General features: G+C 52.4%; 2 protein-coding genes across 3 annotated transcripts; both read right to left on the bottom strand.

Moving 5' to 3' along the window:
- Positions 1–11,846: 11,846 nt before the first annotated feature.
- Positions 11,847–24,427, bottom strand: WNT10A (Wnt family member 10A). 2 transcript variants are annotated; one of them, XM_078071341.1, is made up of 4 exons: positions 23,817–24,427; positions 22,522–22,784; positions 15,645–15,821; positions 11,847–12,982 (listed from the first exon to the last, which is right to left on the bottom strand). In XM_078071341.1, exons 1-4 carry the CDS (start codon positions 23,927–23,929, stop codon positions 12,423–12,425), a joined length of 1,113 nt encoding a protein of 370 aa, XP_077927467.1. In that variant the 5' UTR covers positions 23,930–24,427; the 3' UTR covers positions 11,847–12,422. The 2 variants fall into 2 exon arrangements, with proteins under 2 accessions (XP_077927467.1, XP_035938944.1); XM_036083051.2 differs by having other exon boundaries at positions 15,442–15,821; positions 23,817–24,422.
- Positions 24,428–29,754: 5,327 nt separating this feature from the next.
- WNT6 (Wnt family member 6) lies at positions 29,755–44,252 on the bottom strand. Its single transcript, XM_036083053.2, has 4 exons — positions 44,005–44,252; positions 33,805–34,025; positions 33,242–33,576; positions 29,755–31,587 (listed from the first exon to the last, which is right to left on the bottom strand). The coding sequence occupies exons 1-4, from the start codon at positions 44,073–44,075 to the stop codon at positions 31,126–31,128; spliced, it is 1,089 nt and encodes a 362-aa protein (XP_035938946.1). The 5' UTR covers positions 44,076–44,252; the 3' UTR covers positions 29,755–31,125.
- Between the last annotated feature and the right edge of the window lie 25,668 nt (positions 44,253–69,920).

The raw sequence follows: 69,920 nt of genomic DNA, 5'->3' as shown, positions 1-69,920 counted from the left end.
ACATACACACACATACACACACAGAATGGAAAATTATTCAGCCATAAAAAAGAAGGAAATCTTGCCATTTGCAACAACATGGATGAGCTGGAAAGTATCATGCTAAGTGAAATAAGTCAGTCAGAGAAAGACAAATACCATATGATTTCACTCATATGTGGAATTTAAGAAACAAAACAAATGAGCAAAGGGGGAAAAAAGAGAGAGAGAGAGAGGCAAACCAAGAAAAGAGTCTTTAACTATAGAGAACAAACTGCTGGTTTGGGAAGGTGGGCAGGGGGGATGGGTATAATAGGTGATGGGAATTAAGGGGTGCACTTGTAATGATCACTGGGTGTTGCATGGAAATGTTGAATCACTATATTGTACACCTGAAACTAACATAATCCTGTATGTTAACTAGCTGGAATTTAAATAAAAACATTAAAAAAAAAAAAAAAAGGACAGTGGGAAAGCATTCCAGAGAGAGCAAAACATGTATCACAAAGGGACAGTTTTGCTTCTCTATTAATGTGTGGCAAACCACCCCCACACACACACAATTTAGTGGCTTAAAATAACAATTTATTTTTATCTTTCACAGTCCTGTGAGTTGATTCTACTCAGCTGGGCGGTTCTCACTGGGGGTTTGTCACGCCATTGCAATCAGATGGGAAGCTGGGGCTGGAATCATCTGAAGGCTCATCTGGGCTGGATGTCCAAGATGGCTTTTTAAAAACACCAATCTGATGTATCATATGATGTCACTGATATGAGGAATTCTTAATCTCAGGAAACAAACTGAGGGTTGCTGGAGTGGTGGGGGGTGGGAGGGATGGGGTGGCTGGGTGATAGACACTGGGGAGGGTATGTGCTATGGTGAGCGCTGTGAATTGTGCAAGACTGTTGAATCACAGATCTGTACCTCTGAAACAAATAATGCAGTATATGTTAAGAAAAAAAAAGAAGATAGCAGGAGGGGAAGAATGAAGGGGGGGAAATCAGAGGTGGACACGAACTATGAAAGACGATGGACTCTGAAAAACAAACTGAGGGTTCTGGGGGGGAGGGAGGTGGGAGGATGGGTTAGCCTGGTGATGGGTATTAAAGAGGGCACGTTCTGCATGGAGCACTGGGTGGTATGCACAAACAATGAATCATGGAACACTACATCAAATACTAATGATATAATGTATGGCGATTAACGTAACAATAAAAAATTTAAAAAATAAAAATAAAAACACCAGTCTGGCATTTCATCTGAACTGGCTGGGCCAGATGGGGACTGGCCAGGCATTCCTCTCTCTCTCCAGATAGTCTTTCCTTGTGGCTTACTTAGGTTTCCCTGTAGATGGTGATCTCAGGTATTCAAACCCCATACGTGGTGGCTGACTTTCCCCACAATGAACATTCCAACAGGCTGAGACAGCAGCTGCAAGACTTCTTAGGACTTCTCTTTGGAATTCACGCAGCATCACTTCCACAGCATGCTATGAGTGAACATGAATCCCAGGACCTGCCCAGATTCAAGGAGGGGGGCACAAGTCATAGGTGTGGATCTCAAGAAGCATGCATGTTTCAACGGGGGCCATCTTTGGAGATCGGCTACTACAGGGGGCTAAGGCGGGAAGATCAACTCAGGAACTGCATGTTTTCCTGTTTCAGCAGAAGATGGTGTGCAAAGGAGCAAAACTGGAAGTGATGGCTTGTGGCATACCGTGGAGGGGTTCAATGACACACTCAGGAACCTGTAAGTGGGTTCCTTCTGGGGTCTTTAGCTGTGGACCTTCAGCTGTGGACCTCGGTGGCCTGGAGGCACAGAGGGAAACCACAGGGCCCCACCCCCCACACATCTGGGCCTCCTTCCTTTGTTGGAGGACCCTCCTCAGTGAAGGTATTAGTGGGAGGTCAGGATCTCCACCCTTGAATCCTGGTAGGAAGGTCACAGAAATGTGACCTCAGAAGCATGCCAAATCAATGATCCCACTTGGGACTCTGATCAGTAAGTGACCCAAGGAAGCAGAGGACTGTTTATAATTCATCCTAGAGACAGCAATAGCCAGTTGCTGTTAGTGTAGGTAGAGGCTGTGCAAGAGACGACCCCCAGAGCCCAGGGGCAGGAGCCCCCTAATCAGGCTGCTCCTAAGGCAAACCCTGACTGAGGTTCCGGCTGCTTGGCTCCTCTTGGTTCCTGCCAACTTCCTGAGACTGATTCTGGAGGCTCCATGTCAATTTTGTGAGTTTCCTGATATCATTCCAGTAAATTCCTCTTCTACTTAAGTGAACCAGAGTCCATTTCTGTTGTTTGCAATTAAGAACCCTAATCGGCACAAAGACCCATTGAAATCTGCAGCCAGAGGAAATGACATGATCAGAGCACTTTATGGAAGAGAAAAAGAGAAAAATCTGATAAAGATGGATTGAAGAGAGAGAAACAGGAATGAGAGAGGCCCGGTTGGGAGGCTGTTGTGATGTTTGGGGTGTATGGTGAACTACAATATTACCAGTGCCAGGGAAGTGGGAGAAATAGCAGCTTTTGGCCACTGAGTGAATACGGAAAAAAGAAGAGAGGGGAAAGTCCACGTTGACAGAGTTTTGAGTCTTAGCAACTAGGAAAATAATAATGTCACAAAGGGAAACAAGCAAGTCAGGGAGAACTAGTTTGGAGGGGGAGATCTTTCATTCATTTATTCAACAAATATTAATTGCCTGCTCTAAGCCAGGCCCTGTTCTAGGCATTGAGAAGACAGGAAGGAAGAAAACAAAGTCTCAGTCCTAAATTAACAAATACATACATTAGAGAATGACACTGCTTTAATAAAGCTTTAGTGTTGTTTTTTTTTTAAGATTTTATTTACTTATTTGACAGAGAGACAGCGAGAGAGGGAACACAAGTGGGGGAGTGGGAGAGGGAGAAGCAGGCTTCCCGCGGAGCAGGGAGCCTGATGTGGGACTCGAGCTGAAGGCAGACGCTTAATGACTGAGCCACCCAGGCGCCCCCAATAAAGCTTTAGTTTGTGGTGCCACAGACACACAGCAAAACATGTCTAACTGGCAACAGGACTTCAAGAAAAATCCTAGGAAGCAAGGCTGGGCCTAAAGACAAGTTGGCCGTCATTCCCATAGACAATCATTCATTCATTCACTCATTTATATTTATTGAGTACCTACTATGTATTCAGTACCATTCTTGCCATAGAAATACAGCAAAAAAATTAAAAAAGGGTCTCAGCTCTCGTGGAGTTTCCATTATAGAGTGCAAGGCACACAGTAAACAAATACACAAATATGTCAGATATGTGTATGATGAAGAAAAATAAAGCAAGGGAAAACTAAGAGGAAGTTTGCTATTTTAGACTAGGTTGTTCTAAGCAAAGGCTCCTCTTGTAAGGAGATATTTGAGTGAAGTCCTGAATGAAGAGAGGCAACATCCATGTGGTTACTATGGGAAACCTATTTCAGGCAGAGGGAATAATAAGTGCAAAGGCCCTGAGGCAGGACAATCCGGTTTCTTCCAAGAACTGCCAGGAAACCAGTGTGGCTAGACTAAATGGATGAGGGCAGGAGTAGGAGGAGAACAGGTGAACGTGGGAGTGGGAGTGGGAGCCAGATCTTGTAGGGCCTTGCAAGTCATTGCAAGTACTTTGGCTCTTGTTCTGAATGAGATAGAAAGACTTTGGAGAACTTTGAGCAGAGGAAGCACACTACATGACTAACACTTTAAAAAGATTATTCTGGCTTCTGTGTATAGAATAGACTGGCGGTGTGTGAGGGCAGAAGCAGGAAAACGAACTAGGAGACAACTGCAGTCATTCAAGGCAAGAGACCATGGTGGCATGGAGCAGGATGGTAATGATGGAGGAGGGGGCATGTGATCAGATTCTAGAAATAAACAGAAGGAGAACAAACAGGATCTGTTGATAGGTTGGATGTGAGGTGTCAGAGAAATAAAGGAGTCCAGTGACTCAGAGCTTTTAATAGGACTCACTAGAAGAGCAGTGCCATGTACTGAACAGAGAGGATTGAGAATTATATCTAGAGCTTCAAGAAAGAGTAAAATTGTCACCAGCCTTCCTGCCTGCTTACCTTTCTGAATAATTTGGCTCCAAAGCCATGATAGGGGGCCAAGGTAAAGCACCCATGTGGGGACGGGGGGAGGACATTCGGCTAGCATAAGTTATCAGGGCCAAGATGGGAGAAGGTGAAGTCTGTGAGGAGAATGGAGGGGGCAGTACCAATGGCAGGGAATAGGTTATTTACAGAGGGATTAAATAACCCTTCCAACAGAAAGAGAGAAGGAAGTCACAGAATAGAAAGGAGGGAAATTAGAATAAATCTTGTGGTGTTGGATTGGAATTGAGGGTATGGTGTGCACCCGTGGTTTTCTACATAAAGAGATTGAGAGATTGATTGATTGATCGATCAATCGATAGAAACGTGTGTGTATAGTTAACATATATTTCCTAGCACTGTCCATTGAGACGCCCAAAAGCAGTGACACCCCAAGAACAATGCACACACCTAGCACCCAGATCTTGATTTCTAAATATCACTCTCCATTAAAAAGAGCAAAGGTGCCTCAGAGAAATGGCTGGTTGGAGGGCTGGAGCAGAGAAAGTACAAGATGAGCCCGGTACATCTTGTGCCAGAAAATAAGGAAGTGCTCAAAGAATCATGGTGATAGAAGCCAGCTTGGCAGCTGGCCAAATCTGGGAAAATTTTGAGCATCAAATCAATAATGATACAAGTAAAATACAACAAGTAAAAACACTCACATCTATAATAATGTTGCCAAAGATGCATCACCCAAATCGAATCATGAGGAAACAACAGATAAACCCAAACTGAGGGACATTCTGCAATATAATCAGTCTTCAGTCTTTTCAATTGTCCTGGTCATGAAAGTGAAAGGTCATGAAAGGAAGGGTGCCTGGGTGGCTCAGACGGTTAAGCATCTGCCTTCGGCTCAGGTCATGATCCCAGGGTCCTGGGATCGAGTCCCTCATCGGGCTCTCTGCTCAGCTGGGAGCCTGCTTGCTTCTTCCTCTCTCCCTGCCTCTCCCCCTGCTTGTGCTCTCTCTCTCTCAAATGAATAAATACAATCTTTAAAAAAATTTTTTTAAAAAGAAAGTAAAGGAAACCTTGGCACTGTGTCAGACTGAAGGACACTGGAAAGACAGGATAACCAAATGTAACAAATAATTCTGGACTGGATCCTTTCATCATTAGGCCAAGTGATGAAAGCCCAATAAGGTCTGGGAGTTAGATGGTATGAATGTATCGATGTTAATTTCCTGATCTTGAGCATTGTATTGTTATGTAGGAGAATGTCCTTTTTTGTAAGACATTTACACTCAAGTACAAGGGGTGATTGGGCATCATGTAGGCAACTTACTCTCAAGTGGTTCAAGGAAGGAGAAAGTTCTTTGTATATTGTAATTTTTCTGTTACATCAAATAAAAAGAAAAAAGACAAGGAAAGAATGGATGAAGTCCCTGAGACAGTGGAGAGTGACAGGAGGATCAGCCAGTGCACCAACTGGTGGATGGAATATTCCTAAGGAGAGGACAATTGATGTGCAGTGTTGCAAAGAGATGGGAGAGATCAAGACTGAGATAAAAGTATTAAACTTACAAATGTTTTTCTATGTTGTCAATCATGGCAAAATCTGTTTCAATATGCAGTACAATGGAATATAAATGAGAATACTGAATGTGCCTATGGATTTCTAACAATTTCTTGGCTTCCCTGGGCCTTGCGATTCAGAGGTTGGAAACCTGCTTTCACTACAAACCATCACAACTTTGAGAAGAAAATCCCTATGACATAATTATATTAGCTCTTGTCAGGAGGCCCCGTCTCCGTAATTCCTAGTTTTAGAAGGGCTCTTTCTTAAATTTATTATATTCCAATGATATAATTCAAACTTCACACTTTGGGCCAAAAATATTCTGATATGGAATTATTATTGTGCCCAAGTAATACATGTTCATTATAAACTAATGAAAAATGTAGATAAAAAGAGAGAACAAGTTTTAAACCACCTACAATCCCATCATCCCAAACTAATTTCCGTTAACAATTTGCTGCTTATTTTAGACTTTTAAAATGCAATCACATCTCTAAATTTTTATTGCACTAAAGGAGGGATCCTGCCTTATGCTATTTTGTATCTTGCACACACACACCCCATATAGAGCAAACACTGGCTCAGTCACTAAATATGCTTCAACCACCTCATTTTTAAGGACGCTGCGAAGAATGCCATTGAGCAGATGGACGATGATTTATATAATCATGTTCCTATTTGCGGACTTTTACACTGGGCGCAGAGAGATCGCGCCGCAGAACTTGCTCACGAAGCACGGACGACTAGAGAAGATGACAAGTTGGGGGACAGCTAGGTCACCGAACAAGGTTTTAAGTACACAGGCACCGAGGAAAGGTCATCGAGGCCACGGCCGGCGGAAAGCAAAGGGCCGAAGGAGTCAGGTTGTGCCCCAGGACAAGGCGCGCCGAATGAGTGGACTCCGAAACCCACGGAAACGAAGCGAGACCCCAGGCCCGCGGCGGTGGCTGCGGTTAGCCGTGGCTGCTGACGGCGGTCCATGCCCCAAAGCTGGTGCATCGCCGTTCCTCACCAACAGAGGGCGCTGGGCCCCCAGCGGTTCCCAGTGGGCGCGTCCCAGCTGCCCGCCAGATGTGGGCAGCTGGACCGCGGGAGACGCGAGCTCTACTCCAGCCCCTGCAGGCCCGCAGGCAGGGGGAGAGCGAAGATGGGATACAGGGGCAAGGGTGATGGCAGAATACCCCATCGCTGCTCGGAAGGGTCCCAGATTGCCTTCCCTTGTGGGGCAGAAGTGGTGGGGGGGAGCTTCCCGCCCAGAGGGGGAACCGTTTTCTGATTCCCAGAAAAGTGCGGTACGGGCTGGCAGCCACCCTGGGGCTGGCTCAGCAAGACAGAGCCAGGTCCACTGGGTGGGGCTCCGGGCCAGGGGAGACCCACGCGACTGTCTGCGGCGGACAAGAGAGCCGGCCTTGAGGGCTTTGAGCTTCTTGAGTATCCAGCCCTCAAGTCCAGACGCTCCAACACACACACACACACACACACACACCCCACAAACAACCTTCCTGCGCTCTTTCTGCCCTGGGTGCGGTGTGCATTCAAGAAGAAAGCAGCTGAGGCACAGCAGGACGGAGCACTGAGTAGACCCCTCCTCCCCATATTGTCTGGAGCGGAGAAGAGTTGGGCTAGAGGGCGGCAGTCCGAAGTTCCAATTAAGGATCCTGGGCTAGGGACAACCCCAGGGACCCCGCCCCCTTGGCCTGCCTTCTGTCCCCACCCCGGCCGCTTCCCTGACTCCGGAGTAATCAGCTGCTGCGCGCGGCTGTAATTGACGGTGCAGGCCCTGTCTGGCAGAGAGCCGGCGGGCGGCGCAGGGGCGGGCGAGGGGCTTAATTGCAGGGCTTCGGGTCGCAGTCTGGGCTGCAGCTCCGCTTGGGGGGAAAGGGACAGACACTAAGCTCGGAGAGCCTGGCCTCAGAGGAAGCTAAAAGACCTCCGAGTCGGTAGTCGGGGATTCCTACCCCGGAAACTGGGGGTTGAGGGGCTTGAACCCTAGCGAGGGTGCGGGGGGAGGCGTGAGACGTCTCCGGAGAGCTAGGAGGAGGGGGGGCAGATTCCAAACTCCCCACCCCAACCCCAAGGAGCCCTGGTTCATCTTGTCCGAGACTCCTCCCTCGTTCTGACCCTCCCTCCACCACCACCCCCCGCTCCCCTTTCTGCCGCCCCCGTCACCCCCCTTCTCGTATCCCCAGGGCGCTCCCACCCTGGGGAAGAATGTGCCCTCCTAGCGCACCCTTGCCATGGTAACGGCACACCCCCACCCCCGCGCACCGCAGCGGCCGGGCCTGGCCCGCAGGGCTGCGAGAAAAGGGGGAGTGGGCGCCTCCCAGCCGGGTGGACACACCTCGACTGCCCTGGTTGCCACAGTAACCGGGGGCGTTTCGAAGTGCGCAGCCGCAAAGTGGCACCGGGCGCTCCTCTTGATCCTTCACCCCTCTAATCCACCAGCAGAGGACCCTGGCTCCTAGGAGAGACTGCAGCCCACCCTCCTCCACCCCCGCGCAACTTCAAGGACAAAGTCCAGAGAGGAATCATGGGGCGTTCCAGCTTCCACGCACCGCAAGCCTAGAGGACAAAGGCGGCCGGAGGACCCAGAGAGCCTGAAACCTGAAAAGGGATCCTCCTGTCCCCAGCCCGCCCCCCTCCCCCAGCAGAGCCTGAGGGGGGCGCTGGCAGCAGGAAGCTGGGAAGGGCCCCGGAGGCGCACAGGCCCCATAGTGGAGCGGTGATTACAGGGACCTGTCCCTCCCGCCCCCGGCTCCCACTCTCATTAAGTCATTTTTTCCCCTGTTGGAAAGTCCCCGTGCCTTGAGCGCAGGGGTTGGGGCGACCGCAGGCAGCTGCCGGCAACCACATGAGAAGGGGGGTGGGAGGGGAGGAGGGGGCCCGCGACTAGGGCCTGGACAAACTCCAACGTGGAAGGCCCCCTGCCGGGGGCTAGTTGGGGGCGCGTTAATTTGGGAAGAGGAGGGCCTGGATGCCGCTGACCTTGCTTCTCACTCACCAGGGTCCTCCTCCAGCTGCCAGGGCCCCTACCTTTGCCTCTCTCCTCTTTTTTCAGCCCTGCGACCTTGGGTGACTGACAAGCAGGATGCCTGGGTTCCAATCCCCACGCCAGTCTGGCTGCCTCTCCCTGACCCTTAACCTTACCGCTGTCTGCTGATGTGTCCACCACCCTCATTCTCTGTTAGTTCTCTCCCTCCCTCCTGTTGGGGCCATCCAGGCTCCATGAGACCATACTATTTTTTCCTTCTGCAAGGAAGTGACCCAGGGTCCATCAAGGTGAAAGGTGTTGAGGACTAGGACTGTTCCCTCCCGCTCTGATCTATGTCTCACCATGTTCTTATTCCCAAATTGCAACCCTGGCCCTCCCCAAGCAACTTGGCAAGTTCTTCTTCCCATCTACCACCACCACCCCCTATTTCCAATCAGCACATTGATTTCCTGCCACACCCTTCAGCCAGTATGCCTAAGCCCGGTGCCCCTTGGCCTTATTTTCCTGCCCTTCATCACCTCCACATGTCCCTTTAGGGCCCTTGCCAAATCCCACATTTTCCCCTTTTCAGTTGTGGGGTCCAGCTTTGATCTTCAGACTCTAGTCAGCTTCTGGCCCAGAGAGAAGATGTGGATCAGGCAACACCTTGTTTGTTCCTTTCCCAACTTTCCCTCTCCTCCCTTATAGGTCAGGCCAGCATATATCAGCTCACCAGGATTTGACTGGAACATGTCCCTCCCCCACAACGTGGTGTCCAGCCCCTGCCCCACCCCACCACCCACCCCTCCCTCTGGAGGCAGCATGTTCTGCGGTATTCCTGCTCTTACCTCCTTATCCCAACCCTGATCCTGTATCTCTCCTCTTCAGCCTCTCCTCCCTCAGCTCTGTCCTCCTTCAGCCTGGAAGGCACAGGAGGGTGACAGCAAAGCTAATGCTGTAGTGGACACTGCTGGGGTGGGAGTGGCCCCCCAAGGCCTTCATTTCTCTCCCCCCCCCATATACACACCTCTTCTCTCCTTCTCCCTGGGATGGGAGGGAGCAAGGGGGCGGGGAACCCAGCCCCCACAGCCCTCTCCTGGGTGAACAAGAGGAAAGGAATGAGGCAGGTGTGTCTGACTGTTCCTGCTTACCCCTCCTCCCCGGGGGACTCTCACCCGCCTGCCTGTGGGGCTGTCTTTTGGGGGTTGGGGAGAGAAACCCTGTCCTCCTCAGAAGCAGACGAGCTGAGCATGTGGAAGGCCCTGCTGTCTTAGGCATGTCCAGGAGCTGCTGGGAGGCAGGCAGCTGGAGGGAAGGAAGCTGAAGGCAAGCTAGTGGGGGCAAATCTCCCAACTGGTGGGCCTACAGGGGTACATCATCATGAGAGCCTCCTTTCCTTCTCGTCCCTACCCAGAGGGCTAGGGAAATATGGGGATTTGTGTAGGCTGGCAACTGGGAAAAGGAACAAGACTTCATCCACATCTGGTTCATCGAGAAGGATGCCATTCTGGGTAAACTGAGGTAGGCAGCAGGATCCTCAACTGTGAGCAGCAGGAGGTCTGGAGGAAGTAGGTGAGGTGTTCTTTCTCTGAGATCCTGACCCTACCTCCATCTCCACCACCCTCCTTGAGGGTCTATTCCAGAAAAACATCCTATCTGAGAGCCAAGGAGAGTGCAACACTGGATCCAGACTGCCAGCCAGCAGTGTTCTTATGGGGGTAGGGAGAAGGAGGCTTGCTGACCTGCCCAAGGGCACCCTGAGCTGGGGATCTGGGGACAGGAGAGGCGTAGGAAAGATGTCGCTCCACCTTTGGCCTTACCTACATACCTACCTCCCCTGCATGGACTCAGAGAGACCAGAATCCAGACAGTGAGTCTCCTGGCCCTCCCCCACCACCCTCCTCTTGGCCGCACCTCCTAGCCCCACCTGCTCCCCGGGGCGCTGGGCTGGCTGGGTTGAGCTGGGTCTTGCCCAGGATTACTCCTCTCAGAGTGCCTGTCTCTGCCGAAGGGTGCTGCTGGGCACCGCCACCCGTCCTGGCTTGTGGCCGAAGGCTCAGGCACGAGGTGGACAGCTAGAGCTCTGGCATCAAGAGCTCCTGATCCAGCTTCTTGTCAACATCCCCAAGGCCTCCGTCCAGTCAGGCCCCGTCTCTGGTTCGGAAGTTGGCTGTAATTTCTTAACTGGCCCCCTCCTGTCAATTTGTCTCCTCTTCATTCATTTCCCTGTACAGCAATCCATGTGGAAATCAGACCATGACACTCACCTGCTTAAGACTCTCTGAAGTTTCTCATTCGTCTTAAAAACCCCAACTGCTTACATTGGCCCCGAGGGGCATGTGGTATGACTCTTGCCTGCCCTCTGAGCTCCTCTCCTGCTAACCGGCTCTTTGATTCCTTCACTCCAATCACACTGGCCTCTTCGCTGCTCCTCCTGAGGACATCTTTCTCACCACTGAGCTTTTGCATTCGCATGGTCTCTGCCTGGAAAGCCCTTACCCTCAATCTGTGCATGGCTGTCCCCATTGTACCAGTCTCAGCATGAGGAACACAACTCAGAGAGGCCTTCCCAGACCAATGGCTTTATCTAAAGGGGCCACACTCTTACCTACGTGTCTATCAATAAATGAATGGATAAAAAAAGCTATGGGCTGTGTGTGTGTATACGCACAAACACATATACATGCACACTATGGAATATTACGCAACCGTAACAAAAGATGAGATCTTGCCATTTGCAACCACATGGATGGACCTCGAGGGGATTACATGAAGTGAAATAAGTCAGACTGGGAAAGACAAATACCAGAGGAGTTCGCTCATATGTGGAATCTAAAAAAACGAAACAAATGAATAAACAGACAAAAAGCAGAATCGGAACTATAAATACAGAGAACAAGCGGATGGTTGCCTGAGGGGGTGCGGGGATAGACAAACGGGTGAAGGGGAGTGGGAGATACAGCCTTCCAGTTACGGAATGAATTAGTCACAGGAACACAAGGCACAGCATAGGGAATAGAATCACTGGTGTAATAGCATCCGATGGTGACAGATGGCGGCTACACTTGTGAGCAGAGCGTAACGTATAGACTTGTCCCATCACTATGTTGTACACCTGCAACTAATGTACATTGTGTGTCAACTGTACTCACAAAGTTTTTTTTTAATGCAAACAAAAAATAAAGGGGCCCCACTCCCCACAAATCACTCTACATCCAGCACCGAGCTTTATTTTCTTCATGGCACAGAGCATTGTCTGAGATGAGCTTGTTGGTGTATTTACTTGTTTATTGTCCATCTCCCCCAACCAGAATGTAAACTCCAAGAGGGCAGGTGCTGTGTCTCTCTCATTCACATCTGTATCCCCAGCACCCCTCATCCCCTGCAGAGTGCCAGGCCACAAAGAGTGCAAAATAAATATTTGTTAAATGAATGCTGAGGGACAGAGGCCCTTGGGGGAGGGCAGCTGAGGCCTCTACAGAATCCCTTCAGCTCAATTATGTCCATTTCTTCTTTTCTAATCATCCTCCCCCCCTGCCCATCGGCTTCCATTCATTCTCTCTCCCGGGGCAGAGGTGAAGGCAGGAAAGGAGAGAGGCCCAGAGGCTGCCTGGCTGACACTCGCCCGCCCTCGCCCTCGGGTGTGGGGCACTCCCCAGCCCAGCTGAGCTGTCCGAGCCGGGGGCAAGGAGAGGGGAGGCGAATGGGTCCTTGGAGCCCACCGAAGTGGGCGGGGGGGAGGGTGGTCCAGGCAGGACTGGCCCTTCCCCTGATTGCAGATCTGACCCTCGAAGCCGGGAGGTTCCTATCGGATCAGATGGTCCGAGCTCCTGTCCCAGGAGCCTAGGCGACGCGGCCGGGGGGCCAGGCTGAGAGGGCCAGGCTCCGGGAGGGGCGCCTTCGGCTCACTTGCAGACGCTGACCCACTCGGTGATGCGGCACTCCTCGCAGACGACGAAGCAGCACCAGTGGAAGCGGCAGTGGCAGCGCTCGCTGCGCGTCTGCCGCAGGATGTTGTGGCCGCGGCCGCAGCACATGCTGCCGCAGCCGTCGGGGCCCGCGCTGCTCTTGTTGCACAGGCGGCCCACGGTGCCCGCCGAGTCCAGGCGCGGCTCGCGCTCGCAGAAGTCGGGCGACTTCTCGAAGTAGACCAGGTCGGCGGGGCTGGCGCGGCGCCGCGGCCCCGGCACGCCCGGGGCTGGCGAGGGGGCCCCCGCGGGGCCGGGCTCCAGCTGGCCGCCGTTGCGGTTGTGCGGCCGGATGAGCGTGGCGCGGTGGAAGCGGCTGCGCAGCAGCGCCCCCACGGCGCGGAACTCCGGCGTCACCTGCCAGCACGTCTTGAGCTGGCAGCTGCCTGACGTGCCGTGGCACTTGCACTTCCGCCGCATGTTCTCCATCACCGCCTGCAGAGGGAGGCACGGCGAGGGGTGACGCCCGCGGCCAGCCCCACGGCCCTCCTCCCAGCGCAGACACTGGCCTTCGAGAATCTCGGAGACTTCTGAAACCGACTCCCATGGAACAGAGGCAAAAGCCGAGGCCCGAAGCAGGGGCGGGGGGGGGGGGGCAAGAGGACAAGGGGGGCCAGGGTAGGGTTGGGGGGCGCACAGCTCCTGAGCCTGGCAGTCTGGAGAAGGACTCCTCCCGCTCTTCTGCTGCTCTCCCATCCGCCTCCCACCAGGCCAGGTCCTGGGGGAATTCCCTCCTTTCCTCCCCTCCTCTCCTTTCCCAGCAGCTGCAGGGGGGCCCTTGGGGCTGGAGGCTGTTGCTTCCTGAGGGGGGATCCCAGATCCTCAGGGAAATTCCCTCTCCTTCCATCCCTCAGGTGGGGGCCAGGAGCAGGGGGGTGCTGGCCCCACTATATCCCCTCCCCAAAGCCTCTGGCCTCAATCCAGGCGTGAGTGGGGGCTGCGGGGAGTCTGAGAAAGCCCCTTTCCTCCTCTGGGCCCTGCAGCCCTCTGCAGGGAGCCTAAGGAGGGGACAGAAACTGGGGAGACTTCTCTTTCCCCCACTATAGTGGCTGGGGCTTATTCTGCCCAATGCTGAATGCCACGGTTCCTCCTAGGGAATAGTGAGCACCAACAGGGGCCAAAGGCTCTACCTGAATACGGAATGGGAACAGTCCCAGAGAACCAGACCCTCTGCCCAATGAAAGTGAGGAGAAGTCCCCAAACCTCCAAGGGAGGTAGTTACAGGAATACAACCTACCCACCCCCTGCCCAGCTCTCAACCTGCTCTAGAATCTCCTCCCAAAGAATCCCTTGACATTATCCTCACACGAGAAAACAGAAGCAGTTGGCCACGTCTTCCTTTCCCCAACTCCATTCCAGAACACACCCGCAGACGGGAGAGCAGTGATGTGGGGCCTTCTAACCTGAGACCCTGCCCTCTGAGTCTTAAAGGGCTCCTCAGCTTGTAGGGGCAGCCTGTGTTGTCGGCACCACAGAGGAACCAGCCCAAGGCCTCCCCTGGCCAAAAGCTCCAGAACATTTTCTTCCCACCGGCAGCAGCCATTAATTAACCAGTTTAACAAGGAGGAGGAGGCACTGTTTGGTATGGGCTGGGATAGTATGGAAGCTTGGGAAAAGAGCCGCATGAACAGGGCAGGGCTGGGTGGAAGCTGGATGTGACCTGAGGGTGGATATGCCTCAGTTTACTTCACCTCTAAGTCAGGATGGGAAGAGCTGAATCAGCTCCGAGTCTCTCTGGAAGGAGAAGGTGAACCGCCTGGGTTGAGAGGCCAGGAGCAAGGGGAATGAGGAAGAGCAGGTGCCAGCCAGAGCGAGGGGAAGGCAGAAACAAGGCCTGAAGGCAGGCCAGGCAGAGCAGAGAGAAGGGACGGGGGCTGAACAGCCAGGAAAGGAGGGTGCGGAGCTCCCACGCGGGCTAAGGAGGCCTCTTAGTGGTGGCGGTCATAGAGTGCAGATAAGGCCGCAGAGGGAAAGAGCCCAGGCCCAGTGCTCAGCTGCCTGGTGACGAACCCTGAGGAAGACTCTACCACTTCCTCACTGGCTGCACCACCTTGGGCAAGCTTCTCCATCTCCCTGTACCTCAGTTTCCGTATCTGAACATGAGGCTAATACTAGGACCCTCGTAGCTAGTTGTAAGGATTAAATAGGCCACTGTGCACGAAGGTCCTCCAGGCGGTGCCTAACAAATAGGAAGGACTCCGTAAATGCAGGCGATTATTCATTATTCCTTTCCTTTCCTTCCTTCCTTTCTTTTTCTTCTTCTTCTTCTTTTTTTTTTTAATGAATGACCTTTGAGGTAGTATGAACAGTCAAAGGTAGGGAGAAAAAGGAGAAAGGCAACCATGCAACCACCACACAGGGCCACGGTGGCCCCCCAGGAACCTCCCCTTGCAGGAACCCCTCATTCTGCACAAAAAGGCTGGGAGAGGAGGTAGAGGATCACAGCATAGGATAGCACAGAATCATGGAACATTAGAGCTGGGCCGGGGCGGGGGGACTCGGGGATTGGGTGATCCAGTTCCACTTTCCTGCTTTATAGGGGAGGCGACAGAGTGGCAGAGCAGGGCCAAGGCCCGGGAGGCCCTGACTGCAGCCCAGTGCCCCCTCCACTGCTCACCGCCAAATAATGAGAGGAGCAGGCTGCTCAGCAGAGCGGGAGTTGATCCAGGGCAGGGCCCCAGGGGGTTCATCCCTGCATCCCCAGCCTAGCCCAGTGCCCAGCACACAGTAGGTATCCAATGCATGTCTGATGACTGGATTAGGCAGGGGCAATGAGGAAGTTGCTGAGCTAGGGCAAGTGGTGTGGTCCCCAGAGGAGAGGTAGGCCTGGTGGGGGAGGGGAGGAGCCCTAGGCAGAGGGATTTGGAGCAGGCCCAGGCGGGTGGGGCTCTCACCTGCCTCCCAACTCGGTTGTTGTGGAGCCTCATGCGTGCGTGGATGTCTCTGTGAGGCTCCCGGGAGTCCAGAAAGTCCTTAGAGAAGCGCTCCCCGAAGCCCACGTCGGGGCTACAGCCGCCCCACTCCCAGGAGTCCTGCAGGCCCGGGCTGGCAGGGGGCAGGGCTGGGTGTTCCGGGACCCCGTGGCTCAGGCCCTTACCGCGCTGCAGCGCGTCCAGCTGCAGGCGGTGCAGCTTCCGGCGGAAGGCCTCCTCGTCCCCGCGCCGGGAGGCGTCGCAACCGCACGCCCTCAGTTTGCCCAGGGCGCAAGCATTGGACACGGCGTGCACCACCCCGGCAGCCGCGATGGCGTAGGCGAAAGCGCTCTCTCGAAAACCTGAGGGTGGAGATCCAGGAAACAGGCTCTGGGGGGCCTCGACGTCTCATCCCTCCGCTCTCCCTGCCCACGCTTCTTACCATAAGAGGGAGAAACCGAGGCCCAGTGTTGGGGGAAGGTCTGGTACAAGGACACAGACTCAAAGACGGGCAGAAATCACCCCTAGAAGTTCGGGGTGCAGGGTGGAGTGGGGGAGGGAGGGTTACATCACCCTTAGCAAGCTCAGAATTCGTGTCTACCTCTCTCCTGTTGGACAGAAAGTATCCGGTAAACATTCTTTTGAAGATCAGGGACTTAATCTATTACCTCTCATGTGATGTTTGCAATTTAAAAATAAGCCTGCAGAAAGAAGGCAAAATTTAACCTAAAAAAATAAATCATTCGTGATGGACTTCCAGGCTCTAGGAGATGCTAATGGGCAGAAGGGCAAGTAAGAGGAGATGGGGTCCTCCTAAAGCTGCCGGCCCCAAGGTTGCCTGCCGGCTGCCATCCCTTCAGCCCACTACAGAGCACTCTCTGATGGCAGTGGGTCTAGGTCAGCTGAAGGGGTTGTTGGAGGAATGCTGGAAGTCAGCCCAGTGCCCTGCTGTTGAAAGTTGAGAGGGAAAGGTAAACTAAGGCAGACACCTTCCTTGAGATGCTCAGGGGGGCACAAAGACCCTGATGAACCACTCTCAGGGGCCCAGGACTTGTCTACACTACTTTTCTCCTCAGTGTTTCCCAGCCTGAGCCATCCTTTGGGAAGGCCCTGGTAGGTCTGGGCCTCCCTGGCAGAGGGAGGTCTGCTTGCAGAGGAGGCTCTAGCTCCTGGACCCACAAGTGGCTTATTCTGCATCTGACAAGGGACCAGCTAGTAGCATTTTCTGGTACAAGTCTCTGACCAGCCTCTGAAACCGAGAGAGTGTGGGCAGTGGGAGAAGAAGCCAGGAGCAATCATAACCTGCACATGAAGAGGAGAACTCACCTGTGCCGTAGGCACCTGTTGGGGGAAGCCCAGACCCTGGCAAGAGACTGAAGGCTTGCAGGAGACCAGAGATTCAGAGGAAAAAACTCTGGGTCCTTCCACCCTAGCATCAAAGACTGGAAGGATGTGCTCTGGGAGTTCCCACAGACCTCAGAGAGCCAACCAGGGCTGGACCCCAATCTTACACCCCCCATGTTCACCCTCTGCATCACAGGGTCCTGTCCCCCTGTCCTTACCTAGCCACACACCCCCCCCCAAAAAAAGACAAGTTGTGCAGTAGTTAAAAGTATGAACTCTGGAGCCAAATTGTCTGGGTTCAAATCTTAGCTCTTCCACTTACTAACTGTTAATAGCGACATGATCTTGGCCAAGTGACTTGACCTCTGTGCCTCAGTTTTCTCATCTGTAAAACAAGATTGTTATTATCTGCTTCACTGTTGTCCCAAAAATTGAATTAGTTAGTAAATTTCAAATACTTAGAAGAGTGCCTTACTCGTAGTAAGTACTGCACAAACATTAGCTATTTTTGAGAAGTTCTTCATGTTGTCTCATTCCACTCACTAGAGTTGCAGTTTCAGGCCATTGGTTCTTGTTTCCTCCAATCAGGGACAGAGCCCAGCAGCTCATGACCCACTTTAGGATAAATCACATGGGCCACCAGAAGCCCGAGAAGCAGGACATCCCTCTCTATCTTCTCTCTCCAGCTTGTGGCATCTCAGGACCTTTTCTGTAAGGAGCCCAGCTATTAGCAGACAGGAGGGGATGAGGATTGGGTGGGAGCCTTTTAAGGGGCTGTTGGGAATTGGTGGGAGTTGCAGAGGAGTAGACACTGACATGGGAGTGGGGCCCAAGGGAAAGGAGGGCAGACCAAGTCCCTAGGGAGCGTACCCTGTGTTTATCCCCTGCCTTTTAGCTGTGGAACTCTCAGCACTCCCCCTATTGCTAGGGGGCTCATCAGCCCACTGCTAGGACAAATGGCAATACTCAGACCTTCAGAAGCAGCCCAGGCCTCAGAAATCGTCCCCCCCAACACACACACACACACACACACACACACACACACACACACACAGTGCAAAAGGGAGATGCCCAAGGTCACAGGGTTATGCAGCAGACCCAGACCCAGCTCCCTCAGCTCCCAGGCCTGGTAACTTCCTGCTAAAGGACATTCGGCTCTAGAGAAGACATGTTCCTGAGTAAGAAACCCAGGTCATCCAGGTCCCAGTTCCTATGGCCCTAACTACGCATGCCACCAAGAAAGAGCAAGAGCCTGGTCCAGGGGGATGTGCTGGGCCAATCACCATCTTCCAGGCTCTGTTACATTCAGAGGCAGGCCCAGAGGAGTCTGAAAAAATGTAGTTCACAATCTACAGAGAACACCCCTACCTACCCCAGGCAGCTAAAGACACCATGCCAGGGCCTCTGGCCACTGTCACAGCCACGTGTAGGGGCGGCCAGGCAGGGCTTGTGTGACCACCCTCTGCTCCTAGCATCCAGGATTCAGAGAAGTCCAGCCTCCTGGGTCTGCCCCCAGCTCCCACTCAGGGCCCCAGTTTCGGTCCTGGCCCCGTCTGTCTGGGGCAGACACGGCGCTGTGCCATCTGACCAGCTGGAGGGGGAAAGGGGTGGGGCCATGGCCAGCTGGGCTGCCTGGAGCATGGGGGGGGGGGGCTTGTTAAGACGCACAATTAGCCGTCCTGCCTTTGATCTGGGACAGGGACTGCCAGCATCTAAGTGGAGTCAGCTGCTGCTCCAGGCCAGTGGCCAGGATGGGGCTGGGGGAGGAGGTTTGGAGGGCAGGGGAGCTTGGGGGAGAGGGGATTCAGGAGCCAGTGGGAACCAGGAGGGGTCGGAGAAGCTTGAGCCCCGCCTGTCTGAGTCAAAGAGGGAGGCAAGGGGAGAGATCTGGTCTCCATCCCCTCCATGCAAATAATCTGTGCACGCTCCGGTGCCTGGGCTGAGAGAGAGAGAGAGAAAGAGAGAGAGAGAGAGTTGTGTGCATGTGGGAACACTTAGGGGGAACACTGAATGTGGCTACACGTTTGCACAAACAGAGGTAGGTGTTTGTCTGTGTGTGTATACGTGTCAGTTTCATTTCTTAGACTACTCCTCCGTTGTACCGCTCACCTCTGGACACACGGTGGGAGACCCTGGTGGCCTGGTAGCTTAGGGAGGCAGTATGGCAGGGGGTTGAGGGCGATCTCTAAAGTCAGCTAGGCTGCATTTGAGTTTTGGCTCTATAGCTCCCTTAGAAGCTGTGTGACCAATGGCAAGTTACCCAACCTCTCATTGCTTCACTTGTAAAATGAGGATACTAATAGGACCCATTGCGTCGGGATTGTTTGAGAATCTTAAAGTACAGATAAAGTGCTTTAGAACAGTGCCAGGCAAACAGCAAGTACTTAATATGTATTAGCTAATTTATCGGGGGCTATTTGAATAATGGAACTTTAGGAGATCCTGGGATATGATTGCCTGAGCCTCTGTCTCCCTATCTGCGTGCTACCACCCACCCCAAGCCTGGAGGCCTAGGCATAGAACCAATGCTCCTCAAGGGTGACCGTAAAAGGGAGGTGGGAGAAGAAAGAGCCAGGCCCTTGGAAAACAGAAGCTGGACTCTCAAACTGTGGGCTTCCATTGGGCTGAGAGCCTGGCTGGGCTGCAGGGCCTCATGCCCCCTCTTTCCATCCATTCCAGATGGGTCTAGGCCTTGGGAGAGGGCAGTAATAACCTGTGTGGGCGCTCCTAGGACCTGCTGCTTGAATCTCCTACATTTGCCTCCACCAGCCTCTCCCTGGCCCCTCATCCCTTTCCACTCCATTGCCCCTGCATCCGGAGTGAAGACATGGACGGGTGCTCTAGTTCTCACAACGAGGGGTTCCCCTCTAGATGGGCTGCCCAGCAGGTACCAATTGTCTGGGTCCTCAGAACAAAAAGCTGGGGATATCATTGCCCTGGCCCTTAGGTAAGAGCAGCCCCTGGGTTGGGGACCTTCCCACAGCTTTTTTTTTTTTTTTTTCTAACCCCTGAGAGGCCTCTCTCCCTGTCCCCTACCCACCCAGGTTCTAGCACCCTGTCATGTCGTCTCCCGGACTGGATAAAGCCCTATTATATGCCCTGTCTTCCCAAGTTTGTCCACTCCAGGTGTTCAAGCACCCTTCCCTCCTACACTGGAAACTCATCCCTTCACCCAATCCATTTCAGGGGAGATGGCAGGACAATCAGATGGCAGTAACAGCATTAAGGTGGAAGGCCCCAGGGACCACCACCTCCCAGCAGTCTCTGAATTTTAGACATGGCAGAACGCACCTTTAAGAGAACCCCAATGGGTTGGAAGAGGGGTCAGCACCCTGTATTCCACTTGGGGGAAACGGGTCACCTGACCCCACATGGGACAATTCACAACTTGAAAAGAAGGGAGACTGGGGGGATGGACCCAGTCCAGGGACTGGCTGCCACCAAGAGTGGCCCCGTAGAATTCAAATTTAGCTAGTCCTTGAGGTGATGGGCCAAGGGAGATAACCCCACAGGAGGGTGAAGCGTGAACCCAGATATGGAGTGAGGGAAGGGTTGTAATGGTGGCCCATGGAGGGAGAAAGTGGCCAATTCTTCCAGAGGCCCAGAGGCCCCTCCGAGGAGGGAGAGGTAGAAAATGGGGTGTCGCAATGCGGGAGGAGAAGCCACCTAGGTAGGACAGTGTTCCAAGGCCAAAGGAAGGAGCCCAGCCCCCCTGCCAGAGCCCAGGAGCGGCTGTCCCGCCCCTTCCCCCCCCCCCCCCGAGCTGGGCACCGCCCCGCCCTGGCTAGCCCCGGCAAGTCTCCCCCCTCCACCCCTAACCTTCCCCCGCCACTGGTCCCCCGAGCTCACCTCCCGCTTATTAAACTGCAGGTGAACCCGGGAGCGCCTGGCGCCGCGCCAACCCCGCGCGCTTCCACCTCTCCGAACTCACCCCTGAGCTTCAAAGACCCCACGTCCTCCACCGGGCCACACGGGCCTCACGCGGGCGAAGTAATCAGGACGCGTGGGTTCACTCCCTATAGAGGGGACAGGAGGCCCAGAGGGGAAGAGGGGACACCGTGGCCGGGAAGAGGGATGAAGAGCTTGCCTTGCCTTGCCTCACCCGAAGCGGCAGGGGTGAGAACCTCAGCGCCTGTCAACCCCCCGCGAGCAGAACCCAAAGCAAGGGCTCCGGCGCCCTCACCGCGGGGGCCCCGAGCGCTGGAGGGAACCCGGGGCGTCGGGGAGCGCACGGGTCACCTAGAAACCCGGAGTGGGAGCGGGCGCGCGGCGGCGGCGAGCTCCGGCCCGGCCCGGCCAGGGCTGGAGAGAGGCACAGGCCCGTCCCGTGGCGCGGGCGAGCGCGGGCGGCCGGGGCGGGGCGGGGCGGGGCGCCCGGCCGGGGTCCCCCGCAGCCGCCGTCTGCCGGCCGGCGGGGCTCGGGCGCGGCGGGGCGGGCGGGGCGGGAGCGCGGGGCTGGGGCGGGGTGGCGGGGGACGCCCCTTGGAGAGCCGCGCGGCTCGGGCCGGGAGCCGTCTGCCGCGGCCCGCGGGGATTAGTTCGCGGCTGCATGCCGCCACACGCGTCGGGCTGGGCTCGGCCGGGTAGAAACAGCGCCCGGGGCGCGCGGGGGAGGGAGGCGGGAGGGTGCGCGGGGGCGGGGCGGGCGGCGTGGGGCTGGGCTGGGGGAGGCTGCGATGGCCCCTGACTTGGGGGCCCTTGGGGATGCAAGGAGGGGTCCTGGTGAAAAGGGAAAGTCCCCGGCTGGCCGAGTTCTTTCTGAAATTAGGGTACCTTAGAAATCTGACTCTTCCAGAAGCCTCTGGGCCCCAAGGCCACAAGGGTATAGGGGTACCCCTCTTCCTCCACTGTCAACTGAGAATTGGACAAGTCCCAAGGAGCCAGGTCCCCACACTGTCCCACTCAAGCAGCTGAGAGGAAAGATAGATAACCCCCATCTTCCCCAAAAGACCTGAGTCAAGGCCTAAGATCTCAGGGCCTGAGGTGGTTGTGAACAGAAAGGAGTGACAAAAGCTCCTGCCATCTCCAGCCCAAGCTACTCTAGGGGTCGTCAGGGTGGGCCCTGGGTCACCCAGAAGTCCCAGAGGGAGGACAGGGAGTGGGCTGTGGTTTCTCGGGGCTGTGAAGGGAAGAGGGATTGGCAGAGCTGTTGGGCCTGCTGGGCAGGAGGCATGCACACACCCAGTGCCTCTGATTCAGAGAAGGTTCTCGGGGGCGGCGGGAATGACACAGAGGCTGGTGGTGTACCCTGCCGGGAAGAGTATCTACAGAAGTACAGACATTTTACCTGCCCGGGCTTCCCTCACCTACACCGTTTGGCAAAAGTCCTTCACGCTGACTCTGGGCACCTTATCCTAGGCTCTCCATCCTAAATGCTGTTTACTAGGTAGAGGGTAAATTGAGGAAGGTGACAGATGTGGATATTTCCTGGGCCTGAGATATATAGTGTCAATGACAGGGCAAGATAACCCAGGAGTCAATTCTCAGGCATGGAACCTACTACCCTTAGCCCACGCAGCTCAGGCTGGAGACGTGTCTGCCCCGTTTGGCCCTCGTGGACTGCCCAAGACCAGAAAGGAGCAGTATGGCTGGTAGATGGGCACCTGTGTGTGTGTGGGGGGGGTTGCCAGCTTGAGGGAGTGGGTTGGGGGTGGTTGGCTTTTGGGGTGAAGGTGTTGGATGGGTGCGCAGAAGGGCAAGGGTGAGGGGGGCAGCTACCTCTGCTGAAGATGGGACTCTCGTAGGGGATCTTGTTGCGAGTCTCCAGACTGGAGCAGTTCCAGCGCTGGTCCCGGAACTGGTGCTGGCACTCGTGGATGGCGATCTGGATGCCCTGGATGGCGGAGGCAGCCACGTCAGGGTGGCGCACACACACTTCCATCTGCCGCCTGCTCAGGCCCGGCAACGTCAGGCACACCGTGTTGGCATTGAGCACGGGCTCCGGGGGGAGGCGGAGGCCCAGAATGTCGTTGGGTGCAGACCTGCAGGCGATGGGGTGTGGGTGTGGGTGTGGGTGAGTGTTTTGGGGAGCTAGGAGGGCCCCACTTAGCAATTTACACTCTGTCCCAAAGGCCATAGTCCCTCTGTTCCAACCTCTTCTAAAGGTTAGGCCTATAGGTAGAGTCCTAAAGCATTCTCCTGTTCTTGGTCCTCTCATCATCATTTCCTCCAACACCACCTGCCCAGCTGCACACCCACACAAGTTAACGTGTAAATGCACACACATCCAAAATACCTGTGCACATAGTATTTCATAAGTACATCCTGAGGCAGAGATGCTCACATACGTAGCGTTCCCCAGGAGACCACTCCCGGCGCATGTTTCAGCAGTCCCATTCACACAGACATACTTCTGCACACATCGAGGGGCCACACAGACTCAGGAACTCTTACACACACGCGCACTTCAGACAGAGGTATACACACAGACACTCACAAGCATGTACATGTGCGCATCTTAACATATATCGATCCGTAAGCTCTCAGTCACACCCATGTGCACACACAGACTGCTGTTTACAGCATAACTAGCAGGGTTCACAAAATTACACACACACACACACACACACACACACTGAGAACCCTTCCAGCTTCAGTGTCTCAGGGACCCCACCTGAACTACTCCCTTCCAGCCCCCCACCCACGCCCCTTCCTGGGAGTGATCTCCAAGATGGAGCAAGGCAGTCTGAGCTTTCTCCTGGGGTGGGGGTGCATGCCCCCAGCCTGGCATGGACTCCAGGTTGGCACTTGTTTCCCCCACACACATACACACACCTCCTCTTCTAGTAGCCTTCACTTTCCTGGGCACTGCCTTGTCTCCCTGGCCTGCCCAGATTCTGTCACCAGTTCAGCCCCCTCCTTTGAGGGCAGTGTCTTTCATTGGGTACCAGCACTTTCCTACGACACTGTCCCTCCCTCCTTCCAGGGTCCCCTGCCCCGGCGGGAGCACCAGAGGCCCCCCGTGGCTGGGGGTCCCAGCTCTCCAGGAGGGCGGGGCATACGTGAGGGCTCACCTGGGCACGGCGGCAGCCAGCAGCAGTAGGAAGAACAGGAGCGCGCAGAGCGCGGGCCGCGGCTGGGGCCGAGGTCGGAGCCGCAGCCAGGGGCAAGGGTGGGTGCTGCCCATGGCGCGCGGGCCGTCACGGGCCAGGAGTGGGGGGCTCACAGCCCGGCGGGACCGGCGGGCCAGGGGCGACGGCGCATGATCCGCGGGGGTCGGGGCGGCTGCGACACACAGCTCCGACTCGGGTCACGGCTCCGGGAGCAGACGGCGCCCGCCTCCCCGCTCCATGGGGCAGCGCCCCCGGGCACCGCCCTCGGGGTGGGGGGGCGGGCGGGCGCACCGGGCACCTCCTGGCACAGGGGTCCAGGGAATTTCCCGAGGCCCCCCTGCGACAACTCCTGGTACCTCTCGAGGGTGGGGGGGGCCCGGAGGTGCTGCGGGCTGGGGGCGAGAGGCTGGGGTGCCGGGGAGCCCCCCAGAGCAGCGCCGCGAGCCTGCACTTCCGAGGGCGTGAGAGGCGGGCGGGTGGGGGGGGATTTGGGGGGGCGGCGCTGTCTGTGCCCGGCCCCACCGCCCAGAGAGTGAGTGACTGTCCCGGCTCGGGGAGCTCTGCCGCCTCCCCTTTCCTCCCCCCAGCCCCCGCCCGAGTGTCTCAGGGCTCTACCCCAGGTGACGTCACGACGGGGGGTGGAGGCGTGTATGGGTCCTGAGGCCACTGCGTCCGCTCAGGACTCCGGGTGGGAGCGGCGGTGGGAGGGCGGGGGAAGGAGAGGTGTTGGGGGTCTGTGCGCGCGTGCACGTGGAGCTGCCAGTGCCAGGGCGCGCTGGTTTGTGTAAGAAGCTGTGTGTCACTGGGAAGTGTGTGTGTCTGGCCGGGACACAGCTGCCGGGGAGCAGTCCTCCCCAATACACACACCTGCAGGGGCTGGAGGGGAGGGGCTGTCCCCCCTGCTTGCCTTTCCCACCTCAGGAGGGACTTCCCAGGCTTGGCTGGTGCGGCAGGTGTGGGGGGTCCTGTAAAGGGGTTTGGCAGCCTCTGGATTTTGCTCTTCTTCCCTGTGTGACCCTAAACAGGTGCCTCGTGCACACTGAGCCACCCTCTGCCCCTTTGTGAAATGAGGTTACCGAGGCCCACCTCATCTAGTCAGTGAGCCAATGAAGGTAAAAATGCTGGGACTCCAGTAAATGCTTGTTTGGGAGCAGAGCTCCTTGGGGTGACACACCCTGGGAGAGGGATTAGCGAGTCCTTTAATTCCAAAAGTGTGCTTTGGGGGTCATCTTATTTTGTCCCTTTTTATTTCACAAGAAAATAATGAGGCTCAGAGAGGGTCATGACTTACTCAAGGTCACACAGCAAATTAGTCCAAGAGCTAGAACTGAGCCCAGTTCTCTTGACCCTGAGCATGGTAGCAGTGGCCCCCACACTGAGTGTTACTTGCCTGGGCCTTTCTGCAGATGCTCCAGATCTTGCCCTGGTCCTGCTACCTGTACTTGGTCCTCTGGAAGCCACCCCAAACCAGGCTCCTAGCTCAGGCCCACTCCTCTCTGGGATTTTCCTCTTGTCCTCCCGCCCCGGCTGAACACTGAGCTCATCTCCATATGGGGTTAGTATACTAGACCCAGGGAAGGGCCTGAGAAACCAGAGGGTTGGGGAGAGAGGCGCTGTTTCTGGTTCCAACCTGGGCCCTGATAGTGAATCCTACCCCCGCTGTGGCCTTAGCATCCTCCTCTGTAAAATGGGCGCAAGTCTTCCCCTCTATACACACACCTCCTTCCCAACCTCAGTGTCCTCTCCTGGTTTAAGGACAAACTCTGGGCTCTGAGACAAAAGGGGCCCATTCCTGGAATTGCCCATCCCTGGGGAATTGGAGAGGGGTGGGGCCTTCCCTGTCCCCAGACTGTCAGGTGGTGGGGGCAGCCTGAGCAACAGTAGGCTGACGGCATCCTCCCCCCCTCCTTTCCCCCATCTCTGCCGGCAGCCACCGCAGCTGTCAGGAATTAAGGGCTTGAGGCTGCTGGGGGTGGGGGTGGGGCAATGGGGGGAGCAGTCTGGCTGGACAGCAGGAAAACAGCCGGGGGCAGGAAGCAGTCTGCGTCAGCCAGAGCCTTGTTTGACCCTGGCCGCCCCCTGCCGTCCCCACTCTCCTTCGCCAGGCTGCAAGGACAAGGACAGCTTAGGACTAGAGTTTGGGAAGAGTATGGGGAAGGATAGGGCAGGACCAGACTCAGCACAGGAAGGAGGCAATGAGCCTGGGCTGAGAGAGGGCACCACAGGGACAAGCCAGGCTGGGGAGTCAGGTGCCCATTGACTGTTGGGGAAACTGAGGCACAGAAGGGATTAGGAAGAGGCCCAAGGTGGGACAGAGAATTCCTTCATGACTTCCTTACTCCCTGGGTAGAGCTCACACTAGCCTTTCCATGCTTGAGGCATCATATGTATCCCCTGGGGTAGGCCATTGTGGGGAATACTGATTCTGGGTCCCATGCAGCTGAATCAGCCTGTCCAGGGGCAAGGCCTAGCTGGTATCTCAAGTGATTTTCGTGAGGACCACATTTGGGAAATTCTGCTGAGCTGCTTGAGAGGTCAATTTTTTTTTTCCTTTGACCCGCCGAGGGAAGGTCTCTTCGTCCCCCCCCCCCCAACTCTACTGCTCATGAAATATAGAGGTGTAAAAGAGAAGGAGAAGGCCCTTTCTTTGAAAACCCCAGGAGGCAAATAATGATTTTCGTCTTGTTTGCACTGGGACATAGTTCTGGCCTGATGTCATGAGGGTCTAAAAGTGCCCAAGCCTGGGGCATTTCTCAGTGCAGGGAGGAGAGGGCATATATAGGCACAGGACCTTGGCATGTGGGGAGAGGAGGCCCAGAAAGAGTGTCTGCAACTGGCGCCCCAGTCCCAAATGACCCCTGCCATGGGCAAGCCCCTATCAGCAGCCCCCAGTCCCCACCCTGGCCCTGCCCTGGGCCCTGGCCCTCAGCCCAGCCCCAGCCCCCGCAGCCACCAGCTGAGACCACAATTATAGGGGCCACTGGGGGTGGGGGGAGCACCAGGGATGAAAGGCAGCTCAGAGAATGGTTCAAGCTGTGGCAACTCTGGAGGAGGTTGCAGGGAAGGGAGGGCAAGGGGAGGCACCAGGGTGAGAACAGGTGGGACCCTCACGGCCCCAACCCAGACCAGGCCAGGCTCAGTCCCGAGGTTCTGCAAGAGAAGTCTATCTTGGTGAAGAGGAGAGGGAAGGAGCCCCAGACCAATAAGGGAGGTCTTTGTCTTATCCTCAGGCCTCAGGGACCAGAGCCCCTCGGTAAGGTAAGGGGATTAACTTGCTGCTTTAGTTGCCCAAACTCCTGGTTGGTCATTGGAAGGAAGGGAAATGAGCCCTTGGCCTTAGGCTGATCATGGGCTTTCCAGTAGCTTCCCCACCCATCTGCCTGCATTCTGGCTGTTCCTGATGTGGTCATGCACACATCTGGGGCGCCTCTGTGCTCTTCCCCCAACTCCCCGGTACCACATGTCCCCCATCACTCAGCCAGCAGGGAACCTTCATGGCTCAGACTGTGCCCTGGGCTGAGCAGCTGGGTGAGCAAGGGGGTGGTGGTGAGGGGGCATTTCTGAGCTCTGGGCCTAGCCTTCTCCCAAGGCAATGTGCAAGAGCATAGAGCTATCTCTGAGCTTAGAGATGACCAAGATAATGGTCAAAATGGTGCCTCTCAGGACAAGGCTCTGACCCTTCACACAGGGCATTTCCCAGACTTCTGCTGAGCTTGGTCACAGAAGATGGACCACTAGCATACAACTAGCAGTTTGAAGATCGCAATGCCCTCTTACGATGTACTAAAAAGCTATCAGGGGCGCCTGGGTGGCTCAGTCAGTTAAGCGTCTGCCTTCGGCTCAGGTCATGATCTCAGGGTCCTGGGATCGAGTCCCACATCGGGCTCTCTGCTCTGTGGGAAGCCTGCTTCTCCCTCTCCCACTCCCCCTGCTTGTGTTCCTGCTCTCGCTATGTCTCTCTCTGTCAAATAAATAAATAAAATCTTTTAAAAATAAAAAAATAAAAAGCTATCAGGCACCGCCATTTTTGATGGGAAACTGAGGCTCGAAGAGATTAACTGACTTGATCAAGGTCCAGCTAACAAAGTAAGCCTTTTTTTCACTGTATCATGCTACTTCCTCTGAATTCCTTTTAACCTGACTGGGGTGGTTTCAGTTCATGCCACTGCCTCAGTTTCCTTCTGTGGCATCATGGAGGAGTCCAGCATCACCCACTCTACCCCACTCACCAGGACCTGGCAATAGAGACCGGGAGGCAAGCGTCCCAGCCCTAGGTCCGGGTCAGCCCCAGAGGTTCCAGACAGTCTGGAACCCTAGCAGCTTGACACAAGCTGTCCATGGGTCTCCTTGTTTCCTTTCATCCTACCCTCTTCTGCCCACGGCTCTCTGAGCTCCCCAGATGTCTTGCAGGTCCTGTTGGGCCCAGTTAATAGGGAAGCTGGGCTCTGTGCACCCTCTTGTGGTCTCTGAGAGAAGTGCAGGAGATATTTATTTATTTATTTATTTATTTATTTATTTATTTATTTATCGTATTGAACCCAGCTCTGGGGAAGGCAGAGCTGTGAATATAAACCCCACCCTTAGGGAGCTTCTTTTCTCCTCCATGTGATGCCACGATGCCAATTCCACTCTCCCCCTTGGTAAGTTATCCAAACCCCCTTGAGTAGAGAGGTTCTGAGTCCAGATTCTCCATGACACTTCCCTGAAGCCTTGACCTTTGACCTAAGAGAGCCAGGAGGAGGCAGGAAGGAAAAGTCAGATGCCCTTTCCTTCCCACTGCCGCCTGATACCCCCTCTCCATACATGCCTCACACTGGGGTCCCGACGTGATTCTCAAAGGCTGAACCAAGCTAGGTCAAGAGGTGGATGTGAAGGCTTTGTGGGGAGGGAGGACAGATGCACTAGAAGGCATGGTTAAGGTCTGTTACATCCAGGATGAGTTCCCCTTCCTTTTGTTTCATTTGAAAAACTCTCCTCTCCTCCCTGTGCCCCCAATACCTGTAGTCTTGGGTGGGTGGCGGGGGGTGGGGCGCCAGTCCCAATCACAGTAATACATCTTCCTGGATGCTTATTGGTTTGGGGATGGGCAAGTGACCCACGCTGACCAAATCAGGGTCTTCCTTAAGACTTTTGCTGGGAAAGCCATTCTTTTTTAGACCACCAGCTCTAAGAATGTGGGCATCGGGCTGACATATAGAGAAAGTCTATCTGCAGCAGGAGGTAATGAGGACAGTATGAAAAGAAGAGCAGAGATAAGCTAGAAACTATAGATGTGAGGATGGTGGTGAGGGAAGAAGACAGGGGAGAAAGACCTATGACATTGTTTGGGTCACTGGGTTCAGTTGTGCTTGAATTCAGTCTTACCTCTGGACTTCCCAGGTAATTAATTCCCTTTTTAATTATTTTTCCAATAATTCATTTCTTTGGCCTAAGCTAGTTTGAGTTGGGTATCTTCATTTGCAATCAGGGTCTGCCCTGAGAGTATCAGCTCTCTATCCCCACTTCCACAGTAACTGCCACTTATTACATATAAGCTTGACATAAATTATTGTGCCAAATGTTGTGCTAAGTGCTTTTCATATCTCAAAAAAATTCCTCCCCATGATTCTATGATGATGTGAATGGGTTATGACGGTGTTGCCACTTTCCCATTGAGAGATGGAATCTATTTGCCCTTCCCTTGAATTTTGGCTGGTTCTGTGACTTGTGTCAACCAATAGCGAGTGACAGCAGTGCTGTGTAACTTTCAAAGCTGGACCTTAAGGAGTTTCTGCCTTGACATTCAACACAATCTATTTTGAAAGTGAGCCTGGAGAAGTCTGATGACACTAAAGCCACCATGCTATGAGGAAGCCCAAGCTAGCCACATGGAGAGGAGCATGGAGGAGCCCCAGGGCACTAGACACATATGAGGAAAGCTTCTTCGACTGTCCAGCCCAGCCCAGCCACCACAGCAGTGAAGGACCAAATGAAGGACCACAGCCAATAGTTCTGCCATAAGGAGCAGAACCACCAAGCTGAATTCTGGCAAATTCGTAATCTACAGGATCATGAGAAGTAATTACTTTGGGGTTGTTTGTTATGCAGCAATAGATAACTGAGACATGATGGTGTTCCCATTGTATAGCTAAAGAAACTGAGGCTAACATGCTTATATTGCAACCTTCTAAGCAGCAGCAGCAGGTTCCAACCCAGAGTGCCTGAATCCGAAGCTCATGCTTTGCCTACATACCTGGGTGGGGCAGTCATTGTCCACTATAGTATTTGGACTGTGGGAAAACTGGGGGCTTCCTGAGAAAGAACCAGAAGGAAGGAAATGTGGCTGGGAGGCAAGAGAAACCTTGGGACAGCTTAGCTTCTTCTCCTTCTGAGTGTGATTAGAAATGCCGTTCTGGGCAGTCTTTTGGACACTAACGGGGGTGAAGTTAGTTTTGATGGTAACAAAGTCGGATGTTACTAATAACATTGTTTTATCACATTCTAGTTTATAAAGTGCTTTAATCCTATGGGCTTGGGTGGCCCTAAAAATCTACCCTCGAATTCCCCCAGGGGTCACAGAAACAGAAGGACAGATGAAGGTGTCACAGTCCCCTAGAATTAAGATGAGGGCTGATCTGAGAGCTGAGTACCCTACCAGAGGTGTCTGGGCTTCTTTTCCTAGAACTGTTCAGTCTGTTCCTTTAAAAAGGGACAGCTTAGGTCTTCCTAAGATGCAGGCCGGAGAAATATGGCAAGGGTGACTCTTCATCACGTTGCCAGGAGAGCTTAATCCAATAGGTGAGAAGATAGGGGCCTAAGGATGACCCCTGAGATGCTAGTTCTGTCAAAACCATCTTCCTTTACACACTCCTTGGGAAGCCTGGCCCCATGTCAGCCCCCTGGAGGCCAGCTCCCCTCCCAAACTCTGGGCCCAGTCCTATTGGTTTAAATACTTTTATTGATACTAAACTCACCCACCCACCCCATGGCCAGCAGTTCTAAGGAGTCCTGCATCCAGAGGCCTAGAGACTGGCTCTTTGGTTTCCATATGGGGGCCAAAGAGCGAGAGAGATTGCATTGCCTCCCCGCCCCCAAGCCCTCCAGAGCGCTCCCTGGCGGGTTGAGGTGGGGGGTGCGGTTCTCCAGCGCCCTGGGGCCTTCCTGGGCAGGCGTGTACCCCCAGCCCCGCCGCCTCTCAGTTTCCGGAGGCCTGGGAGATGGGCTGTCGCCGGGAGAAGCTGGGCAGTGCCCCCGCTGGGGTCCAGAGGCCCCGCAGCCGCCGGGCGGCGCGTCAGAGACAGAGGCTGAGCTCCTTGCGCACGCGGCAGCGGTGACACTGCACGACGCAGCACCAGTGAAAGCGACACAGGCAGTTCTCCTCGAGCTGCACGCTCTCCTGGCGGTGCCCGCGGCCGCAGCACAGCAGGTCGCAGCCGCTGAGGTCCGGGGCGCTGCTGTTGCAGGCGCGGCCGCGCGTGCCGGGCGAGCCGGTGCGCCGGTTGGGGGCGCAGAAGTCGGGCGAGTCGGCGGCGTAGAGGAGGTCGGCGCGGCCGGGCGGCTTGAGAGTGCGGACGGCGGGCAGCAGGGCCTTGCCGTCGTTGGTTCCCATGACACGCGAGGCGCCGTGGAAGCGCTCGAGCAGCCGCGCGCCCACCTCGCGGAACGGGGGCAGCTTCTGCCAGCAGGTCCGCAGAGCGCACGAGCCCGACAGCCCGTGGCACTTGCACTCGGTGCGCGTATGGCTCCGCACGGCCTGCGGCGGAGAGCGAATGAGCGCGCGGATGGGGACAGATTGCGGGTGCGTGGTTTGAAAAGGCCTAGAGGACCGACCTAGAATAAGATGGGGGGGGGTGGACGGAAGAGAGAAAAGAGCAGACCAAAAACAAAAAGGAGAGCGCAAGGTGGAGAGGAGGAAATCCAGGGAGCAACAGCTCCGAGAGAAAGAAAAATGATAAAGATGGAAGAGTAAGAGAAGTTGGGGGAGTGGGGCGCTGTACCGTACGTAGCACAGAGACCGCAGGATCCAAAGTCAGGGATGGGAGAGAAAGCAGAATGGACGGCAGGGGTGAGATTCTCCCTGGAGGGAGGCAGGCAGGGGTTGCAGCTGTTGCGCTCTATTCCTCCTACCAGCCTACCAACCCGGCCCCCTCTCGTTGCTGCCCCTCGCGGCCCCAGGCAGGGCTGAGCAGAGTCGCAGAGCCGGCCTCCTGGGCGTCTGTCTCTGCCACCCCTCCCCACTCCTCTCTGACAGGTATGTGGGCCTGTCTGGACTTTCCTCTCTGGGCCCCCTCTTAGCCCCTGCCTGATGCCTCAGGCCTGAACCCTGGAGGACACAGAATGTGTGTGGGGGCGTCCCTAGAGTACCCTGGAACTGAGGCCTAGGGTGCGGGAGGGCCCACCGTGAATGCATTACTGAGAACGGGAATCCAGAACTCCTGCCCCTTATTTGCTATTTTGTGTCTGAAGCTGGGGGTCTAAGAGTCACAACCCCACTAGAAATTTATGGTGTCAGATGATCCAGGAAGATCATCTCTGGAAGCTCAGAGTCCAGAGGCCAACCTGATCTACGGACTTGTGTGCCCCCCTCTTCCCAGGCCTCTCTCCTTCCTCACACCCCCTCCTGGAAACATCTGACCCAGAGAGCTTTCTTGTCCCTAAACAGGACCTCCTGGGGCCCCCCTCTTTGCAGAGGGAAAGAGAGAGGCTGCCAGGATTCCGAGCAGGGCCCCCACTCTGGGGTTGGTGGGTAGCCAGTTGGCAAGTACCCAGATTCGGTCACAGCTTTCCTGGCCTCTGCCTGACTCCCTCCTACCTTCACCAACATCTACTTTTTGTCGTTCACACCTTTCCAAGCCCATCCCTCTTGGGCCTGTTCTAGTCCCTCCCAGGCCTTGCCCGACTCCCCTACCTCCAGACCCCATACCTTTGCCCCAACTTCTATCTTTTCTTTCATCCCCAGCTTTTGTCACCCTCCTCTGCCCATGCCCTGGCAGCTAGGTCTCTACCTACCCCAAGCTCTGTCCCATCTGTCCGGTCTCAGAGGTTCTTCTGCCTTACTTGAGGTCCCTTAAGGCCCCGAGTCCTCTTCCCTGGGTGTCCCCTCCCTACCCTCCCCATTAGACCACCAGCTCCAGGCCCTCCCAGGCCTCCCAAGGGACTCCTTCTTCCACCTTACCTCCCACATACCCCTCCCCCCAGCCCATCTTACAAGTAGTCCCTCTCTGCCAGGTGGCTCCCACACACATAACATACTCCTGCACCCACAGGCCCTCGCACACACCCCCACTTCCTCACGCTTCCACAAACACGCGCCCACAGACCCCACCCTCACCCACTCCCACTCACATCCACCCATGCTCACACATTCACACCCACACACACTCTTACACACCCCCGCCCCCACTCACCAGCCGGCCGGCCTCGTTGTTGTGAAGTTGCACCAACGCACGGATGTCTCCGCGTCCCCGCTTGTGCCGCGCATCCATAAAGAGCCTCGACTTCTCATCCCCGAAGTCCACGTCGTCGCCGCAGCCTCCCCACTCCCAGGCAGCGCTGCCGTCCGGGGAGCCGGCCGGGCCCGGGGGCCCGGGGGTGCCGGGCAGACCAGGGGGGCGGGGAGGGGCCCGGCCGCGGGGCGCCTGGCAGCCGCACTGCAGCAGCTCGCCCATGGAGCAGGCCTGCGTGACCGCGTGGCTGGCGCCCGCGGCAGTGATCGCGAACACGAAGGCCGTCTCCCGGATGTCTGCGGGCGCGGGGAGGGGCGGTCAGCGGGCAGGACCGATGCCCGGTCCGGGGGCACCGGGGCAGGGGAGGGGCGAGGAGGCGTGGCTGGGAGACAGGGTCAGGGCAGGGGGCCCACAGACCCTTGGGACAGGCGGGGCTCCGGCAGCCTCCCCCAATCCCCCTGATCCCCTAGAGACTAAAAACAGCCCCCCCCCACCCCGACCCCGGGTGCTCTGCCCTCACTGACCCTGCTGCAGGATGCGCCCGAAGGCCTTGCTGTGGCTGGAGCAGTTCCAGCGGCGGAAACGGAACTGGAACTGGCACTCTCGCACCCCAAGCCGGGCGCCCCGGGCCAGCTCCGCCACCACTTCTGGCTCGGCCTGGCACAGCTCAGCCTGCCGCCCTGCCAGCCGCCGTGCTTTCCTGCAGATGCTGGTGGGGTCCATGACCAGGGGGCTGCCCACCGCCCTGGAAAGCAAAGAGCCAAGGTCCAGGGTATGACTCACAGGGCTTTGTGGGGAGGGGGGAGGGGGGAGGGAGACCGGCCCTGCTCAGCCCAGGGCTAAGAGCTGGCATGTGCCTCTTGTCTCACCCCACCCCAACTGAGTTTTAGATTGTCCTGTCTGGTTCTCTTACCAGGTCCCTTCTTAACTAGATTTTAGACTGAAATTGCTATAGGGCAAGGATTCGGTCTTACCCTTCTGTGCACATCTTCATTAATAAGTCCTTATAGGAATGTGACTCAAGGTCAAGGCACGGGGCACCAGGTGAGCCAAAAGGGAGACAAGGAAGAAATGAACAGGAGGAAGATCAAGAAAACTGTCAGAGCAGAAAACAGTATGAATCACAAAAAGATACAAAGAAAAGTGGGCAGTATCACAGAAGGATCTGGTCTTAGTGGACAACAAGCTGGTTTTGGCAGCTGAACAACCCTGATGCTAGAAAGGCAGGGGCAATCCCAGGGATATAGAAGGCCACAGGATTTTAGAATGGCTAGGGAAGGGAAGCTCTGAAGGCAGTCACACCCCCTCTCTAGCTCAGTTTGTCCTTCTGTAAAATGGGAAGGTTGGGCTTTGATCTCTAAGGTGGACCCTCAACCATGATATCCTGTTTCCCTGAACTGGAGAGCAGGAGGAAGTAGCTGGGGACTGAGTCTCTGAAGCATGATTGTGAAGTAAGTGACGGGACCCTTCTGCTCTGGGGTCTGTGACCTTTTCAGAGCAGCAGGTCAGCAAGCCAAGCCCTGATGTCACTGGTTGTGACTGGTTTGGGGAGAGGGAATTGCTATTTGGCTCGGTGGGTAAAGACCTCACAGGAAGTTCCACACACTTTCAGAAATCCCTCCATGCCTAGCCTTCATTCCACCTAAGGAGAGAGCTGTTATTTGGTTTCCATATAGCAGACCCCTGAAGGTTAAGGTTATTCACACCTGAGTGGAACTGCTTTAATCAGATTGCTCCGACTTGAACCCTTAGCTGGGATCCCTGTGCTTGCTGTAGGAATGAGTGGGTGGAGCACTTGGACCTGAGAGTCATTTGAGATCACACAAAAGCCCTTCAGCAGAGGGCAGAAAATGACTCCCTGGTGGGGAGAAGTGGCACCAGGAGATAGAAAACGCAGAGGAGAGTGGGAGCTAGGTGCTAAAGGTCAAGGTGGCCTACTTTTCAGTTTAGCTTTCATGCCCATCCGCCGCCCCCCCCCCTCAGTTCCATCCCCATTTGTTCTGCAAGTGCAGGCTGCCCAGGCATGTTCTGGCCCCACAACAATGAGATGTAATGGGCTTGAACAGCAGCGAGAAGAATTTAGGTCTTAAGGTAGAACTTCTCAACTCTTGGGGTGTGAGATGCTTGAAGAGGGAGTTGCAGGAAGATGTGTAAGCTCAGTCCTTTAAGGTCTCCTGGTCTTTCCCCCCCCACCAGACCCCCACTTATCAGATCATTGTCAACCTCTCCACCCAACTAGTCCTGGAGCCAAGATTCTTTTCTCAGTGAAGAGACTTACAGTCCAGACCTTCATTCCTCCATGGTTAAGACCTACTCATCACTGCATTCCAACCGCAGCCTGGAAAGGTCCAGCTCCAACCCCTTCCCAACCCTAGAAAAGTGGTGGATGGAGTAGTGGGGAGTGGGCCAAGGGTAGGGTAGGGCAACCCAAGCTGGTTCCCAGTGGCCCAATGACCTTCAAGTGTGGATCAGTCTCTATCTATCTATCTATCTATCCTCCCTCCACCGACTTATCCACCTCATTACAAGGATTTGAGGCAGCTTCCAGCATGCTTGTATAGGGTCAGTAGATAAGACTATGAGTGCCTTGGGAGTTAAAAGTGGTATTTTCCTTCGTTTCCCATGGCAGATTTTTAGATGCTTAATTTGTATTTCCCCCAATTTTTATTATGAAAATTTGCATGTTATGATTACTATAATACTACAATGAACACCATTTAATACATGTTTCTGAATGAATGAATGAGCCATCTACAGAGAATGTCCTCACTTGAGGCCAGGCTCCTGTCCACCCGTGATTACAGGACTCCTTATTAGCTTCCTCTCTTCCCACCCCCTCCCCCCTACACTGGATGCAGAGGCAGGGAAGCAGGCCTCCCCATGGCTGTCCAGCTCCTTTCCCGCCACCTCGGAGTCTGGGGCTCTGCAAACTCATCTTCCCCACCCCACCCCCATGCCCCTAAGCTCCCCAGTCTCCCCGCCCCAACCCTGCCCTCTGCTAACTCCCTACTTTCCCAAGGTTGACTGGCCTTATCCTCTCAAGGTCACTCTGACCCCATCCCTCTCCTCTCACTCCTCCTACCCTAGGGAAGCAGGAGAGGGTGGGGGTATGCAGGGAAAAAAGCAAAAACCTCCAAACCTCCCGACCTTGTCTGCTTGCCAGGGGCTAGAGATACGAGAGAAATCAGGAGGAGCAGGAAGGGTAGGGCCCTCCAGGAGGTGGGGCCAGCCCTTTGCAGGGTTGAGGGGCTGCCCCAGAGTCAGTTGCTGGTCTGGGTCTGGCTCCCCAGGCTGGCTGGCTGCCTGGGAACGAGGCTTGTTTACGAGCTGGTCAGGAGGAGGGATGGGCAGTAGTAGCAGCTAGAATCCCAAGGGGCCAGCTTGCTCCCTGCCCTGCTGTCCTCGCTCCCATCCCCAAGTCACAGGAAAGAAAACTCCAGAAGAGGAGTGGCAGGGGGGTGTTGGACAAAACATCAAGCCTCACTTCTGTACCCTGGTCTCTGTCAACTCTGGGTGAGCTGAGCCACTGTGGGCAAGTCATTCTCTCTCTGGGCTTCAGAAACCTGAGGAGTTAGCACGAGAAGCCCCCTTATCCCCTCTAACGTTACAACTTGACTCCACATCAAGAAATAACTCGCCCATCTCCCCTCTTCCTTTACCCTCCTTTCTTCCCTTCTGCTTCCTTAGGGAACCAACTCTGCTTTTTTGGCCTTTGAGTCAGCATTGACCTGGGGTCAGCCCAGGGAAGATGTGCCCATTCGGGAGCATCTGCATGTTGTGGGGGCTGGAGCACAGTGGTGGTAGGAAATATATAATATGTAGTATGTAGGATCTGAGATCCTAATCAAATAGCCATTCCTGGGCATAGAAAAAAGGAGGCTAGTCCTAAGAGAAATCAGTATGCAGACAAGAAGGGACAAGCCTAGGGTTGGCCATTCTAACTGGCTTGGCCTGCGCCAAGATCTCCCTCCCAGGGACCTTGATTGGTAGAGTCAATAGCCAAGTGAGGTGGCATTAAGGGCCAGCCAGTTCCTACTAGCAGCATCTGTAGATCTAAGCCCCGGGGGCCCCAGGTTCTGGCCTAACCTACCTTTCCATGCCTAGATTCAGAGGGCCAAAGGGAATGCCAGAAATCACCTAGTCCTCTGGGGTGCCTGGGTGGCTCAGTCGTTAAGCGTCTGCCTTCGGCTCAGGTCATGATCCCAGGGTCCTGGGATCGAGCCCCGCATCGGGCCTCCTGCTCCGCGGGAGGCCTGCTTCTCCCTCTCCCACTCCCCCTGCTTGTGTTCCCTCTCTCTCTGTGTCTCTCTCTGTCAAATAAATAAATAAAATCTTTAAAAAAAAAGAAAGAAAGAAATCCCCTAGTCCTCTCTACCCACCTCACCCCCCATTATATAGATGAACATCTAAGGAGGGAGGTGACTGACGCAGGCCACTCAGCGGAGGGATCTTTACTGCAAGGAATTTAGGTGAATATTTAAAAAAAAATTTTAAGGTATTAATTTATTTATTTGAGAGAAAGAGAGAGAGAGAAAGCATGAGCAGGGGGAGGAGCATGCTGAGCAGAGAGCCCAACATGCCGGGGCTCGATCCCAGGACCCCAGGATCATGACCTGAGCTGAAGGCAAGTGCTAAACGGAATGAGCCACCCAGGCGCCCCTAGGTGAATATTTTTGAAACCAAAGGGGCTGGAGGGAAATGACCGCATGAGGTATCAGGAGACCTCAGATGGAGTCACACGCCCTCCTCCACACAGCCCTTCCTTACTCTTAGCTGGGTTGGCTAACTCTGCATTCATCTGAGATTACACCTCTAACTTTCTGGACTCAAAGCCACCCCCTCGCAAACCCTAAGTCATTGAAATCATACCCAGCATGTCTCCAAGCTCACCTCAGATCCCACTTGCCCCAAGGAGCCAGCCCTGAGCCCCAGCCCTCACTGACCCCACCCCTCCCACAACGCATCACCTCAGGTGTCGCTCGAATGGGGGTGCTTGTGATCCTGCTAGCGCATGACTATTCTGTCTTGTTTTCTCGTCTTATCTCTCCACTTAGCTTGAAGACACACTAAAGACAAAGATTTCACGAGGAAGCATAACATCATCAATAGCGCACCTTCAGAGTTTGGGGAGACTGTGACTGGGGTTTGGATCTGGGCTCTGCCATTTGCTTGTTCTAAGATGTTAGCAAGTCCCTTGCCCGTGAAGTTGGCACTTAATATTTGTTGAATGAATGAGACCTAACCTTCTGAACCTCAGTTTCCACAACTGTAAAATGGAAATAAATGATACCTGACTGCTTCTCTGGTAACAGGAAAAGGGTCTGTCCGGACAGCGAGCTCCAGCAAGTGGGTTTTGTCTTCTGGGTCACACCCGGATTCATCTCTTGGGCCTGCCCAGTGCGGGGCAGGCAGCGTTTGTGGGTTTGTGAGAATGCCCTTCTCACCAACTCTCTGCCCTTACTCCTCAGCTAGGATCCCTGTGTTTCCTCCTCCTGGCCCTGCCCCTGGACCAGAAGCACCCTCCAGGACCCCTCCCCTTCCCCAGAGAGCACTCCTGGGTGGATTATTGAGGAGATCACAGACCCTTTTGATGTCCAGCCTCCTCTGAAGGGCCTCATGGCCAGCCCCCCTCTATTTCCTCACACTCACCCCCAGGGTCCCTAGTCTGACCCCCACCTCCTAGGAGCCAGCAGAGGGAGCCCTGAGCCCCGGGGCTGTGGGTGGGGGCTGCATGGGGGTGGGGGAGGTGGGTGGTGGAGAGGGGGCAGAAAAATGTTGCCTGACGGCTGTTGAGGCGGCTGGGCCCGGGCCTGTGCCCGCCCGCCTGTCCTGTCCTGCTCTGTCTAACTCGGTAATTACTGCTCCCCCTCCCCCAGCCCCTACCCCCACCCCAACCACCACATCAAAGCCAGTGATGCCCCAGCTCCATTAACCCCTGCCTCCCCACCGCCCACCAGACACCCCATTCCCCCCCTCTCCCACACTGGCCCAATTGGGTTCCCTCTGCCTCGTCCTGGACACTGCCCTTCCCCTCTCCTTCTCGTAGCTCTTGGGAGAGGCAGGGGCTCTCCCTTCCCTGATGGCCTTCACCAGTCGAGAGGGCTTCCTATCAGGCAGGGCTCTGGAAGGCAAAGGAGTGGACACACTGACCCTCCACTGGATTCTCTGTCCTGTGCCTCTGCTCTCTCATGCTGCGGTGGGGAATACCCAGGTGAAGGTGGGGCTGGGGAGCAGAAGGGGCCTGTGGAAGGCCCTGTATCCCTTTCCTGACTGCACACAGGGATGAGGTACTCAGCAAGAGGTGGACTCCCAGCCATGGTCCTCACTGCCTGGATCCTGGGTGGCCTTAGGCAAGTCCCCTCCTGTCCCTGGACTTTGCTGGACTTCTAACCATAAGTGAGAAGATTGGCTTAGATGATCTCCAAGTCCTTCCTAGATCTAATTTCTGGCTTAGATGAAGGGCTTGGAGCCAGAGGAACCAGCTTTGGAGGCCAGGTGGAAAACAGAAGATCCCTCCCAGCGACCTTTCCCTCCCTCAGCTCCTCCTCAGGCTGATCAGGGGAAGCACCCAAGGTCTCACCCCACTCTGCCCCGGGTAGGAAGGAGGACACAGGCTAGAGGGCGCTCTGCCCAGTCCCCGGGGACAGGCTGCTGTGTTCCCCAGCGCCTCCTGCTCTGGCTGGCTGGGCGCCCTGCTACCAGCCTGACCGCGGCCTGGCTGCCCGCCCCGCCCTCGCCTCATCCCCTCCACAGCTGCATTTCTCCATCAAAGTACACATTCTGGAATCCCCCTCACTGGGCCCTGGTGATCAAACCTCCCACTGACCTCCCCCCCACCCCACCAACTCCTGGCTTCTGATGAGAACGGGGCAGGAGGGGGTTGCCCCCCCCACCAGGAAATGTCACAGTGCCAGGACTCTGGTGGGCTCAGGGCATGCTCTGGGCTGGATCGAGCCAGCCTCCTTTTGCCCCTGCCCTTTTCTGCTCACAGCCCCATTGTCTCCCTCCAGGGGAAGCTGCCAAGCTGGGAGGCCTGGAGGGGGGGTACTGGATGGCCACCCCACCCCCATTCTCCACCCCACCCTGAGCTTGATGGGGGCCAGCCACCGGACTGCCCACAAAGGGTCAGATAAAGACGCAATGGAAGAGGGTGGCCAAGCCCAGCCTGGAGTGGTGGTGGGAGGTCTAAGCTGGACAACCTGGGTGTCAGGAAGAAGCCTGGGTCCTTTCCCTGACTCCCTGTGGGGCCAGAGATGAGGCTATCCTAAGCCTCTGGTTCCGATTTCCTTTCCATAAGGCGGGGGGCGGGGGGGGGAGAGATAGGCAAGATGAGATGGGGGAAGGGAGTGAGACTGGGTGCTGTTTTGCTTATGGAACAAGGGGGAGGGTTGGTTTCTTTCATAGAAAATATAAAACAGAAAGAGGAAGGGAGAAGAAGGGAGATTGATTTGGCCATTCTGTGAGAGTGATCTATGTTCCACATCCACTGATTGAAGGCATAAATAAAGATGGGTCAGACAATGAGAAGAACTTCCTGGGGGAGGGAGGGAGGGGCTCAGAGAGCAGGCTGGAAGGGCTGGGAGCTGGTGACCAGGAAGCCTCGGACTTTCCGTCTCTTCCTCACTCTCAAAATGGGATCTGTCAGGGCCAGAGCACAGGCTGGATGGCCTGGAGGCAGTGGGCTGGACAAGATGACCTCAAGAGAGCCTGGCCAATGTCCTGGAATCTGGGATTCTGCGATTTACAAAGATACGGTTACAGATGGGAGAGAGACAGACGGAGAGGCCGGAGGCAGAGTTTAGAAAGCATGCATTGCATGGAGGGGGAAGGAGGAGGAGGAAAGAAGGTGGAAGGGAAACTTTTCTGGAACCTGGAGCTAGGTACCTGAGCCTATTCCAGGACCTGGATCACTCCCCTACAGGACCCTCCTTTCCTAATCTGGACGGTCCAGTCACTCAGAGTTCCTGTGGTCCTCTCTGTTCCCAGCCTGGCTGCTACTAGAACGTCAGAGTCGACTGCAGGGGCTGCTGCCTTCCTGTCTACCGCTAGAACTCTGGCCTGGTTAGCATTCTCTGAGAAGCAGGGAAAAGGGGGCCAGCAAGCAGGTCCTAGACATCAGACGCTCTGGGCCTGATAAAGTTCCTAGCCAAAGTAAAGCTGGTGTAGGGGGGCAGTGTGGGGAGTGAGGGGTAGGCAAGGAGTGGCAGGAGCCTCAGCCTACTGGGGATGATGGGTCCAGCCCTCCAGCCCAAGCCAGATCTTGGAGATCGATGGTCAGGTGGGGTGGGGACAAGAGAGTAAGCAAGTAGAGTCAAAGATCCTGAGAAAGGAATCTGGGATCAGACCAAAGGAATGAAGTGTCGGAAACAGACAGAGGAGAGTGAGGGAGCCAGTGCAGGTGGGAGAGGCAGGTTCTCTCTGAGAGGCAGCTGAGAGAGGCAGTTGCTGGACACCTTATCACCCCAGCCCCTCACTCTTCACCCAGCTCACCCTGCAGCTGCAGCCATGAAGGCCCCTGTGTTCTCCTACACCTGCCCTCCTCACCTCCTCCCCCACTCCCTGCTTCCCAGCTTCAGGGTCAGTCTCCAAGGGACCAGGCCTCTCTCCCTCTGGCTTGTCACCCACCCCAGCAGCCCCTCCTGAACAAAGGAACCCTCATAGACACAAGTCTCAGAAAGGCAAATCAACCAATTCAGCAACACTCCACAAAACTTCCCCAGCACCTTTAGCCTCCAGGGCGCAAAGACAAAGGCTCCGCCTTCCAGGAGCAAGGAAGAAGGACCACAGAGGGGATGGTTGTCCCAGTAACTGGCATAGTTGCCCAATGCGTGGGGTGCAGTGGGAGCACACAGAAGGCGAAGGAGGAAAGACAAAGAGATAATGTTATGGAGGATGTGGTATTCTACCTGGAAGGATGAGAATGATTTGGAGAAATGGAAAAGGAGTAGAGGGAGGGCAACTACCATCAGGCAGAGACCCCTGTCTCCATGCCTTGAGAAAGGGCAAAATGAGAAAATGCGAGTCTGGGAAACAAGACAGAGATCCCTTTACAAAGTTTTGCTTGGGACTCTGGATTTTAAATTTAAATTAATCCTCCTTTTCAGGCCTACAGAAGCTGCCCAGGAGAACCGCAGCGTGGAGGAGGGTGACTTAGCATTTACAGAGCACCTCCCAACGCCATATCATTTTGTAGGTAATCCTCCTGTCTGGCCTACCAGATAGGGGGACTGTTTCCCAATTTTATAGCTGAGACGTTGAGGCGCAGGGAGAAGTGACTTATCCAAGGTCACAGACTTAACAAATGGCCGAGACTGGATCTCAGGTCTATTTCAAAACTGACACTATTATTATACTAAGTTATGCTAAGCCAGGATCGAAGGACGCAAGTCCCCTAGCCGGGACCTGGGTCATCCTCGATTTGCTCCCTCGCTGACACCCCCGAGGGACATCTCTCCCGCATCACGAAAGAGGGCTCGCAGCCAGCAGCTCCCTGTGTGGGCATCCAGCTCCCTATCTCCCTGGAAGAGAGGGATCTGCCGGCCCACCCCTCCTTCCAAACCGGGGGGTGGGGGCGGAGTGGAGGGTAGAGAATCCAGCCAATGCTATGGCGCTATGCAAATAGACAAGACCTTGCTTTCTTAGGATTGGCTGATGCATCAGTGATACTGTCCAAGTCCCTCCTCTTTAAACACCCAGCTATTCCGGGCGGGTCTTTGCAGCTCTGGAGAGACCGGGAAGGAAAAAAAAAAAAAAAAGTCCACGGGATCGAGATCTCTGAGAGGTCCCGACCTGGCACCCACCTTCCTAGTTGCTATCCATCCCCAAGACTCAAAGTTCCCGCGACCTTAGCTCCGTAGTTGTCTGCTCTAGGTAGGGCCAGGTCTGGAGGCCACGTCTCCTTGGTTGGCCAGGCCTCCCTCCCTTCCACCGGGACCCGCCACGATTCCCAGTACCTCCGAAGCTGTGTTTTTTCATTTCTGACCCCCACATCTGGAAGGACCGGGAGCCTGGGTCCCTTTCCTGTCTTTCTTCCTCTTCTTTGCTCCAGGAGGAGGATGTAGAGAAAGCCGGGGTCCTGACTCAGTTTCCCTTTACGTTTTTCCCCCGCCACTACTGTCCATTTGAAGTAGCCCTCAGAGAGAAGCTGGTGGGTTTGTGGAGCAGCGTAAGGCGGGGAAGAGACAGCTGTTTGACCCTCTTTGCCTTGTGCCGTCCCACCTTGTTCCTCTCTTTTCCACAAATCCAGTCCTCCTCCCCTAAATCCAGGGCCCTCCTCACACATTCTTTTCTTCGGATCTCTGACTACAGATCTCCCCCCCCCCCCCCCACACACACACCCGCTGTCTACCCGGTGGCTCTTTCTTACCCACGTGCCAGTTCCTTGAGGACCTGGATTGAGCACATAAGCGGAGGGGGAAAGGGGAGGATGGGGAAGGGTGTGTAGCACAAGATAGGAGGAAATACAACCGACTGTGCGGAGTGGAGGTTTCGGAACGTCTGAGTGGCAGTTTAGAAGTGGCCCAGGCGGGGGCCGGCAGGAGAGCGGCACGCACCTCCCCGGCACCTCTCCAGCGGCCCGGGGGGCTGGGCTCGGCTCGCAGGTAGAGCCCGGAGGCAGCGGGAGCGCGTTTGGAAGCCCCCCCCCCGCCCCCGCCTCACCGGCCGCCGTCAGTCCCGAAGCCCCCACCCTTGAGCTGCCCGAGCCGCGCCGGCACCGCACTCACCACCACAGCCCACCGACGTGCGCGGGACACAGCAGCAGCAGCAGCAGGACCGAGGGCGCGGGCGGCAGCATCGCGAGCGCTCTGCCGCCGGCCGGTGCGGTACGGGGCGAGGCTGCCGGGCCAGCCGGGGCGCGCCGGGGCGCGGGCTTCAGGGCGAGAGCGGGCTTCAGGGCGAGCGCGGCGAGCGCGGCGGCGGCGGCGGCGGCCGGCAGGCGAGGGCTCCGGCGGCGGCGGCGGCGGCGGCGGCGGCGGGGGGGCCCATCGCGGGCGAGGAGGGCGCGGCTCGAGGCGGAGAGCGGACGGGGCAGCCAGCGCCTGTGTCTCCCGCGGAGTTCGCTCGGGAGAAGAAATCAGAGCCGGGGGCGGGGGTGGGAGGGGAGCGGGGCCCGGGCGGGGGCGGGGGCAGGGGGGCCGTGGGGTGGCAGTTGCGACAGTCAGGCGGCGGGACTCTCGGGAGGGAGCCGTGCGCCCCGGGGCTGCAGGCGCGGAGCTCAGCGGAGGGCGGGTGCGAGGTCCCGGGGCGGGGCCCGAGAGCGCCGGTGGCTGCGGGACCCGCCTGCCTCGCCCCTTCCCTTCGCCTCTCGCGGACTGGGAGCCCCCCGCCGCCGCCCAGAGTCAGGGGCAAGGAGGGGCGGGGGAGCAGGGTGGAGAGTAGTAAGGGCGGGGAGGGGGGGTGGAAGAGGAGCTGGGGAATGGGGGACGGGCTGGAAGGGAGACGTTTGACAGGTTTGTTGACTGTAAAGAGAGAAAACTTCCCAGGAATGAGGGAGTTGGGGGGGGGGGCGGTTCGGAGGGAGATGCTGGAGCCGGGGCCGGGAGAGGAAGTCCGCCTGGGGCGCTGGGTGCTCCGGGGAGGGGTGCCGAACTCGACCGTCGGACGGGCGGACTCAGGAGGGGTCACCCCTTACCGGTCCCGCCTCCGCACTGCACGCCCCTTTCTCAGCCTTTCCTCGAGGAAAGGAGGAAGCCCTAGGCCTCCGCTCTCGCTCCCCAGCCACCCCGCCTCTTCAAGCCCGCGTTCGGGGGAGGGCTGCGAAGGGGAGATTAGACAGCAAGAGGAACCTCTTGGATGGCCTGCGCTCAAGCGCTCGCACGTGTAAGCGAGCGGTAGAGCTGAGGTTGCAGACTTGTAAGAGATTAGGAGGGCAGATCTCTCTGCAGCCGGGCCTCGCGTGTCCGCGTGTCCGCGTGTAGCCTGCCTCACGTTCCTTCCCCAACTTGGCCGGGGCCAGAAGGGGTGGAAGAGCCAGCTGCAGGTGAGATGGTGTTTATCTGATTCTCTAATGCCACAAAAATGTCTTTGATGCTCCTGCCCCCCCCCACAGGGGGGAGATCAAAGGCCCCGTGGGGAGGGGGACAGCTCCATTCATCACGCCAAGCCACTGGCAGTGGCTGCAGTCCCCGCTCCTCCCCTCCGCCTGCTTGCCCCAAGGGTGCCGAGGGACAGGTGGTGCAGGACATTCCACAGCAAGCGCCAGTTTCCCTATCACCGCCATCTAGAGTGGCATCAACCTTTAAAGGGGGAGGGGGGTGGATCTCCCAAGTGGTAGAAGCTTCAGGCACCCAGAGGAAAGCTCCTGGTCTTTTGGGGTGGAGATAGCATCTGAACTCTGGGAGTGAGGCCGCTGCCAAGAGACATAAACATCCTTGGTGAGCAGAGAGAAGGCAAGATTGAGTCCCCCAGAGAGTAGGGACAAGTGAATAGAGATTCTGAAGCTGGGGGACGAAGGGGATGCCACAGAAGACCATTGATGCCTAACCCAGGGGACGAGGCAGATCTGGGAAGGATGGGTGAGCAAGTGGAAAACAGAAATGGAGAAACATTGCCCTAGGCACATGGGGAAGCTCCTAGGTTTGCTGTGAGCCCAACCCCATGGCCAGTGATGTGCCGGCTGTGTCAGTCTAATGCCCTGTACTGGGGACAGAGAATTTTGATGAGGGGGCTGGAGCACTCTAGAGAAGGGGAAGGGACCCTGGGTGGGTCGTCTAGTGGCTGAGGGAGCTAATAAGGGGCACAGCGCCCAAGTGTTGCCCCCTCCCATTTTAGCCTTTCATAGCAGCCAGCTACCACCCATGGCCTCTGCACCTCTTAATTTTGTACGCAGTTACTGTTTCTGCAGGGCAATGCCAACTTTGGACACGGCACACTCAAAGACAGACCCAGGTTGGGCACACACTCAGGCCAGATGGTACTAAACAGGCATCTGGAGAGCTTTGGGGGTTCCTAAAGGCTGCAGGTGGCCAGTGACCAGACTCCTGGGAACCACTGCCTGGGTTCTGAGTCCCCTACGCACCCCTGCCCCCACCCTGCTACTGTTATTGCAGATTATGAAATGCTCTCCCTATCCTGCATTCTTCTCCGAGGCAAGAATTTTAATGTATTTGTCTTTGTCATCAGGGGACCGGGGCTCTGGGACCGCCCTGCCTCTGCCTGAGGAGGGAGCGCCCCAAATCTAGTCCCTGCTGTCTCCAGACCCCAGCCTCTTTCCATTACCACCCCCTCATGCCCTAGCCCTGCCCCTCGCCTCCCTCTCCGAAGACACAGTCTCTCTGTGGGGTGGATAAAAATGATGTTATTGAAACAACAGAATTGGGAGCAGTGGCAGGGAGCAGGGATAAGCGCAGGAAACTGGGGCGTTTGCCAAGAAGCCTTCTCCCCCGCAGGCGGCCTTTCTGCCCCCACCCCCCACCTTTCCTACAAACACACACAGATCGCCCCACCCCTCCTGCAGCACTCTCTCTGGCCAGATCTTAAAGAATATTTGGCCATCCCCGGATTCCCTAAGCCCTCATCCCCCCCAGAGTCCCACTGCAGAACCCATCGGCCCAGCAGTGTCTGCAGAAGCACTGGGGCAGGGGAGGGGTCCGCTGGAGTCTGCAACGGGCAGGCCTTGGCTCCGAGGGCAACTGTGCCTCTGCTTACTCTCTTTTGCCTTCTCTGCACCCCCACCTAGGGGTTGGCTGGCATCTGGGCAGAAACCAGAGCAATGACTTCTGCCCTTATGCGTTCCAAACCTTTAGAGAGATGAGTTCAGATGTTCCCGAGGCTTCGGTCCCCCACTATTACCCTAGAAGACTTTTCATGGAGCAGGGCTGGGGGGACAGAGACAGAGGTACACAAAGATCAAGATGCGTGCACACACATGCACACTTGCACACACCCCCCCACACCTGGGCAACGGGCATCCAGATGACCCCACAGAAACACCAGGACATCCTTGCCTCCCCATGGACAATGCTGAGTAACTTTCACCCACAGGTACAGATGGACACACAGACGGGCTGGCTCAGGCTGAGACAGTGCCTGCCTCCCTGGAGATCACATGCACTGCTCCCCGCCACCCCCCCCCACCTCTGCTCAGACATGCATGTGGAGGAACGTTCTGGGAAGATTGGAAGACGGCAGCCCAGAAGGGGGCAGCATGGAGTGGAGTGTTGCCACTCTTATCCCCGCTCTATCAGTCCTCTGGGCACTGGGCCCCCTCCACCTCTTCCTCTGTTGCTCTGCCTTTAGTTCTGAGAACCTTTTAACTCCACTTTTAGGCCCTGGTGCAAAAGAAAGAGGGGGAAGGAGCACAGGGATGTCTGGCTGTGGGATGGGAGAGGGAGGAGGAGCAGAGGTGGGGACTGGGGAGGGGGAGAGAGGCAGCTGGAGAGAGATAACATCGGAGTCGCTGCAGGGGAAAGCAGAGCCCTCTGTCTGTTGGATCCTCTCTCTCTGTCTTTCCGTGCCTTTTCACGTCTCTTCCATCTCCAGAATTCGGTTTCTGTTTGTGTCTGTCTCTAAATCACTTTCTCTGTTTCTTTGTTTCTCAGAATGACTGAAGCTGCAGGAGCCTAGGAATTTGGGCCTGTGACCCTTCCCCTCCCAGTAACCTCCCTCTCTCCTTCCCTCTGCACCGTCTTCCCTCCCCCTTCCCCAGCAAGGTGACCTGATTGCCATTCTTTCAGGGTGGTGACTGGGACTTGAGAATTCCTAAGGGCCCTGGGTGTCTAGGTTCTCCAGGAGAACAGGGAGAGGAAAGCCTAGTCCTCTAGAGAGATGAAGGGAAGGAGAAAGAAAAAGGGTCATTTTCCTCTCCTGTACCCGGCATCATCGCTCCACTCCAGCTTTCCCCAGCCCACCTGAAGTCAGGAGAGTGTGGCTTTCCAGCCAAGGGTGGGAGCTCAAATGCCTGGTTCCCACTTTAGCCTGTTGGATCCCTGCCTTACAAGCCAAGTTTCCTCTGAGACCCTCTCTGGGCCTTTGTCCAAGGGAGCCCCCACCCCATATTCCAGTTCCCCACAGAGTCCACCTGCCCCACATTTTCCATATCTCTCAACCCTACCTACACCCCAAACTTCCGATCACTCCATGAGTCAAAGGGAGAAAGAACTGGAGGGGGGCTGTGGAGGAGCTCTGAGGAGGGGAAGGGGAGCAGGGGCTGAGAGGGAGGGCCTGCTCGCCAAGACTGGGCTGGGAACAGCCAGAGAACATTTGTTTCCACTTAGCTCAGCCCCAGTGGCCCCGGGTGGGAGCGGTTGGCCCCAGGAGCCTCTCCAGCCGTCCAGTCCAGGCCTGGCTCCTGCATTAGGGCCTGGGGGTGGGCAGAAGGACTCTGGCATGGCCTCAGGTGTTCTGGGAGGAGCCTCCACCCTCTTCTCCATCCTCCTCCAGGAGACACCCCCTATCCACACTGCTTCAGCTCCCACCTCTGAGGGAATCAGGGCTTTCAGTGTCGGTCTGTCTCCTAATTGTGTTGGTGTCTGGGGCTACCTCTCCCTGGGCAGAGGGCAGCACACTTTTAATTGAACACCTACTGTGTGCCAGGCACCCAGCTACGTAGTGGAGAAACAATGGTGAGCAAAAGCAGACCTAATCCCTACCCTCGTGGAACTCATGGTCATTAATCATATCATCTTACAAACAAATGGAAAACTGCAACCTTGACCTGTGCTGTCCAGGAGAAGGGAGGGGCCGTGAGGCTCTGGCTGCAGGGGACTGGCCAGTCAGGGAAGGAGGAGCAGGCTTCTCTGAGGAGAGCATGCTCCCTCGGAGATACAAAAATAAGCTGGAGTTAACTGGGAGACACAAGAGAAGGAAGAGCATTTCAAGCCGAGGGAACAGCCTTTGCAAAAGGCCCGCAGGGGTATGGAGAAGGCATGGGGGCACTGTCTCAAGGTTGGCATGGGTTGAAAGAGAGTGAAAAGCAGCCTGGTGGGAGATGAGGCTAGAGAGATTTAGGGGGATCAAACCAAGTCAAGCCTTACAGGCATGGAAGGGAATGTTTTTCTTATTTTAAAAGCAATGGGAACTCTACAAGACAAATACACCGCAAGAGGGAAGAAAAGGAGATGGGGGTGGGGTGGGGGGGAACCTCTGGATTAAAGGAGAACTAACAGACATATAAAAAAACCAAAACAGGCAAAGTTGAACTATAGTAGTTAGAGACATGTGGTTGGATGACAAAAATAAGTAGATGCTTCCCAGGAAAGTCAGGATAGGTAGTTCCTCCGGGGTGGGGGAAGGAGGCCGTTCTATGTTGAGGAGCAACCAGAATGGGATGGCTGGCAAGGTTCTGTCTCCTTTCATGGCAGTTGGCTTCAAGGGTGTTCAATTGTACATTTGTTCTATGCTCTTTTCTGTATTCATTTTCCTAACGATAAAAGGGTTAAGGAAAAGAACGCTCCCTTTGGGCCTGAGCGGGAAGCCACTGTAGCAGTTTCCCCGGGGAGTGAGTGACATGGTCAGTTGTACAGTTGGAAAAGATGGCTCTGGCCACGGTGTGAAGGGGAGATTGCAGGGGAGCCCGAGCAGAAGCAGAAGGCCAGCTCAGAGGCTCCCCGGGGGCCCAGGTGAAAAGCCACCGCAGCCTTGAACTGGGTGAATGGCAGCCATGATGGATAGAGTGGACAGTTCTGGTCGCTGTTGAGGAAGGAGGGTCAGGTGGACTTGGGGGGAGGCTGGAAAAGGAGGCAAAGAAGAGGGAGTTGACAAGGACGCCTCTGGGATGTTTCACTGGCCTAGCAGGATGAACGGTGGTGTGTCCACTCAGCTAAGGAACACCGGCAGAAGACCAGCATTAGGCAGGGCTGGATGGGGAGTTTGGGACATGAATTAAAGATGCTTCCAAAACATTCACTGTCGACTAGCAGTTGGAAATATGGCTCTGGAGCTCAGAGGGGAGGCCAGGCCTGAGTCATCGTGGTGTAGAGCATAATTAAGCCAAGCTCAGGGCCAGGATCGCCCAGGAGAGAGTGCAGAGGGAATGGAGGCTCCATGAACATTTAATGGCCAGAGGAAGGGGAAGAGGCTGCAGAGGAGACTGAGAAGCGCCTCCAGGAGTGTAAGGAAAAAGCATTGTGGTTTGACGGAAGCCAAACAAAGAGAGCACTTGGAGATGAGGCAAGTGGGCAATCATATCAACCATTTGTGAGAGGTCGGTCAGATGGGGAGGAAAATGTGTCTATATAACACAGGAGGAAAACCACTGAATCAGTTAAACCTCAGGCTGATTTGGCCAAAGTACAAATATGACCCACCGTTTTCTTGCTGTCAAACTTGCTCAGCTTTGCTTACAAAATCAGGTGCATACTCCTTAGCTTGGCATTAGGGCCCACCATGGTTTGTCTGTTTGTCCGCTCCCAACCTCACCTTCCTTTCTGTCTCCACGAGAGCTCCAGGCTCACTGTGGCTCACTGTGGTGCTCAGTCAGGCCCCAAACCCTGGCCTCCCCTCCACACTCTGCTCATCTGCCTCCTGGCCCCAGGAGACCCAGCTCTGCCCTTTTCTCCAGGATCCCACACACCCATCGTGGGAGGCAATCTCTCCAATTCTCATTAACTTGTAGCACTTTGAACCTTTTTTTATAGGAAGTATGGCATTTAGAGTTGATTTTGTCTGTATATTTTTCCTCCACTTGCTTATGAGTTTTTTGGTTTGTGTTTGTTTTTGGTTTTTGGTTTTTTTTTTTGCAGGACAAGAACTATGTCTGGCCTGCAGTGGACACTTCATAAACTTGGGTTCTTTGGAACTTTGAAAGCATGAAAGATACACAGCAGGGCCGGGCAAGGCAGACCCTTCCCCGCCGCTCCCCCCCACCCCGCGCCCCCCGCCAACATGTGGTGTCACCTCCTCACCAAAACCTGATTTTCTGAACTCAGGTGGGAAACGGGGGCCCAGGGGAGACCAGAGGATTTCTTTCTTTCTTTTTTTAAGATTTTATTTATTTGACAGAGAGAAACACAGCGAGAGAGGGAACACAAGCAGGGGGAGTGGGAGGGGGAGAAGCAGGCTTCCCGCTGAGCAGGGAGCCCGACCAGGACCCCGGGATCATGACCCGAGCTGAAGGCAGACGCTTAACGACTGAGCCACCCAGGCGCCCCGAGACCAGAGGATTTCTTAACATCCCCTCTCTCGGTGCAAACCCACAGCCCACCCCACGGCCCACCACTAACACGACGGCACCTTCCCCGGGAGCCTAGCACAGAGTCATAGCACCATCTCCTGGCGAAAGGAGACACTGTCCCTCAAGAGAAAATACTTCTTTTTTTTTTTAAATTTTTTTTATTGTTATGTTAATCCCCATACATTACATCATTAGTTTTAGATATAGTGTTCCATGATTCATTGTTTGTGCATAACACCCAGTGCTCCATGCAGAACGTGCCCTCCTCAATACCCATCACCAGGCTAACCCATCCTCCCAATCCCCTCCCCTCTAGAACCCTCAGTTTGTTTTTCAGAGTCCATTGTCTCTCATGGTTCGTCTCCCCCTCCGATTTCCCCCCCTTCATTCTTCCCCTCCTGCTACATTCTTCTTCTTCTTTTTTTCTTTCTTAACATATATTGCATTATTTGTTTCAGAGGTACAGAAGAGAAAATACTTCTGAAAGGTCGTCTCCATGGTAGAGAAACGCAGATTAAAAATTAGAACCAGGAAGAATACCAACCTGTTACATTAACAACAAAAATTTAGGAGGTGTACACTCAGAGCTGGGGGAGGTGTGGAGAAACCTCTGCATATTGCTAGCTGTGCTGTCAAGCTGGCCACGTGTTCCGGAGCGCGTGCCCACAAAACTGACCGTGTACCTTGCGTGATTTCACTTTGGAGTGACACCCAGTGTAAGTTATTTAAGAGAAAATAAAAGAAACTATGCACGCAAATGTAACTACCTTTTCTGTATTAGTGGAGAGCTCAAAGCTTATGCAATGCCTAGCTAGCAGAGGGTATGTTGACCACACCATAAAATACTGGTCAGGCATTAAAATGACATATGTTCATCGCACTGACGCAAGGAACAGTCTCTATAAAATAAATGCTAAGTTACAAAAAGAGCACCCAGAATGTTATTTTCACTTATGAAGTAGAAACAGTGCATGCAGCAATAAGGATAGGAAGAGGACTAAAAATCTTATAAGAAGTTGACGTTATTCAAAGGTGAAGAAGCATTTTGAGGTTTTGGCTTATTTATTTCCTCTCTGGTGGGAGCTTGTTTTTCTGATAGAGACTTCAGCTATTCAGTAAAAAGAAATCAAATAAGGAGGGAACTGGTTAGGAAAATGTTCAAAGCTCATGGGGCTGGGCAATGTCCCTTGGGGACAGTCAGGGCCAGAGACTTTTCCTGGGGCTTTTCTCCAAAACTTTCCACCTGCCAGTGCAAGAGCTTGTATATAATATGCGTTCAGTAAATGTCTGTGGAGCCCCTAAGTTTGAGTGATGCCAAGCCTGAATACCAGCCATCTTCCTCAGTGCCATCTCCTCTCAAGAAGCCTCCCCCAATTGCCCTGCAGCCCTTAAAGTCTTCAAGTTATTCGCCCTGATTCGATGAGGGCCAGATCATGCCTCGAGGCTGTCACTGAACCCCACAGCCTGACCTTCCTACTGCCTTCAGTGCTTCCGCCCAAAATGGATCTAGGACTGGCCAGGAGGGAGGTCCCAACGAGCTGGATAATTCTCACACTTTGGATTCATATCTGGCATCATTTCATCAAATCTAGCAGCTTGCCTCCTTTGTCCTGGGCATGGAAAATAGTAACATCACAGATTGGGTCCTCCAGATGCTGGAGATGGCTTTTGGGGTGCAAGGGGTTTATCTGGAAAGGAAGGAGGCGGAAGCAGGATTGGGCAGAGGGAGAAGTGGGGCTGGGACGCAGCCTCAGCCAAGCCTCCAACACAGGCGCTGCCAGCTCTCGAGGCAATTTTGCCACCAGAATGTCCCCCACGGATTGAAATGGCCTGGCCTTTATACCTCTATCTCACTCGGTCACCAGATGTGTGGGCAGCCCTGAGAAAGGAAGAGTGTGTTCTCTGCAGCTGACCCTGAAGGAGTTGACAGCGAGAGACTGTCTATTGACCTCAGTCCCCATGGGGCAGCAGATCCTTCTGTAAACAGCAGCCTGGGCGTTGCATCTCTGTGTTTATTAGGGGACATCTGACAGATGAGGAAACTGAAGCCAAGATCATAGGCATCGCGAGTGGTAGAGCTAGGAGTCCAGCTTGCGCTTCTGGTGAACCCTTACGCCCGCCTGTTTCCGTGTATCCCACAGTGCCCCCCCCCCATTGAAAAGGGCTCCCATGGAGAAAATATTACTGAATAGCCCACTAGTGATCAGAAGGGGCCACAGGATATCCAGCAGGGTCAGTGGCGTTCCCCAGGGCGTCAGGAAGATGGAACCTGGAATGCCCCTCTTAGCCACTTCCATCTCCTCCCTTTGCCCCCAACCCCTTGGACTTCTGGCACACACATCCTCTGGTGCCTCCATCCCCATATGCCAGGATACCACACTTTGCCAGGTCTCAACACAGCCTAGCCCACTGCCCTCACACGTTCTCTGTCTGCCTCCCGCAGCATGGGGGGATGCCCCCCCCAGTCCTCATCTCTTCACTGTAGCTTGGCATCATCTTAGTTTTAATTTCAAAAGACAACAAGGTCACATCCATTGGCTTTAGAAAGAATGTGATCAAATTCAGCTCAGCCATCTGCCAGCTGTTGGACAACTAATGATCCCACCTGTGCCTCATCTTCCCCCGAGGTAAGAACACCCCCTCCCCCCATAGACCTGTCATGAGGATTCAATAATATAGTGAAGACACAGTGCAGTCAGGACCTGCAAGATACCAGGCTCTCATTCACTAGAAATGGTTATTTTTTAAATAGAGAATTCAGGGCGAGGATCAGGTCTTCTTGTGCCAAATGAAGACAAGGATTCAAAGACAATTCCTAGGGAACCAGAAGCATCCATGGATCATCATCCAGGGGAAGGGTAATACATGTCCTTGGACTTTTAAGTTTAAAATGAGACAATTTAAAGAAAAGCATTACGTAAAAGTATAGTCTAGGTGGTACGTGGATATCCATGAAAGGACCTACAAATAATGGTGTAGGGGAAGGCACATGTCTATGCTTAGGGCCTGATTAAACCTACCCATGCTCTGAGGGCAATAATGAGGCGTCCCAGAGAGGACAGGAGGGCCACTGCCCCAGAACACAATAGAGGACAAGTTCAGCTGAGCAGGGGTCCCCTGCCTGTTGGAGAGTGACTTAGAACTCCCAGGGATGTGTGGATGGCAGACTCCCCCTGTTGGGGGACTCCAGTCTGGCATCTCCTATGTCTTCATTCCTTCCAACACTGGCGTGTGGGAGACCGGAAGACGGGTCAGAAGGCACAAGTTCTGGTCCTAGGAGCGGTTTGCTTTGTGTTCTTGAGCCAGTCACTTCCGCCCCTGCTGATTCAGTTTCCCCATATGACAGTGGGGGCTGGGAATGAATGAGCTCTCCGTTCTGCGCACTTGGACAGCCCTTTAAGTGGTGAATCCTTAATGCCAGCAGAGGGCGCCAGACCCTGAGGAGCAGATTGCAGGCTCCCTTCGGACCATTCAAGAAGAGGGCTGAAAGAGCCACAGTGAGGCAGGAAGAGTGACAGCTTCGAACAGACATGGGGTACCCAAGCGACTGACTGGAGGGACAGTCTCCTCAGAAGAAAGAGCTCTGTGTAAGGGCAGGGCGGACGGCGTCCCAGTCTGGCTCTGGGCTAATGGCAATTAGAAACCAAGCACCTGGCATTCAAAAGCAACTTTCCATTCCAGCACAACGCTCCCCCTGGGGGGGCTCCGTCGTTGGGTGGGGGTTGAAGACCTCTCCCCCGACCCCTCTCCTTACAAAACTATTTTTAAATATTTGGAGAAAAGAAATGTAGCATCATGGGAAAGTATCATGTTCTACAGACGATTCAAAATGCATCGTTCTTACTTCATCTGAGTTCAAAATGCATTTGCCATCTAAGATGCTTAAACAAGACAGCTCGTTAGCGCGTTACTGGTAATAGTAAAGAAAAACAAACAAACCTAGAAACCTAAAATGTCCACCAATAGGAAAATAACCTGTATTACAGCAAATACCATAAAATATAAGCTCTCCACATATAGTGACAGGGTCAAGACGTGCAGTTCATGAAGCAGACAAGAATGGTGCACCAGGATAAATTCTATAAATGGGTAAGCTTCTGGAAAGAAACACAAGGAGCTGTTAACAGGGGCTACCTTTGGGACAACGGGAAAAGGAAGGTTTACTTTTTGATTTTATACCTCTGTATATAAAATTGGGAGTTTTCAAACAACGTGCGTTGTGTGTATTATTTTTTTAAATGTCAACGGGGATTATCTGGTGGGAAGATTATGGACCATTTTTGTAAGTTTTTATCTTTATGCTTTACATTTTTAAAAAACAAAAACATTTTGCTGAAACCAATATTACACTGTATGTTAACCAACTGGAATTTAAATAAAAATTTGAAAAGAAAAAAAAACCATTTTGTTATTTTGAATGGGTGACATAAATTTCAAAAATTCAGGGCAATGTAACGAAGTATACATGGAGAAATCTTATTCCCACCCTGCTCTCATCTACCCCATCCCCCTGCCCATCTTCTGCCAAACCCTATGAGTAACTACTTTTTTTTTTTTAACCTTTTGATTCCCTTCACCCATTTCTCCCACCCCCACCCCCTGCCTCTGCAGTCACCAGTCTGTTCTCTGTATCCACGAGTTCAGTTTTGGTTTGTTTTAGATTCCACATATAAGAGAGATTATATGGTATTTGTCTTTGACTTATTTCACTTAGCGTAGTGCCCTCAAAGTCCTTCCATGTTGTCTTAAATGGCAAAAACTCTTTTTTTAAAAAATTGAATTAGGGGCGGCTGGGTGGCTCAGTCGGTTGAGCATCCAACTCTTGGTTTCAGCTCAGGTCATAATCTCAGGGTCATGGGATTGAGCCCCAAGTTGGGCTCCCAGTTCAGCGGGGAGTCTGCTTGAGAGTCTCTCTCCCTCTCCCTCTGCCCCCCCCCGCTCATGTGTGCTCTCTCTCTTTCTAAAATAAATAAATCTTTTTTTAAAACCCAAATAATATTCCATTTATATATATATACATACCATATTTCTTTATCTGTTCATCCATCGACAGACACTTAAGTTGTTTCCATGTCTTAGCCATTGTGAATAATGCTACAATGAACATGGGGGCGCATATTATCTTTTTGAGTTAGTGTTTTTGTTTTCTAGAATTGCTGGATCATAGGGTAATTCCATTTTTGATTCCATAGTGTTTTCCGCAGTGGTTGCACAGTTTACATTCCCACAGACAGTGTTTCTCCACATCCTCGCCAACACTTGTTATTTCTTGTCTTTTTGATGATAGCTATTCTAACAGGTGTGTGGTGATAGCTCATCGTGGTTTTGATTTGCATTTCCCTGATGATGAGTGATGTTGAGCATCTTTTCACATTGGCCAACTCAATGTCTTCTTTGGAAAAATGTCTACTCAGATTTTCTGCCCATTTTTAAAAACTGGATTGTTTGTGTTTTTGCTATTGAGTTGTATGAGTTCTTTATATACTTTGGATATTAGCACCTCATTGGATATATAATTTGCAATTATTTTCTCCCATTTGGTAGGTTGCCTTTTCATTTTGTTAATGATTTCCTTTGCTGTGCAGAAGCTTTTTAATTTGATGTAGTCCCACTTAGTCATTTTTGATTTTGCTTTTGGGGTCAGGATAAAAAAAATCATCACCAAGACCCATGTCAAAGAGCTTACCACCTGTGTTTTCTTCTAGAAACGTTATGATTTCAGGTCTTACATTCAAATCTTTAGTCCATTTTGAGTTAATTTTTGTGTATGGTGTGAGATAGGGGTCCAGTTTGATTCTTTTGCATGTGGCTTCCAGTTTTCCTAACACCGTTTATTGAAGAGACTGTCCTTCCTCCATTGTACATTCTTGGCTCTTTTTTTGTAAATCAGTTGGCCTTATATATGTGGGTTTATTTCTGGACTTTCTAGTCTTTTCCATTGATCTACCTGTCTGTTTTAATACTGATACCATACTGACTTAATTACTATAGCTATGTAATATTGTTTGAAATCAGGTAGTGTGATGCCTCCAGCTTTGTTCTTTCTCAATTGCTTTGACTATTTGGGATTTTTTTTGGGGGGTTTCATACAAATTTTAAGATTATTTGTCCTATTTCTGTGAAAAAGGCCATTGGGATTTTGGTACAGATTTCATTGAATCTATAGATTTCTTTTGAGTAGTATAGATAATTTAGCAATATTGATCCTCCCAATCCATGAATACAGAATATCTTTCTATTTATTTGTGTCTCTTCAGTTTCTTTCATTAATGTCTTGTAGTTTTCAGTATATAGGTCCTTCATCTCCTTGGTTAAATTTATTTCTAAGTATTTTATTATTTTTGATGCAATTGTAAATGAGATTCTCTTCTTAATTTCCCTTTCTGATAGCTCATTATTACTGTATAGAAACACAACAGATTTTTGGGTATTGATTTTGTATCCTGCGATTTTACTGAATCCACTTACTACTTCTAACAGTTTTTTTGATGATGTCTTTAGGGTTTCCTACATATGAAATCATGCCTCCTGCAAATAGTGATAGTTTTACTTCTTCCTTTCCAATTTGGATGTCTTTTATTTCTTCTTCTTGCCTAATTGCTCTGGCTAGGACGTCTAGTACTATGTTGAATAAAGCAGGTGAGATTGGCATCCTTGTCTTGTTCCTGATCTTCGATGAAAAGGTTTTAGCTTTTCATCACTGAATATGTTAGCTGTGAGCTTGTCATATATCACCTTTATTATGTTAAGGTATGTTCTTTCCAAACCAGCTTTGTTGAGAATTATTATAAATAGATGTTGAATTTTGTCACATGATTTTTCTGCATCTATTAAAATGATCATGTGATTTCTATCCTTCATTTTGTTAATGTGGTGTATCACAATGACTGATTTGTGGATGTTGAACCATCATCCTTGCATCTCTGGAATAAACTCCACTTGATCATGGTATGTGATTCTTTTAATGTATTATTTATGGGTAACCACATTTATCACTTCATGTAATCCCATTGGTGTTTCTTTGTGCAGAATCAAGCATATAAATATTCTAGTCCCTCTTTCACATACAAAAGGTAGTATATTATGTACACTGCTGCATCTTGCTTTTTCCATTTAGCAGTGTCCTGGATATCTTTCTATATCACTAAAATATCTTTCCCATCTTTCTTCTCCCCCATTTTCACATGAGTATTTTGTGCTATAAATTTCCCTCTCAACACTGCTTTAGCCTTTACAGGGATGTGGAAATCCAGGCTCAAAGAAAGTAAGTGATTTGCTGATACTCACATGGCTAGTGTGGCAACATCTCTTGGCTGGGAAGAGCAGGAGCTCTATTGAGACCCAGACTCTTCTCAAAGTTTCTCTGTGGCTTCTAGATAAACTAGGGCATTTTAGATAAGATACCCACTCGAGTTTACATGTTACCCAGGGGCTCTGTAAGAGAGAACTTGAACCTGGTCTATTATTGTCATATAAACATGTACAGCTGTTGGACTGGAGTTTTCTGAAGAAGATAAGACTGGGGGAGGGAAAGAGAGAGCGAGAGAGAGAGAATGAGATCACTAATGGGTCCCTGAGATAAATCACTGTGTGTGAAAGAGATATGGTAGAGGGCAGCAGAGTCAAGATGTTGGAGGATGCTGTGAATCTAGGCAGGAAGTGAGGCCACACATGACCATAATCTAGTACCCCCTCCATCCCCTGAGGGTCTGGAAGGAGAAGACTGTGATGCAAGGGAATGAAGAGTATTACTTGGGGCCAGCAGCTGGGGTTTTGAAATAGCTAATGTGAAGAAGTAGATGGAAAGTTTCTGTTGGCCAAAGAGAAGGACAGAAGCCACAGAGGTCTGTGGTCGGAGGAGTAAAGAAATGGCACAGGGGGTGGTGTGCCAGTAGGGTGGACTTAGTCAACAAAGAGAAGGATGGGGGTGCCTGGGTGGCTCAGTCGTTAAGCGTCTGCCTTCGGCTCAGGTCATGATCCCAGGGTCCTGGGATCGAGCCCCACATCGGGCTCCCTGCTCCACGGGAAGCCTGCTTCTCCCTCTCCTCTCCCACTCCCCCTGCTTGTGTTCCCTCTCTCGCTGTGTCTCTCGCTGTCAAATAAATAAAATCTTTAAAAAAAAAAAAAAATTATTAAAAAAAAAAAAAAAAACAAAGAGAAGGATGACCGTGCAGAGGGCAGCACAATGATGGAACTGCAGCCCAGCATGATAACTCTAACTATGTGCAGAACGTGTTCAAACTCCTAGAAGGAATTGGTGGGGAAGGGTTAGTCCCAGGGGAAAATAACAGGTCTTTTTGCTCATCAAAAGGATATCACTTTGAGCCGCAGAATTTTGGCATATCAGCTGCAAATGTGACACATTTATTAGGGGTCAGCAGCTGGGTTATGAATATATACAGCTCTCGCTGGTTTATCTTTGTCACTATTTTCATTGAAATCAACATCACAACCTGCATAGCAGACATTACTATTCTCATTTCATACATGCGGACACTAGAGTCAGTGTTTTCCAAACCCACACAGCGAGAAGCACTCACCTCATTCCCCGACCCATTTTCTTTTAAATCCAGGTGCACATTTCTGCAGTCAAATGCTCTACCACTGAGCTATACCCCCCAGGTGCACATTTCTGGTGTGATGGAGAGGTGGGCACATCTCCCAGAAATCCCAGGTTTGACACTGGATGAAGTGTGGGTGGTACTTTTTCAGAAGGGCATGAGTGCATTGCATTTAGACACATGCATTTCTGAAGTTGTCTGTAACATAGCACGGAGGGTGTGTATGGTTATTTGGCAGCCAACGGGGAGGACTACAGTTACAGTTGTTCTAGAATAGCCATTCCATTCCTCCTTATTTTGTGGTGGCCACACAGCTGGGAGAATTGACCTCAGCCAAGGATGAGCCCAGATTAATCTCAGTCAAGTGTATTCTATCAGTGATGGAGACTGGTTCTGGGATGAGCTCATAGCTTAGCTTGGGCTAATGAGATACAAAGAGAAATTTTCCAAGGGCTTTTGGAAGATATTTCCACCTCTTAGAAGAAAGTACAGGGGGAAAATGGTGTCTTTTCTTCTGGATGTTGATAGGCATGGATAAGGGACTCAGAACTGTTGCTGCTTCCTTAGTATGTGAAGCTGGCACCGGAGGAGAGCGAAGGGAAGAGAATCAAGGGAAAAACATATCAAGGCCACTGGATTAAATCAACCAGAATCAATCAACTGGTTAAGCAAATCGATAAGCCTCCATCTTGTTTAAACCAATTTGGGTTTTTTAAAAAAAGATTTTATTTATTTATTTGACAGATTGAAAGAGACAGAGCACAAGCAGGGGGAGCAGCAGAGGGAGGGGGAGAAGCAGGCTCCCTGCTGAGGAGGGAGCCCAATGAGGGGGCTCGATCCCAGGACCCTGGAATCATGACCTGAGCTGAAGGCAGACGCTTAAACGACTGAGCCACCCAGGCGTCCTGCTACACGAGTTTTTTGATAATTATCCCCAGATAACAGTTGAGGAAACTGAGGCTCAACCGACTGAGCCACCCAGGCATCCCTGCTTAAGCCACTTTGAATTGAGTTTTCTATTACTTGTGCCTGAAATCATCCTGACTGATACGGCCTGCCCTCTGAGAAATTTAATCTCCATTAATCAGAGTCTCCTCAGCACCCCTGGGGTTGTGTCTAAATCCCCATGTATTTATGTAAGGCTGAGCTTTGGGTTGTGAGAATAGGTATTTGGTCCTCAGACGTCATCTTTCCACGTAGCATCCACTGAGGCATCCATCAAACCATCTGGTCCTTAGTTGATGGGCCATACAGGTCACTGTTGTGCTGTTCCTCATTCCCATCAGCTCGCTCTCTCTCTCCACTTCTGTCCCACTCATGGGCACACAATAAACATTCTCACTGTGTGGATGCTATGCTGGATCATAGGAAACGTTATATGATTTTCAAAAGCTTGGCCTCCTCCTGCATTGCTCTTGGGTGCTAAGATCATTCTGCTGCTCCCTTACTCTGCTGTGTTTGGGGGAGCACTGTAAGGTCCTGTCTCCCCACATACACCATGTAACCCTTTCTACTCTGGATTCTATCAGGAAGCACAGACCGTCTCTGCTCTCAGATCCCACAAACCAGCCAGGGGAGGGGGCAGAGGGCACAGCCTTCCTTCCTTAAGAACCCACATCTGCTCACCCTTGCTTCTCATCTGACTCTTGCCAAACCAAGAGATCTCTGTCTCCTCTTGGGGCCAAGAAAGTCTTAATCTAACTCATATTTATTCTCCTAACTGTTTTGTGCTTTTTGTTTGTCCTGCCTGTTCTGTTGTTTCTTTTTTCTCTCAATTTCTTCCCTTTTTATTTATTAACCCCATTTATATTCTTTTAGTGCCTTTTCTAGACATTACAGCACTCATGATTAATATATCAAAATCTAAAGTTAATCAAAACCCAAAATCTTTTCCTCTTCCCAGATAATACAAGGATTTTCAAATGCTTTAAACACTCCATTTTTCACCACCTTTGATTTATATAACATGGCTGGTAGTATTTGCATTCTAACCCCACAGGACATTACAACCATTATCTCTCTTTTTTTGCACTTATGATTAATTTACATGTATCTACATTTTTACCACTTTCCTTCTTGTTTTTACCTTCTTAAGTCTCAGATCTACTATGTAGGATCACTTTCTTTCTGAAGCATGTTCTCTGGAAATTTCCTTTACTGAAGTGATGAGCCACCTGTTTTTGTTTGTCATAAAATACAGTTTTTGTCTTCTTGGTAAATTTTCTTTTTGTGTAACATTATAAGTTGGAAGTTGCTTTCTTTCAGCACACTGAAGATACTCTACTATTCCTGGGTTTCCCTTTTCTATTGAGAAGTTAGCTGTCAGACCATCATTTCTTTGAAAGTATAGTTGACCCTTGACAACATGGGTTTGAACTGTGTAGGTTTGATTACTTGTGAATTTTTTTAATAAATATATTGGACAATTTTTTGGAGATTTATGACAATTTTTGAAAACCTCAGACAAACCACATAGCCTAGAAATATTGAAAAAAATCAAGAAAAGTTAGGTATTATTGTAAGGGTACAGTATATAATAAATATGACATACAAAATATGTGTTAGTTGACTGTTTATGTTGTGAGTAAGGTTTCCAGTCAACAATAGGCTATTAGTAAAGTTTTGGGGAGTCACAAGTTACACTCAGATTTTCAACTGCACAGGAAGTCAGCGCCCCTCACCCCCGTGTTTTTCAAGGATCAACCGTGATCTTTTTTTTTTCCTCAGTTGCTTTCAATTTTTTTTCTCTTTGTCTTTGGTTTTCTACAATTTTTGCTATGACATTTCTATGTGTGAGTTTCTTTCATTTGTCCTCCTGGGGATTCATAGACTTCTTGAATCTGGGAATTGTTATTTGTTGATCAGTTCCAGAAAGTATCAAGCAATCTCTTCAAATAGTGCTTCTACCCCATTCTCTCTCCACTCTTCTTCTGAGACTCTATTTAAATATGCTTTAGACTTTTCGGCTTTAACCTCTATGTCTCTTAATCTCTTTCGTATCTATTTTACATATTTTTTAACTTTCTGTATTACACATATTATAGGTAAGTTCTTCTGACTTGACATTCAATTTTCTCTTCAGCTGCACTTAATCTGTTAAGTACATTTATTAAGTTTGTATTTTCACTTATGTGTTTTTCATTTCTAGAAATTCTGTCAGCTTTTAAAAAAAATATTGCATCTATTTATGGGGGGGGGCAGAGGGAGAGAGAGTCCCAAGCAGACTCCACGCTGAATGTCGAGCCTGACTTGGGGCTCGGCCCATGACCCCGAGATCATGACCCGAGCTGAAATCAAGAGTCAGCTGCTTAACCAACTTCACCATCTAGGCGCCCCTAGAAGTTCTGTTTGCTTTTTAAAATAATATGTTATGCTGCTTTTTTTAGTTTCCTATTTGCTCCATACTTTTTCAAACTGTCTCATATTTCATTAAACATAATGAGCACATTGTTGTATATGAAGTGTCTGATAATTCCAGTTTCTGAAGTTTTTATGGGCTTATTCCTGCTATCCGTCTTTTCTGCTGGTTCTTACAATTTTTAGTGTATCTCATTATTTTCAACCATGTGCTGGATATTACTGGAATAATTTGTCACTTTGAAGGAGCTAACTTTCTCCAGAGAACATTTGTGTTTGCTCCTGCCAACCACCTAGGGTCATTACTGATTTAGTAACACTTTAAACCAAGTTCAAGGTTTGACACTCTCTGAACGAGCCAGTTGAGGAAAACCTTATCTGTAAATCTATGTAAGAGCTACTTTGCTTCTGGATTACACTTACTCTGAGGGTGTGGTCCTTCGAGATCCCAGTTTTTTATAGACGGGATTGCCTCTCATCCTCCCAGCTTGTGGAGGTCCTGGGCCCCCATCGTCACACATGGCTCTTGCTAGAATTGGCAAATGCCCTAGAACAGAGCCTCTTCTCTTTTCACTAATTTCACTGTGTACCCCTGTTTTCCTTTCAATTGGACCTAGTAAGTTCTTTTTTTTTTTTAAGATATTTTATTTTTTTATTTGACACGGAGAGAGAGAGTACAAGAAGGGGGAGTGGCAGGTAGAGGGAGGGGGAGAAGCAGGCTCCCTGCTCAGCAGGGAGCCCAATGCGGGGCTCGATCCCAGGACCTCGGGATCATGACCTGAGCCAAAGGCAGACACCCAACCAACTGAGCCACCCAGGTGCCCCTGGACCTAGTAAGTTCTTTATTATCTTGTCTTTTCAGAGCTTTTAAGAAGCTGCTCTTTATATTTTATCCAGCATTTTGAGTTGTTTTTGGTGGCATGTGTTTTCTGAATCACCTAGCCTGTCAAAATTCCCAAATCTTTTGTTTAAGCCAAAGGTATTCCCTTTCCTCCCAGAAGACCTCACTCAAAACTTAAAAGTCAGAAGATGCTTTTCTTTCCGCTGTATCATTTATTCCCTGAAGCAATAAACAAGGACACACCAAGCCTGAGTGAGAAAAGGTCTATCGGGTAGAAGAAAGTACCCTTCAATTTGGCTATTATTTCAACACATTATTGTGCCACACATCTAAACTGCTTAGCCTAGTGCCAAGCACATAGTTAGGGTTCAGTAAATAGTTGCTATTGTCATCATTATTATTTCTGTATCCAAACTTGCCTTTTTAGGAAAACTTCCTTCATTAACCTTGTTCCATTCCAATTCTTCCTTTACTGTGTTTTCTTCAAGTACCTTTTCAGCCTGTTGATTTATTCTAATTGTTTTTTCAAATGTGCACTTTTTCTTGGGAAAGCGCAATGACTGAACATCATTCCCAGAAGCCTCTGAAGGTGTTGAGATCTTGTTTCTTTGTTAACTCTGGTATCAGAACTCTTTCAGTTACAGGTGACAGAAGACAATTCAAACTGCATTTAAAAAAAAAGATTCGGGGGGCCTGGGTGGTTCAGTCTGTTGAGCTTCCAACTCTTGATTTTGGCTTAGGTCATGATCTCAGGGTTGTGAGACTGAGCCCTACATTGGGCTCCTCGATGGGCATGGAGCATGCTTGGGATTCTCTCTCTCCCTCTCCCTCTGCCCCTCTCCCCGCTCCCCTCCCCCACTCACACACTCTCTCTCTTTTTTAAAGATTTTATTTATTTATTTGACAGAAAGAGAGAGAGAGAACACAAAAAGGGGGAGTGGCAGACAGAGGGAGAGGGAGAAGCAGATTCCCCATTGAGCAGAGAGCCCAATTCAGGGCTCAATCCCAAGACTCTGGGATCATGACCTGAGCCGAAGGCAGACGCTTAACCGACTAAGTCACCCAGGCATCCCCTCTCTCTCTTTAAAAAAAAAAAAAAAAGATGCTATTGGTTAATGTAACGGAAAAACCCAGTGGTAGGTCTTCAGTTTGATCCAGGGGTTCAGTATATATCAGGAGAACCTGGTCTTTCTTATCATATCATGGTTCTTTGGCCCTTTATTTTTCCTTCATTCTCAGGCAGTTCCACTCTGCATGGTAGCAGAACCTCCACACTTACATCCTCAGCTCCAAATCCAGTGGAAGCGTGCTCCTATTCACTCCAACAAAGGTTCCAAGATTTACCCCATTGGACTAATTCGGTCAATGTCCGTTTCTTTCGCTGTGGCTAGGGGAATGTGATGTGCTCATTAGCCAAGTCTGCATCAGAGGTATATTTCCTGGAACCCACAGTTAAGCCCCTCTGAAAACCATGAGTTTTGAGATGGGAGGAATTGTGGTTTCCTGAAGGAAAACTTGGAGGATTGCCAAAAGAGGGGTAAATGGATACTGGGTATCCACAAGCACCATCTGTCCACTTCAGTCTCCAACAGCTCACAGAAAAAACACTCAGGAACGGGGTCCTGGGGCAGAATAAATTGCCTTAATGAGGTGCTGGTTCTATCCAGGTCTTTGGGACACGGACATAGATTTCAGCCACACGCAGACAGGACGAAAGCTGGAGTGTTCAGGTGACTGACCTGAAGGCTGCTCCCACAGCCTCCCGACCACTCTGGTACAGCAGACCCCACTTGGAATTTATCAGGCTGCTCCCGTTGGCCTCCTCGAGCTGTTTTTCTCCCTCTGATATAAAAATAATGCTTAAACAGGATCCCGACCCCATATCCCAGGCAGATCAGCTATCCAGAGATGGCAGCCAAATTCACCCTAGGGTCAGGGTGCAGGGACTTATTACACCCAGTTTTGAGAGCAAGCCAAGAAATAGGGTTTCAAGAAATATTATACCATGACCAGAGACTAAAAGCAAACACGCAAGGAGTATTTATTTCCCAGCCAAAGCCAGTACCTTCTGCTGATTCGTCCTGCCAAAGATAATGGGTCGGGTTCACCTGGCAGCAAGAGCGGGTGTGGGAGCTCTGAGAGGCAAAGGGCAGGAACAGGGCAGAGAACTCTTTTTTTTTTACTCTGGAAAATCACTATGGGTGTAGTGTTGAGCAGTGCTAGGGTCTGCCTGAGCTGAAGCCCTCCTCCATCCCCATCCTCGATACCAATATCTCATGGGGAAGGTCAGTGCCCCCCAGGCCTGCTTGCCTTCCGAGCCTTGTAGCTGGAGGGCTAGGGGGACTGAAAGCAGGTGGCGAGGCAGTAATTATAGTAACCACTTACTGAGCATCTATTAGATGACAGGCTTGTGCTTTATTTACAGTAAGCTTTGGGCTTAAGAGTGTGGCACCGGAGTCCAGAAACACTGGTTTTGACTCTGAGCTCCATCTCACTCGCTTTGAGGTTTTGATCAAGTTAATCTCTTTATACTTCGATTTTCTCATCTGGAAAATTTTTATCATATGTATATAATAATATTAATACATATGAAATATTTCAAACTTAAATAACAAACATATAATAATATTTACCACACAGGGTGGTGAGGGATTACAAGAGATACTGCATACAGAATGTTTTGCAGTGTCTGGTAGGTATTAAGCGCTGCATAAATGTGAAGGATCATTACATACACTTGTCATTTCTAACCCTACCCCAATCCTACAATGTGAATGCATTCGCTAGAGAGAGGCTCAGTTGCTGTAGCAGAGCTTCGATTTGTCAGTGGTTTAAGCAAGACGGAAATTTATTTCTCTTTATAGCATGACAGCCCAGAGGTAGACAGGCCAACAAGGGGCGGGAGAGGTTCTGTCATTTCCAACCTGCATCTTCCACCATTGGGTTCAAACGGTGCCCCAGCTCTGACCATTGTATCAGAATTCCAGTCAATAGGAAGAAGACAATCTGCCCCTTCTTTCTAAGGTCATTCTTTAGGTCTGCATATAACGCTGATGCTCAGATCCCATTAGCCAAGTTTAGTCACATGGCCATACTATCTGCAAAGGAAGCTGGGAAATATAATCTTGCACTTTGCTAAAGTTGTGGGGGTTAGTTGTAGAAGGAGAGAGTAGATACTGCTCTGTGAAAGCCCACCATCTGGCCACCCCAAGCAGTGAACACAGTCAGCAGCCCTGGAAGGGAGGCATCTGGGCACCGCACCAGCTCCGAGCCCAGGATCTCTGAAGGATGAGGTGTGGATGGGATCCGATGGTCTAGTGACCTGTAAACTAACAGACAGATAATCTGCTCCTCTTACTCTCCGTAGACAACAGTGGAAGAGGAACAGGATAAACTCAGTTAAAGCATCCACTTGGATAGACCCTTTTGTTATGATACACTGTCCTTCTTCATCTCTTATTACAGTCTTTGGTCTAAAATCTAGTTGGTCTGATATAGGATGGCTACTCCAGCTTTCTCTTGGTGTCCATTAACACGATCAATGGTTCTCCACTTCCTCACTTTCCATCTGGAGGTGTCTTTGAGTCCAAACTAAGTCTCTTGGAAGCAGCATATTGATGGGTCTTGTTTTTTAATCCATTCTGATACCGTGTCTTTTGGTTGGAGCATTTAGTCCATTTACATTCAGAGTAATTATCGGAAGATATGAATTTAGTGCCGTTGTATTATTACCTGTAAAATCACTGTTCCTGTAGATTGTCTCTGTTCTTTTCTGGTCTGTGTTACTTTTGGGCTCTCTCTCTGCTCAAAGAGTCCCCTTTAATATTTCTTGCAGGACTGGTTTAGTGTTCACAAATTCCTTTAGTTTTTGTTTGTCCTGGAAACTCTTTATCTCTCCTTCTATTCTTAATGACAGCCTTGCTGGATAAAGTATTCTTGGCTGCATCTTTTCCCCATTTAGCACGCTGAATATATCATGCCCATCCTTTCTGGCCCGCCAGGTCTCTGTGGACAGGTCTGTTGCCAGCCTTATGTGCCCACCCGTGATGGGTATGAAGGAGGGCACCTGATGTAATGAGCACTGGGTGTTATACGCAACTGATGAATCACTAAATCCTACCTCTGAAATTAATAATACCGTATATGTTAGCTAAATTGAGTTCATATGAACATTTTTTTTTTAAGATTTTATTTATTTGAGAGAGAGAGCACATGAGGGAGGGAGGGTCAGAGGGAGAAGCAGACTCCCTGCTGAGCAGGGAGCCTGATGCGGGACTCGATCCTGGCACTCCAGGATCATGACCTGAGCCAAAGGCAGTCGCTTAACCAACTGAGCCACCCAGGCGCCCCACATGAACATTTTTTTTTAAAAATCCACTTGGAACAAGAAAGAAAGGCAAACACCTAGCCGTCACTGGATCTTATCAATTACCAAATCCAGCTGGGCAGGAATTGCAAAGCTGTTTCTCCACAGAGGAGTAAGTTCTCGGGTATGCCTCTGGCAGCCACTGGTTCTGCTCTCTGGGGAGGACCTCCCCTTTCCATTAGCCTATGCGGAGTCTGGTGTTGCCTCCTGGGAAGTTATCCCTTACCCAGGATCCTCTAAGGCTGCCCCGGAGAACATGTCTTTGCAGACCTTACAGCTTCTTTTTTTTTTTTTAAAGATTTTATTTATTTATTTATTTGAGAGAAAGAGAGCGAGACAGAGAAACAGCATGAGAGGGGAGAGGGTCAGAGGGAGAAGCAGGCTCCCTGCTGAGCAGGGAGTCCGATGCGGGACTCGATCCCAGGACTCCGGGATCATGACCTGAGTCGAAGGCAATTGCTTAACCAACTGAGCCACTCAGGTGCCCGACCTTACAGCTTCTATAGACCCCTTCCTGCTGGCGCGTATCTGGGAGGCTGGTCAAACCAGCTTTTGGTGACCAGGTTTGTAGTTTCTTTGCCAATACAACACCCTCAAAATCTTTAAAAAAAGATTTTATGTATTTATTTAAGAGAGAGAGAGAGAGCTTGAGCCGGGGGAGGGGCTAAGGGAGAGGGAGAGGGACAAGCAGACTCCCCACTGAGCTAGGAGTGCAACAGGGGGTTCAATCCCAGGACCCTGAGATCATGACCTGAGCCGAAGTCAGACACTTAACCAACTGAGCCACCCAGGTGCCCCCAACACCCTCAAAATATTTTTTTAAAAATTTTTTATTTATTTATTTATCAGAGAGAGAGAGAGACAGAGACAGAACACAAGCAGGGGGAGTGGCAGAGAGAGAGGGAGAAGCAGGGTCCCTGCTGAGCAAGGAGCCCGATGAGGGGCTCGATCCCAGGACCCTAGCATCATGACCTGAGCCGAAAGCAGACGCTTAACTGACTGAGCCACCCAGGCATTCCCACCCTCAAAATCTTAAAAGGCTTCTGACTGGTTCCATATTTGAGTAACCACAGCCAATGGTCTCATAGAGCCATAATTTCTGTGCCTGATACTCTGGATGTGGTGTACTTTCTATTCTCTCTCAAACTGCTGGTGGCTATCTTGAGGCCATCTGAAAAAATATGCTTGGCTGTGAAGGGAGCCTCCCTTATTCTACCCACTGGGCCAGTTCCCACTGTTGCTGAACAGAGTGTGCTTGGGAAAGGTTTGGAACCACAGGTACAACCCTGGCGAAGGCTGCCTCTTCCAAACCACCTCTTATAACCAGCCTGAGAGCACCTCTCCTGTAGGTCTTTGCTAGTAGTTGCAAGCAACAGCCCAGACACACTAACATTCTGAGTGTT

Source organism: Halichoerus grypus, chromosome 4, assembly GCF_964656455.1.
Source record: "Halichoerus grypus chromosome 4, mHalGry1.hap1.1, whole genome shotgun sequence".
Classification (NCBI taxonomy): domain Eukaryota; kingdom Metazoa; phylum Chordata; class Mammalia; order Carnivora; family Phocidae; genus Halichoerus; species Halichoerus grypus.
Note: the sequence above shows the minus strand (reverse complement) of the source record. Positions and strands in the feature narration are given on the sequence as shown.

Coding starts and splice junctions, on each gene's coding strand:
- WNT10A (XM_036083051.2), bottom strand. CDS start 23,929: ATGGGCAGCACCCACCCTTGCCCCTGGCTGCGGCTCCGACCTCGGCCC. Junction 22,785..23,816: donor CTGGCTGCCGCCGTGCCCAG/GTGAGCCCTCAC, acceptor CATCGCCTGCAG/GTCTGCACCCAACGACATTC. Junction 12,983..15,441: donor ACAACCGAGTTGGGAGGCAG/GTGAGAGCCCCA, acceptor CTCCCTCTGCAG/GCGGTGATGGAGAACATGCG.
- WNT6 (XM_036083053.2), bottom strand. CDS start 44,075: ATGCTGCCGCCCGCGCCCTCGGTCCTGCTGCTGCTGCTGCTGTGTCCC. Junction 33,577..33,804: donor CGGGCGCATCCTGCAGCAGG/GTCAGTGAGGGC, acceptor CCGCGCCCGCAG/ACATCCGGGAGACGGCCTTC. Junction 31,588..33,241: donor ACAACGAGGCCGGCCGGCTG/GTGAGTGGGGGC, acceptor TCTCCGCCGCAG/GCCGTGCGGAGCCATACGCG.